This window comes from Apteryx mantelli, chromosome 4 (genome assembly GCF_036417845.1).
Source record: "Apteryx mantelli isolate bAptMan1 chromosome 4, bAptMan1.hap1, whole genome shotgun sequence".
Classification (NCBI taxonomy): Eukaryota; Metazoa; Chordata; class Aves; order Apterygiformes; family Apterygidae; genus Apteryx; species Apteryx mantelli.
Window position 1 is genome coordinate 88,166,985 of NC_089981.1, and position 72,089 is coordinate 88,239,073.

Here is a 72,089-nt window from a genome sequence, read left to right on the forward strand (position 1 = left end):
TTCAGTGAGACAAAAAGGCAGCACCTTTGTGATGTAAATCAGCAGTGGATAATTTAAATGATCTCTTTTCATAAGTGAAAAATGGAATTGCTACAGGGTATTCCCTAGAAGCAAACACTCCTTCCAAGTTGATAAGATGTCCCAAAAATATGTTTAATATACTTCCATAAAGCCATATTTGGTGCTCTTTGTGGTTAATGAAAAGGCTTGTACTGGTGCTGCGGCCACTGCATTAAGTTTCTGGGGCTAACCTGTGTCATATGGCACCTGTACTGGCTGTAACGCTTCGCTGAAAGGATGAGGACCTTTTTAATGGAAGGACTTTTAAGGACTTGAACTAACTGAAGTCAAGAACGCCTATCACTGACTTGGCCTAACTTTGTTTTATTAAGTGTGCTGAATTGCTCATGAAAGAAGGCCATGGGATGCAGAAAACTGCTTTTTGAAAAAAAAAAGATCAGGCCAGCACATAGTAACCGTTGCCTATTACTGCTGTATGTCTTACATTCAGGAAATAAGATTGAATCATGTCAGCAAACTTGCAGGGTAGCTGTGCTTACAGGCCTTAGCGTTCCTCAGTGAATTTATTCACAGTTTCCCAGTAACACTTCAGAGTAAGTTGTTCTCAGTCATCTTTTTTGGCTTCAGTCAGCAATGCTGCAGAGAAATAGTCAGTGATGGAATGACGTCAAGTCCACAAAATACAATGAGAAAAAGTAGGGCTTTTACAAGGAAGAGTTGACTGGTTATGCGAATACTGAATACTTGTCTATGTTTTCACTTGCATTTCCAGAGGTATCTATTCAAGTAAATGTCTCAGAGCAATCACAAGCAGTCCAGATTTTTGGGGTGTATGTAACTCATTGGTACCTTCCAGAAACATTTTCCAAAAATTCAGAATGGGAGAAAAAAAAAGTAATAATGCATCATTTTTCCATGTCAATTTGGGAAATGCTCTTGACATTAAGAAACACCCAACGAATTTCAGCTTCAACTATTGCAGGAATAACTTGAGCATAGTAGCTGGATTATATATGTTTTAAAATGCAAGCCTCTGAGAGCAACTTGGAAATATCCACCACTAGCATGAGTTGGCATCAGTTCATCATGGCCGTGGGAAGAGCTGATCCCAAGTTTATAAGGCCACAGAATCATACCGTCTTTCCACAAGTTAGCAGTTTACAGCTTCATTTATATTACCTGTAACATGCCCATCCATGAAGTGAATGGCATATCGTACATCTGACTCATGGCTGTGAACGCATCTAGCTGTTTTCTGTAGCTGGACTAAGCTGTACCATAACAAACACAGCAAGCAAGCCTCATCCTTTCCACTTTATACGTGTCTGTATGAGCTGCTGTGCCTCTAGAATCCAGTATTCACTGTCCTTGGGCTCATCATGGACCTGCTTAAGCTAAATATTCACAGTTGGAGATATGTGAACTTTAGCTTGTATGCAAACAAGAGGAAGAAGAGCAATCCCCTGTGGAAAAACTATTTCAGATTACTGATGCTGCAGAGACAAAGCAAACATGCTGCAGACCTGCACCAAACAAGTGAGAAATGGCTGTGGCAGTTCTCCCACCTGCCTTGGCAGCGGCTGGCTGAGGAGGCAGAAGGTCACTTCTTTTATTCACAGCCACTGCTGTTCCAGAGACTTAAAACTTGCTGCCACTTGTACATGATGCCAGATTCCTGTGGACTCCCCATTCAAATCATGTAGCTGAATTCCTGTTCTTTATCTGTTTCTTCCTCCACTTCTGGCATTAGCAATCCATTATGTTCTGGAAAGTCTTACCATTAGTGCTCTGGTCTGCCTCCAGGTAATGAGAGCATCAAACTCCAGAGGTTGAAGACGACCGGTAGAAAATAGCCTATCACCTTTAAAGAAAGGTGCATATGACATACATACACTAAAAATAACATAAATTTAGAAGGATGATATCTTTATCTCTTGACTCAGGCCAGCTGTGACTGAGATACTGTGGAACAGATGTCCACGATATCCCAGAACTCGCATAAATCACAGTAAGATCCAGTTCTAGGTTTAAGTGGAAAACCGAGAATGGTGTGGCAGAAAAGATGATGTGTGGACATAGCTAAAGCAAGTTTCATAAAATGGGGGAAATTAGTACCTTCCTGGGAAATCACAGCTCCAGCAGTAGAGTTAGCAGGTGTACATTCACAAACATGGGCCAGGAGACATAAATTTCAGAATCAAATTTAGAGTGATGGGCCACATATTGCCTAGGTGACAGGCAAAATCCTTCATGTTCCTGAGTGAATTCTCTGTAGGATTTTCTCTTCTCCACATGCTAGACCAAGTTAGGTTTTTGGATTAACTGCCTAGAGGTAAAGTCCAGGCAGATAAAGAGCAGATTGCAGATTTCACATGAATGGCCCAGTTGAGCTTTTCATAGCATTGGTAATTCATATGAAAGGATTATGCTGCAGTATTCCGACTAAAATAATCCCTCAAGTTAGTGAATTTTTTTTGTTTGCCTGTTGACTTCTGTAGTGAAGGCAAAGCTTGTGAAGGATATATTGGGTTGGGAAGAGCCAAGTTTTGGAACAATTTTTTTGGCAGCCCTTCAAACCAAAACCAGCTGCCCATATCTGTAAGCTTTTCTGAACGTTATTTCATGACTTCAAAATCCAATCTCCAAAGTTGTATTATTGTTTACTAAAGAAGGATACATGAGAACAGTGATGTTAGTTTTATTGCCATCTTCCAGAATCAGGAAACAATAGGTTGAAATAAGATATATTGGATAATAAATAATAAGTGTGAAGGAGTGAAGTTATGTATGATATAGTAATATATGTGTAATATATAGTAATTATATATATAATGTATAATGTAGTAATATAGTAGTGCATGGCTTTCTGGACAAGGTCCACTACACTCGTTTCCTCTCTAGTAACTAGTTCTTCCTTTTATACCTTTGTATGGGCACTCTATGATATAAACAGGTTCTCCTTGTACAACTTAAGGAAAAAGATACTGTGGGTCAGAGCATCAAGTCAAACACCATCACTTTGGCTCTATATTTTCATATTTAGACCAAAATGTTCACACTAGAAATAGGAATAGAGGAAACTTCAGCTTGTTTTTGTATTCACAGAATCTTAGGAGACAGAGTCCAAGCACATGAAGGGCAAGAAGGTGATCAGGAGTAGTCAGCATGGATTCACAAGGGGAAATCCTGCTTAATCAACCCAATAGCCTTCTGTGATGGAATGACTGGCTGGGTAGATGAGGGGAAAGCAGTGGATGTTGTCTACCTTGACTTTAGTAAGGCTTTTGACACTGTCTCCCATAACATCCTCATAGGCAAGCTGATGAAGTACGGGCTAGATGAGTGGACAGTGAGGTGGATTGAGAACTGGCTGAATGGCAGAGCTCAGAGGGTTGTGATCAGTGGTGCAAAGTCTATTTGGAGGCCTGTAGCTAGTGGTGTCCCCCAGTGGTCCATATTGGGTGCAATCCTGTTTTACTTCTTCATCAGTGACCTGGATGAAGGGACAGAGTGCACCCGCAGCATGTTTGCTGATGATACCAAACTGGGAGGAGTGGCTGATTCACCAGAGGGCTGTGCTGTTTTCAGAGGGACCTCAACAGGCTAGAGACATGGGCAGAGAGGAACCTCCTGAAGTTCAACAAAGGCAAGTGCAGAGTCCTGCACCTAGGGAGGAATAACCCCATGCACCAGTACAGGCTGGTGGCTGATCTGCTGGAATGCAGCTCTGTGGAGAAGGATCTGGGTGTCCTGGTGGACAACAAGTTGATCAAGAGCCAGCAATGTGCCCTTTCAGCAGAGAAAGTCAGTGGTATCCTGGGGTGCATTAAAAAGAGTGTTGTCAGCAGGTTGAGGAAGGTGATCCTGCCCCTCTGGTGAGGCCACATCTGGAGTACTGTGTCCAATTCTGCGCTCCCCAGTACAAGAGAGACATGGAGCTACTGGAGAGAGTCCAGCGAAGGGCTGCAAAGATGATTAAGAGACTTGAGCATTCTCATATGAGAAAAGGCTGAGAGAGCTGGGACTGTTTAACCTGAATAGAAGGCTGTGGGGGGATCATACCAAAGCGTTTAAATATCTGAAGGGAGGGTGTCAAGAGGATGGGGCCAGACTCTTTTCAGCAGTGCCCAGCAATAGGAAGAGAGGCAATGGGCAGAAATTGAAACACAGGAAGTTCCATCTGAACATGAGGAAAAACTTCTGTACTGTGAGGGTGACACTGGACCAGGTTGCCCAGAGAGATTGTGGAGTCTCCATCCTTGGCGATACTCAAAAGCTGTCTGTACATGGTTGTAGGCAACCTGTTCTAGGTGACCCTGCTTGAGCAGAGGGGGTTGGACTAGATGGTCTCCAGAGGTCCTTTCCAACCTCAACTGTTGTGTGAGAAGGGACTTGAACAGATCATTCAGTCTACCCTCCTGCCCTAAGACAGGATCAGGGATTCCTAAAGTGAGCGTTACTGCACTGTAAGATATTTCCAGTCATCCCTTAATTACATATATTTGGTATCTTCTCCCAACACAAACCTTGCTTCCAACTGTACATTACTTCCATCTTAATTTATTATCTTTTTAAACCCCTTTCCTAATTTCATTTCCAGGTTCCATCCATCATTAATTCCTCAGTCTTTCTCTGAGCTAGCTGACCATCATTACAACACACCTGCCTGCAGTGTCTCTGCTGCTTGTATTTAGTAGCTAAAGCCGAGTGCAAATATCAAAGCATTTGCAAATATTTTCTGGGTTTGAATCCATAAACACTCAGACCAACACCTTTTGTGGTTCTGGGAAGTTCAGAACATTGTGGATATTGACAGAAATGAAAAATGTGTCCATTCAGTGAAGATGAAAGATCCCTGTGACAATCACAGGCAGATCACAAAAACTTTATTGTACAGCCTTGGTGACCTATATTCATACATCAGATATGTCCACACAAGTGATTGTAAAAGCAGTTTCTGAATTAAGGAGTCATTTAATCAAACATAGAAATGTTATCAAGCAATCTAGGTGGCCAACTGCATGGCACTTACATTGATATATAGAGTATGAATACAGCAAATAACTGCATCTGGGAATAGTCTGCAGCAGGCAAATTGGCAGAATTTTGCTTTCACATATGAATCTGGTAATTCTGGATGATGGAAAATAATTTGTGAAACACAAATAAATTGCGGAAAGAAATATAGCCTTAATTCAGTGAAAAAAATGTTGATTGTAAAAAATTCTCCAGTTGAGATCAGAGAACATAGCTCAGTCCTCAACATCAGTGTAAACTGGCGTTCTGAAGGAATGAGTGTGCATGGAAGCTGACCTAGCTTCTTAGGCCCAAGGGGAATTTGAATCAGAGCTGTAGGTCAACATCCTTTCTCTAAAGGGAGTCAGCCCCAGTTGTGGAAGAGGAAGATAGAAAAAAAGCTAAAATTAGCGGTGCGAAGTCAAAAGTCCATGGAGACAAGTTGGCTGCTGTGAAAGCGTGAAGCTGACATGCATGGCAAAGCATGTGTACCCTTTCCAAATGCAATAGCTTTAATGGCCTTGTGGGACAGGCGGAGCTGAGAGACATCTGTGCTAGGGAGCTTGTGTTTCTAGGTCTGGTGGTCTAGCAAGCCATAAGAATTAATTTCATTTTAGGAAAGATGAACTATGCCTCAGTAAAATGGAGTTTCATTATAACTCCAATTATTTTTCATTCCTGCTGTTTACTCAGCCCCCCCCCCCCAAAATTGTATTGCAGCAATTGCTCAGGACTGTGGTGATTAAGGCCTGGGTCCTTCCATGTTGTTGGTTATATTATCTTGGAAAGTCATTCATTTGCCCATCTCTGATAGGGACAGTGGCACTTCTCTCAGGTATAGTTTGTGAAGATGATTACAATCAAGTGCACTGGAGATGGTAAGTGGGGAGGAAAGAGAGATCTTTTAGTAAAGCCTCCCTCTCTCTTCCAGACACAGAATGGAGGGGTTTGCAAACAAACCAGGGCAGTTTAGCCCTGCTGACTAGAATAGCTAGAGCACACAAGCTCTAGGTGTAAAGTTTTGAGATCTTTTACACATCATTCCTGTAGTCTACAGTGATAAGTGCCACCAACAGCACTTGCATCTATTCTGGGCAATGAATTCTTGTGCGAGAGGTATCATATATCACATCTAGTTATTTTTTCAGCATTTTTAGATGGTTCAGCAGATTTCCAGATTTATCATCTTCATAACACTCTTATATTACTTTCCAAAGCTACAGAAACCAATAGCAACATTTGATGGCTGTGAAATCATATTTATGGGATCCATTAAAAACACTGTATTGGTAGTTAAATCTGAAACCTGGCATAAGTGATGAAAGTATATTGGAGAAGTCCCTGTGGAGCAACATATGTGAGCTCATGTTCGTAGCATCAGGGAGCATCTTTTGTCCTCAGCTGTCACACATTTCAGCCCTCCCAAGCAGATCTAATCTGGCATTCTTGTTCAGGATCCTAGGCGCATTCAAGAAAATGTATGCAAAGATGAGCTTTTAAATGAGTGATCATTTTCCCACTCTATCAGGAGGCTTTGACTTATGTGTTATGTGGAAAATGTACTGCAAGAGAGAAGTCTCTCCAAGGTAGAAAGAAATAGCTAGACTGACTGATAACCAGACAAGAGAGGGTATTACACAGCACCTAGCAAAGCAGAGGCTCTCAGACAGGGTCTGAGGATGATGTGCTTTGTGAACCCTGCCCTGTGCACCTTCATTGCCATGGGCAGTTTGCTTGCATCTAATGCGAGACTCCCCAGGGCTGTAAAAGGCTGCCTACTGTGGCAAGCCAGATTGCCTCCCATCATCAGTCTGAAAAGTGGCTCTCAGGGCAGAGGCGAAACAAGGCAGCAGACTGGCTGTGCAGCATGCCTGGGGCGTCCTCATGGCGGGGAAGTGGCTTTTTTGGTGCCCTGGGTAAAAGGGTAGTGTAGGCTGATGTGCGGTGCACGCTGACGTTCTCGCGGGTGTGTTTGTGTCCAAGCAACGTGGGCACGGGCACACGTGAGGTCTGAGCACAGGCTGAGGGCTGTGCTCACAAGGCAGTGTGGACACAGCTGAAGAGTGCCTTGTTCAAGGCAAAGAAGAATCACAGAAAGCAAAAGTGTCATGAATATGCTGCTACATGGCCTTTTGCAGCGGGTCCCTGGGTGAAAGGCACTGGTATACCACTGCAGCTTTTACTTGCTACATGAATAACAACATCTTGTCATTTATATAATCACAGAGAACTTTCCCTAGAAGACGGCATTTGCCAGGAAGAAAGTATTTAAAGTATTGATGTGTCTGTGATAAGTTGCATTGTGAATACTTTGGGATCTTTGCAGTGGGATGCTGCAGTCATTTTATAAAATGACAGAAGCACATTTGTCCCTTCTAGAGCTTCTGTTTCAGTGACTCTTTAGCTAATTGGAGTACTGCTAGCCCTAAGAAAATGCTTTACTGCCTTATTTTATTTGCCACTTCCTGCGAGTCAGTGGTCTCCATAAAAAGAATTTAAGCTTACTGATTACAGATATGCCTTCAATAATGACCTTTCATTGCCTCTTAGAGGTGGACCACTGCATTTAGAAAATCTTGGAAAGCTGAAGAATGATCCAGTGTTACAAAATCTTTTGGCTAGAGCTCTGAACTGGGAACAATTCAGGGAAACCATTTCATCAAATAACTCCTTGCTGTAATGAAAGTGCAAAGTAAGAAGATCTACTGAAGCTTTCTGCAAAGGCTCACAGCATGTCCTCTTATGATGGCGTCCTGTTCTCCTTGACGGCACACAGCAAATGACTCTATGACCTGATTCCTTTCTGCACTTTGCCAAGGAGTCCCAGCAGGGAGACGCTTCTGTTTTATTTTAATCACTGCTCTTAGTGTTCTGTCATCCCCTCTCTCCATAGCTGGGGTGTTGCAGGCTTTCTAAACCATCCCAGCCTAGGCAGCAGTTTACTGAGCTATTAGCTTTGGTAGCAAACATCTTACTTGCTTTCCTGGGGTCAAGTCAGAATAGGCTTTAAAAGCACATGCCTAGCATTTTTAGTGGTACCGGATACAGTATCGTTCCCCAGTCTACAGATACCAGGCAAAGGCTACTTGTGACTAGTATGTGTCCTTGCCTTTGGCCAAGCCAACACTGTTACTGTGTAGGTTGCCTGGGGCTTCCTGGACCTAACTGGCACCATGTTGACCTTGAGTTTTGGGGGGGAATCAGCTACATAAAGGCAAAAAGTATTTTGTCTTGGCATGGAGCACTCTGAAACTCTCACTTTCCAAACTGTGCATTTTTACACGCATTGACCCCTGGTTAAAGCAGCCCCTTACAGCAGGACCAGGGGTGGATTTATGCAGAATTTTGTCCGTACAAGGCACATGTGAAATGCTGAAAATCAGTTAATAGGATCAATCAGTCCTATTGAGTGGATTCTCTACTCATCCATGACTGGGTACTTCATTAATTAGACAGAAGTGAATTAATGGCACTTGGCTCCTCTTTTTTCTGAAGGCGTTTCTTACCAAAGTTCTGTTTGAAGTGGATATTTTCTTTATATATTCATATAAACCTTCAGGACAAATCCTTCTAGAGTATATTCAAAGGTATTAGCAAGAGACTTAACACCAATATGTTTGCTTTCCCCTTATCTGTGTGTTTCTGATTCCTTTACACCGCTAATATGCTTTTAATTTATTTTGCTTGCTTTGTTTGGCTGCGTCTCATCCTTTTGTTCTCTAACAATAATACTAGTTCAAAATTCAGATGCCTGCCTTGGCGTCAGCAAGGTATTGACATTTGCCTTACCTCTTCAATTATCGACTACGTTACTGTTGCGTAGAATCAGGGTCTCAGACCTTTCCTACAATGCCTCGACAAGAAGCATCTGTCTAATTCTAGCTTAAAAAGCAGCTCAAGCTTAGATTGGCAGTACCACCCATCCATGCATTAAAGCTGAAGAGTCTGCAGCCTGGAGAAAGCTTTATTACTGTATATCAGCCTCCAAGCTCAATTTAAGCACCAAAGCTCACACATTTTATGATACTGCATATTGTCTCTACTAAAATCTCATTATATCTTTGTAGTTACCTCATCCCGCTGCGGAATAATGTGTGGTGTTAATGACACAGCAACGGTAATAAAATGTCTCTATGATGATTTAAAGCGAAAACAATTCCCCCCCCCAAAAAGCCTTATAACTAGCACTTACTTTTATGATGGACTGCTCATTCACTTATTAAACATTTATTGTTTCCTCAATAAAAGTAATCTTAGATGTATTCAATTATTAATATAAATAAGGCACAAAATGGGAAACAGCAGCAATCTCATTTTCTTTTTTGCATTAATCTTCTTTCTTATTCAACCATCACAAGAGAGGACGAAAAAAAACATTCAGACTGACTGAAAAACAAATAGAGTCTGCATAAGAAGAGCAAAATTCTTATCTATATCGCTGTCAGGGAGAAAAAAAAAATTCCTTGGACACCCATGATGGTTCAGAATGTGTGATGGCGAATTGTTGGCTTGGGGTGGCTAGCCTGAAAACAGCTCATGAAAACTGAGACTGCCACAACTGTTCAGCAAGGACCACACTGGAGGAATGCAGAACAGGTCTGAGGTGGCTCTGTGTGTCTATATACGTACGCCGCTACACACACATATATATATGTGTATATACACATGCTCATACGCACGAACACATGCACAGAAATTGTAAAGTGTCTGGATGTTAACACAGCATGTGATGTGGCTTTAGGTTATTATCTCTTGCGCAGGGCTTGGATAGTTGCTAAATCTTGTGTAAATCCCTTTGGATTTACCCCATCTGGGTTCGTAGCAAGAATTTTGGGGTTCGTACCTGTCGTCAAGTTGCCACAGATTAACACATTTCCAGACATCAGCTGAATGCTGGTTTTGTGTTCACTCAGCCTGTGGTAAATATGGGGTGTTTCAGGTTAGTTTAGCCAGTGTTGAGCGGGAGGGATTTAAGCTCCCGTTGTTTTGCCTTGCAATGGGCTAAGGCTGCACATTGGGGCAGCAAGCTGGTGGATTTGAAATAAGATTTCAGAGTTGTCCCTGTGAATGTCTTTTTTTTTTGTCATAAGTATTTTTACTCCATTTTACTGGTGACATCCTCCAGAGCTGTAGCTAAGTGTTCCCGGTGCAGGGTCAATGTAATGTAAGTCACAAGTTCTGAGTCGAGCACTAGGCAAATTTGCAGGTTTTACTGGAGTTTTTTGGGGCTCTTTGTTGCCCAGGCTGAACTATGATGTGGTAGTTTGGAGTGATCTTTTACTTTAAAAATGGCTAGGATAAAGTTATTTTACATTCAAGTGGAAAATGTTATTTATTTATGATTCTCCCCATTCTCCCTCCCATTTTGCAAATGTCTCTTAGAGAGGAAGATACTTGCAGGTTAGGAAGAGAAGAATGTCTTCCAACTCTAATATTTCTGAAGTACTGAAACTGAGAAGAAGCAGTACAATATGAGAAGTGAAGAAGAACAAGAGGTCACGGACTGTTTATTCTAGTAACCTCAATGACAGAGCATATTGTCATCGCATGAAAACCTCCAAATTAAATGAAAAACTGTCTTTTAGTTGGCATCTGGAGCAAGCAAACAGACAAACCCAGTTACTTGCACTGCCTTATAAATCTTGTAAACCTATGTTGATTTGCTTATGAGGTACGAAAAATCTTATGAAGCAAGTATTCAGTTGATTAAACTTGTACGAGATGGCAGAAAGGAGAACAGATCTGTTCAAAGCTGTGAGCCATGAAAATCTGAAGAAAAATTTATAAGATGATTTTAGATTTTACTGATATTCTGAAATTTGAAGCTACAACCGTATTTCTGAAGTTTTTACTTGTTTGATTATACCCACAGCAATTAGAAAGTAGTTCTAAAAGATAGGTAATTGGTGAAAACTGACACTTTTTTTCCTGCTTATTTTAACTGCTAACCATCAAAGTCCTTCTCGAATTCTGATGTTGAAACAATGTTCTTGGCCATACATATTTAGCACCTGCATAAAGAGCCAGAGCTAACAACTTATTCCACTAGCATTATATTAATTGTTGAGTAAAGACTTCTATCTTACTTCCAAATTAGACAACAGTCTTTCAAGACTTAACCATGTATTTAGTCAATGATGTTGATTGAATTACTTGACAGCCATGAAGCATCCACATACAGTTCTGGCGAACCTGGGCCTCATTTACTGTTGTAAACCAAAATGCAAATATAATGAACTCTTCAAAAAAAACCCTCAACATTATTCTGAGATAAAACCTGAAAATATTACTTATTACAAGTTAAAAAATTGGCAGATATTTGTGTAGCACTCTGGTAAAAATGAAAGGGACCAAAGTTTGGGTTCAGTTTAGCAGCCAACAGATAGTCTCCTAAAATATATATATTTACCTAGGAGAAGTCATGACATTGTCAAAGCAGTGATGATCCTGAAGACTTGCATTATTTTTCCATATATTTCTTGCTGGTTTACAAACACATGGGAGGTCTGTGAGATAGCATGACTTTTTTTTTTTTCTTTGAAAGTAGCAGAGCTCAGTGATACAAGTCAGAAAAGCAGTGTTGTGTGGCAAACAGAGGGTTGCATCTCCCCTCTTGGTCGTGGGCCAAAACCTTTGGGAAATGCACGTTCCCAGCCTGTGAGCTCGTGCACCTCCAGACAGGTCCAAGAGGTGTCAACAAACAAGCTGCTTCCCAGGTGCATTTTGCTCTGCTCTCTGGCCGCTCTCTGGCCGGTCCACTGCACACCGCGACACCCGCTGCCTTTTTGTCTGTCACCACAAATCCCAGAGCGATGCAGCACCCCGGCGTGTTTCCGGCCCTCTCAGAATCGCTCTTTTTGATACGAAATTGGTTCACTTTATGCCTGTTGCAGTTTCTGCCTCCCCAATAACCAGATGTCCGTACAGCACGTATTCAGTGTTCCGGTGTGTAAACAGATTCCTAATGTTGCAGAAAGCAAAGTACTTGAATGCACTGGGAAAAATGATCATTTATGTAAATCAGAGTGCTACCTGTGCAATTTTTGTTTCCTTACTTCTCTAGCAAGGGCAGAGAATTGCTTTTAAAATACAGAAGCCATGATGTATGCTTGTTTTTCCTGAACCACATTTTCACGTCTTGGAAGCTTCCAAAATACTTCTCACAACCAGACCTGATGAGCTGTCTCAATGTTTAGCCATATTATTTCAGTGCAGATGCAAGAAACTTTGATTTTTGGTTCTGGCCAGCCTGTGCTCACAACTAGATTTCAACTAAAATCATGGCATATATTTTTCCTTACCTTCCTGAGGTAGAGAGTCCAGACTAATGTGAACAAAACAGCAGATCCCAGGTTTCTCCTTCAGCTGTAATGCAGAGAGTGCAAGAGAGAAGATACTTCTGGAAAGGTATTTCCAGCTGTATGAAACTGGAAACCTTGTTCTTGAAAGTGACTCTCAGGAGTTGCCGCCTCGCTCGCAGGTGCTGACTTTGATAAATAAAACAACAAAAATGATAACAAGCACTGTTATCAGCACAGACTCAAATGGGAATGGGGGGAGAGAGGTCACATTTTCCATTGGTAAAGTTGTAGCAGACCTCTTCTATGGATGGGATTCAATTAAAAATAGGTATCAGCTAGAAGAGAGATGGTTTGTAAATGCCTAGCGCATAGCTCCATCATGTCACTTGGGCGGAGGAAGGTCGGAGAAGGAGTCCAGGACTCAGAGCAGTGCTGCGCTGAGCTTGGCCGTGCTGCTAGTCCCCAGGGAGGAGGAAGGCAGTGTCTGTCCTTCCAAAGAAACAGGCCAGTCGCCACAGACTGGTCACTTAGTTTGAGGAATTTCACTTTTGTTTCCCGGTGGTAAACAACCTCCAGCCCCACGAGACCTCTCTCTGGAGCACTTGCTCTTTGGAAGGTCTCCACCAGCCACTGCCGTTGGACGATTCCAGCCCTCAGCTGTTGCTCAGGCGGCTCCTTGCCCGACGCAGGGCTCCTCTCCTACGGACGCTCGCGCAGCCCTGCTCAGCCCAACGCTCAGGGAGCCGCCAGGCAAGGGGCAAACAAAGCCGAAGTTACTGCTCGACAGACAAAAACAGGTCAAGGGATAAAACTCTTCTTATTCTCAGCTACAGGATTAATTTCACCTCACTTTCTTGCTCTACAACGTCTGGTCCAAACTAGTTGCCTGGACTTCCTCTGCAGTGAATGAAGGGAGTTGGTTACCTGCAAAGGGCTGAGCCATCCCATCCTAAGGAAAATTTCTGAGAGTCGCATTTCTGGTGAAGATCTGAAAGCTCAGAAAAAGCTAACAGAAAGTTTTCTAACAGCTACACTGGAGTTTCTGTCTGTTTTCATGGGCTTTCTTTCCAGTGAGCTCACTTGATAAAATATTCATGAAATGTGCATGCACCAAACATATGAGCAGAGCTGAGGTTAGTGTGCATTTAAGAATTTACACAGAGAGTTTGAGTTTCTTTCTGTATTCACCTAGCTTTATGTTCAAGCTCCTGAACTCCACGCAAGAACTCTTTTAATGGAAAGGAATAGCAAAATACTGGAGGGTGAAATAACTATCATGCTTGTCTTCTCCTTAGGGACAAACTTCAGCAGAAAAAAGAAAGCTCTTACAGTTAATTGATTGATTGTGCATTTTTCTGTTGCAGTGTTTTATAGACTGGCAATAAATAGTTTAAATGAGCATAAAAATAATAAATGCCATCTTATTTTATATAAGCATTTTTTACAGCTATATACAGTAGAAATAACTTTCGACTCCATGTAAGCCTTTTCCATGCAAATACAGCCGACTGCACACAGAAAAATCCCATGGTACGCATGTGACCCAGCAATAAGTTCAGAGTGGAAGCAATGATTTTAAAACTGTTTTGTCTTTAAAATAGCCAGGAAGATGCTTGGTCCACATGCCCCTGTTGTGCAGCTTGACGAGCCAGCAGCTTCGTTGGGATTCCCAGGCAACCGTGGTGTCCAGGGTTCTGGAATCAGTGGGGGAATACGGTGTCCTCAGCTCTGAGGGCATGGGCAGCTCCACGGATCAGCAGTGGCGGAGGTTGCTGTCCCGGGGCCTGGCTATCTCGCGCCCTCCCTGCTCTGCTGGAGATGCCTGTCTCTTCCAGTTTGCCACGTCTCTTGCTTGTGTCTTGCTGCTCAGGGGGAAAATAGAGGTTGGTGTCCTTCAGTGCTAGCTTTTGGGTAGGTTTGCTCCATTCGTTTCAAGCCAGCATCTCTCCAGCAGGAGCAGGCAGGGAGAGGAGACACTCCACGGCTGGGGGCAGATATTGCAGCAGCCCTATCTCCTCCCAGCACAAACAGAAACACTGATTTTTTCTCTGTGCCCTCCCATACTGCGGTGGGGTGCTGAGGGCAAAGACACCAGCGCTCCCAGTTGGAAGGACTGCCGGGAGCCTAGGGCAGCATGGCTGTGTTCAAGACGTGATCCTGCACAGAGCACAGCGTTCAGGGACAGAGCCCAAAGACCGACTCCTGGACGCAGGAATGCATTCAAAAAGGGCAATTACAGAATTACCCAAACCACTAAAAACACTCCGTGTGTGCTCATGCTTGTTTGCTCTTTTAATGATCATGTGATGAAATGCAACCAGTATGTGCTAAGTGGTGGTAGTCACACTACTGGTTTGTCACGCCTGAGAATCCCCTTTTAGCCTGCAGTCATTTATTCTTTGCCAGTAACGCATACGATATATATGGCTGACTATTCTAATTCTTATTTTGCTGCTATTTTATCAGCGTTTGTGTATCATGGTATCACCTTTGTTGACAAGTGCATATGCAAGTGGAGACGCAAAAGGGAAAAAGAAAACAGCTAAAGAAATGGAAAAGATAAAAATCTGTTGAAGTCAAATTGAGTTTTCATATTAGAATCGGCCTGATCAGGTGCATCATCTATGAGTACTAGAGCAGGAAAAAAAATCTGGTGGAATAAAGAGTGCAACTTTAGCTCTCTATGCCCACTTTTTTTCAGAAGTTAAAAAAAGAAAATCAGATATTAATGAAAGCTATTTTGAAAGGGGAAAAAGTAGTGCATACCACAACTGTGAACTGTGAATCCTGAATGCATTTGCTATTGCATTATGTGCCCAAAGCTTCCTAGTTCTCTATGAATGGTTTTAGTGTCATGAGGAATACATTTAATTGTGCTTGTAAGCTAAAGAATATCCTAAATTTCAAATTAATGCGTTCAGATACAGAGATAGGCAAAAAGAAGCAGCTCATTTAAAAAGGGAAGTAAGCGATTCAGTTATGAACAGCTATATTTGTAACAGTTTAAAATGATTTTCAATGGAGTGATTTTTTTTGGCTTTAGTGATATTGGACTCAGAGGAGGCAATCAGATCAGGGGATCTGCAATGCAATACGAATTGCCTATGAAATTTGGAGTCACTTCCCAGATAAACCATTCCTTGAAACAATGGAAGAATATGTCTAGAAAGGCTGGCAAAGGGCCTTATTTAGGCTTGTCTCAACAGAATTTAATATCTATACAGGTGATAACATTTTGTATTATCTAAGAAAGCAGAGTATTATTCATTTTGTACAAGCTGCATACAGCATACACACCATCACCATTCATCACCTGAATTTCAGTTTGCAGAAGATAATTTATTAAATATCAGTGGAAGGTTTTCTGTTGATTTTTTTTAATCATCAGTCATATCCTTGGAGTTGAGCATGTTTTGAAGTGCTGGTGAGATTCTTGTAAGAGCAATGCATCTCTTTATCAGGTTGCCAGGATCAGTTGGATGACCCTTTCATCAAACATGTCAGGACACTTGACGAGTTTGAAGACACAGCACATACCGAATGGCTTTGAATGATATATTCTCTGGAGTGTGGATGCTCCACAGGGTGCAATGTTTTGACTGAGCAAAAATTGCATAAAGCTTTTCTGTTGTTTTCTTATGTTAGTATTTGCTGGTTTCCTTTCTTTGCAGGAATCACATATTTCTGAAGCTGTTATCTAACAGCTGATGGTTGGCTCACGCTGAGCTATGAAAAGATTAAAGCAGCCTTGATTCTCTGGACAATGAGCAACTTCGGCAAAAAACATGCAAGTCATGAAGCTTACATAAAATTAGAGCCAAAAAAAAAAAAAAGATTTTGGAATCAATGTTTTAAGCATTCTTTGGAACAAGATGCTAACCTATTTCAATGAAATAGTAAGACTGAAGACATTTGATGATGCGAACCTGCATGTTCTTGTTAACACCATCATCAAGTCTTTCAAGGCATATGTACAAGATTTGAGAGACCAGTTTGGTGTAACTGAATTCAAGGCAAAGCCTACAAACTGAAGACGCACAGGAATAAAAGTGTGAAACTATGGAGCGTTTGTCTAATGAGTTTTCAAGGAATTACAAGTGAAGCTGTTCTTTAAGGATGCTGGAGACCAAACATACGTGCCCGTTATTGACTGTCTGGTAGCTTAACAAGGCGAAGCTGAAACATCTAAAACATTAAAACTGCTGCAAAACTGAGGAATACATTTGTCAGGGAAATAACAGAAGAGTGTGAAAAGTTGCTTTATCATAGCTGAGAGAAAGTGTATCTTGCTTCTGAATGCAATTAGTTCAACACATTCCATCTTAGTAACGAAAGAATCAATGCCCAGGTCTGGCTTTCATTTAGAGAGAAAAACAGACAAGATGGATTCCACTTTCCTGAATATCAATGTGATTTTACAGATTTTATTGTCTATGACAGTCTGCAGCAGCACAGTCTTTTTTGAAATAAGAACTGATTCGAAATGAGCAATGCAGTCTTATACTACCAAATGATGCTAAATTGCCACTGGCTGGTATTGAATTCAATTTTCAAAGAAAACTCTATTTTTCAGAGCTCATTCATGATATTCTTGACCAAAAAGTTAGGAAACAATTTTCTTAATTTTTCTCTATACATTTTTCTCTATAAATAGATATAAATATTTTCTAATCTGTCAAATAGAGAGGTATGTTGCTATGATATGTTAAAACACATGTAAGGCACTAATATTTTACTTGCAAATATGTTCTTGACACAAAAATGATATTAAAAACACCTCTAGCCTCACATAAATGTTACCAAACAGAATTGTGCCCATGATGTCCAAACTCAATAAGTCAGACCTGTTCAGCTTTCTTCCTCCCTGGTGCCAGGGCTGTAATGAAAATAGTGTCTCACTTGCAATGCTTGGTATGATGTTTCCTGCAGATTATTTATGTCTGCTAGATAATGTGGAGAAGAACAGCTTTACAGACCACACTTGGAATAGTTGTGCTGAGGAGAGGGGGGTGGCTGTAAAACTTTTTGGTCTGAGCAGTAAGAACAGGGGCGCAGAGTCAGGGCCTAGGAAACCTTCTTTGTCCTATTGCCAGATTCAGGGAATGCCAGAGAAATGGAAAACCACTTTATAGGCTTTGAATACAAGAATGGAATACAGCTGCACCATGAAGAAACTGATTTATTTGTATTTAAGTTTCATTCTAAGAAACAATAAAAATATTTTTAAAAGCTTAATGCTGTTGCTGGTATAAATTCTGATGCAGAACTGCACCATAGTTATTTTAATTTGTGCAAGGCAATCTGTTATTTTTGGTAATTTCAGTGGAAAGACTCTGGAAGATGGCAGACTGGACATCCATCCAGACTCCTGTTAATATAAAATGATATGTCTCAGCTGATTTATTGATAATAAGAGTATGAGCACTGCAAAGAGAGATGTTCTGCTTTCTCATTATATAAAATATCAACTTTTTATTATACATAAAACAGCTTCTAAAGGTATCAACTGGAAAGGTCTAAGCTTGCACACAGAACAGTTAATGCCGTTTTGTTCTTCATTATTGATATTGCTGTTGTGGCTAGGCATCCCAATACAGAACATCAGAACACGCATGTGGAAGGTGCTTCAGAACGTTATCCATCTCTAGATCCGCTGGGAACCCTCACCAGGTACTTCACAGACGTCTTGATTTCAAATGTATCAGGCATCCTTGTTGCCAGGGCTGTTAATGAAGTTTTGCTAATCTAATCAGCTGAGCATCTGGCACAAAACCTGTTAGATTTGGAACCAAGTCACATTTCTTAACCTTCCTTTGGATTTATGAGCGCCTTGGTGGCTCTTTTTGTAACTGCCCTGTATTGTGCGCAGCCCAATACAACATGACTGAATGCGATCAGATTGAATGATTTCAGCCATATAATGCGACTTACTGAAGGTTTTGTGTTCTCTTTGGAAAAAGAAGAATCACATTTTTTCCAATGAGAAAGCACAATTGAAGCACCGTAATTCTAGGTTAAAACCTGTAAAAAGTACCAGCATGAGCTTGCCTTGTTCAAAATGAACACAAGACGTGTTCAGGCAAATTTGGAACCACAAAGGCTTGATATTTTCCTATTGTAAAGCATACTGTGAGAGATACTTTCTAGCTGACCCATCCCTGGGAATCAGACTGGGTAATCATGGTCACACATGAGATGCCTTCCCTGTGGCTCCTGATGTTTGTGACTGCTCACACAAACCGGCATCCACAGCTTTACTTGTTGTAATGAACATAAGTGGAGCTGGAGGGTTTCCATTAGAGGGAATACAGAAGAAGGTGAGGTGAGGTACCGGGACTGCAAAACACGCTAGGAATCCCAGAGTAAGCAGCGCTTTAGAAATGGCACAAGCAGAATAGGCTCCGTGTGCTTGCAATTGCTGCTTAAAGCCTTCGTTTCCTTATGTGAGAGAAGAAGGGGGAAAAACTGAAAGGGACAAACTTTGATTCTCTGGAGATGGGATCTATTTTACCTCCTTCTGGGCATTTTTGTTAAATTAAACGTCTGGTACCTGTTCGTCTGGAGTCCACCTAGAGGTGCTGGAGAGAAATGGACACGTCCAGAAGTGGTTCACTGCCCAGTTTGAGACACATGAATTAGGATGCAATGACTCCCCCTGAAAATGGCCTTCTCCCCCTGTTTCCTACAGGAAAAACCTGCTGAGCTTACGTTGGGTGTAATATTAATTCCTTAATTATTTTCTTTTTCATCAGCCCCACGCCATGTAACTAGGAGAACGCTTCCCAGGGTGTGTTGGTTCGCTGTGCACGGCTTTGGTTTAGCCGTTTCCCCATGTGCGCGGGGTTTGCTGACACAAGAGGCAGCTGATGCACAGAGCAACCCCGGCACCGTTGCCCAGAGAGCAGCCCACGTCCCAGGCGAGGGCTGAGCCCTGCCTGGTGCCTCCAGGAACCTGGTGCCCGTGGGAGCTGCTCTGGTTTGGGTGATCGGTCCCAGGCACGTTCATGGCATGTGGCTACTCTCTAGGGTGCAATTAAGCTTTTCAATGTGGCTTTTTCTTTAGGACCCATTTATGACAAAAAAAATCTTTTCCTTTGTGTTATAGTGAGTAGGTAACATGGAAGAAGCATCCAGCACACACGGAGACACTCCTGGTTGGTAGTATTTCCTTGGTAAACAACAGTATCAAACTTCCCAAGAAGTTTTCCAGTTGATTATCTGATCTCTTACTGTAATGATTCTAACAGCTGTCAAAATCAGATATAAAGGGGCTTTAAACCACCTTTTTAAAGACTGAAAAGCATTTTCATAGATTTAAGAGTCCTTCAAACCCAATTATCGAATCAAAATGCAGTTGCAGCCACTCTAACATCTCTTCGGAAGTATAAAAACATCCATGTATAACTAATCACTCATCAAGTTGCATAGTAAACTGTTGCCAGTGTGTGCTTTATGACAGCAAGTACAAATTAAAAGTGAAATGTGATTCTTAACATTCACCTGTAGCCACAAAGAAGGCTATAATGTTCTCCCAGCTGCAAAAAGCCTGGGCCCAGATGCCGCAGGTCACGTGGGAAGCTTTCAGCAGATGAAGCTGTGACATGTTTTCGGCACGGCTCTGTGCGCTGCCCAGGCTCTGACACAAGCACGAAGGTTGCACCTTCACATCTGCGTATCGCCCACTGGCTTAGACCCCCTATCAGCAGATGTAGGAACCTATCATTGCTGCCAAAGCAGAGCACTGATTTTAAAACACTGTCTTTAAAGCATGCGTGCAGAAGTCCTTTGGACATGTGTTATTACCTTGTTTGGAATTTTGGTTTCATTTGATTCATTTTTTTTAATATATCTGTACATATGTACATGCATATGTGTGTCACTTTGTGTATGTATATAAATTTAGGTAATAGAATGATGTTATGATTATCAGCCTTGCCAGTACATATTAGGAAAGCTCACACTCGTTTGAAGCACGAGTCTCAGCTTGGGAGGCGCAGACAAGTCCCACTTCGCAGACGGGGAAGCCTGATATAAAACTAGAATAAGTTGCAACTAATGCCCGTTTTCAACAGCCCGGCTTCACTGCTGTCAGTGGAGCTCCGTGGATTTACACCATCTGACGCTGCTGTCCCCGCTGTCGCCTAAATGCTTACTCTAGGGAAAAGCCTTAGCATATTTCACATGTTTATTACTGTCATATATTACTACTAAAAGATCCACGGCCGGTATGGATTATCATACCTCTGTGAAGTCAACATCCAAGTCTTTTCAGAAATGCATATACATGGCATTATATATCACTTCTGTCCTCGTCTATACATATTTTTATGTATCACATAGGAAAAAAGATTAAAGGACCAGATCCTCAGCTGATATAACCTGGTATAATTCCATATTATCAAACATGTTAATAAAATATCTCATCCTATTGGTGTTTGCCTTTTGTATCTATCTTAACATAGATGGAAGTAAAAAATAGTGCAGTATATAAAGGATTAGATGCCTGAAATACAAATTATTAGCAGTCCTAAAATTATACCACGAGACCATCTGCTAAATTGTAAGATAATTTGATTAATTGCTCAACATGCTGATTTTTGTTTTATTTGTTTAGTTTTATTATTACATTTTGATCTGTCCTTATGCTTTAGCCTAACTTATATTAAGTTGAACAATAAAGCAATGTCTTATCTTATTGCTGCTTTTAATTGCTTGTGCCTGCAATGAATAATTTAGGCTCCCACATACCTTTTCAGGCAGCATCCTTTATTTAATTTCCTTTCCTTCATTTTGTCCCTCTCTTACGTTTATTATTGTTTGCCTTTTTCATACCGCTTTCTTTGTTTCCTAAAAGTGAGTCAAAAACTTCGTGTAGAATCTTTTTATTTTCCTTGACCACCATCACTACAAGAAAACAAATTTCTTATTAAAAACCATGCAATTTACTTTTGCTTACTGACATAAACTATTTGAAAATCAATAAGAATTAAACTCTGCACATAAAAAATATCATTAAAATTTTATAGGGGTTCTTTAAGGCCACTTTTAATTTTAATGCCAGGCTACTTTTTTTTTTTTTTTGGCCATCCCATAAAATGGAAAAAATGTGTAATAATTATTAGAAGAGCAGACAGTATCAGAAGGGGCATTTGTTTTGCAGTATAAGGTATTTTTGCGCATGGGAAGAAATAACATAAGGTTAATTGAGGAGGGAAAAAGAGCTGCTGGGCAACACACAGGCCTGGAAAGGTGAGGAAGGGAGAAACCAGAGAAACGCAGAGTGAGAAGTGATTTAATTCAGTGCAAAGAACTGCATGCAAAATAGACATAATCAGCTGGGTAACAAACATGATCCATGTGTTCAGAAATTATGCTGATAGGGGCTACAGTAAGGACAAGGTCAGAGCAACTGAACAAGAGACTTCTTTGGAAATAAGTATTTTTTATTTGGGAACTCACACTTCCCCTAAGTGTTTTGCTGTTTTGGCATTTGTTTTCACCCAAACCTGGAATCAGATCCCCAAATTTTTAAACTGTCTGTAAAACAACAGGTCCTTGCGCTTAGGCCCAGGTGGGGACTGCAGTCATGACGGAGTCAAGGAGAGAGGCTCTGCAGGTGCAATTCCAGCTTCGTGGACATCCAGAACTGTGGACCAGGAGAGGACCTGGTGATGAAGAGAGCATTGGGGAGGGAGGGACTGGCAGGGCACAGGCCGGAGGAGGAGATGAGAGAGTGAGAGATTGGAGAGCAAGGAGGGAAGGTAGGTGAGATGGGAGAGGGTGGCAGTCAGTGCTCAAGCGGATGAGATGAGATGGGTGACAGCACCAGGAGTGTGTGGAAGAGTGAGAGTGCTACACAGGGAACTACAGGTGAAGAAAGATGACAGATGGACCTACGGACAAAAGGAAGAACAAAAAGAGAAAGGATTGCAACCTTCTCCATACAGCATTGCTTTTTAAGATCTCTGAATCAATTAATATCCTTGCAAAAGATAAAGTTTTTGGACCACTTCCTTAGGCTTTGCTGGGTTTTCCTTTCATTAACACCAATTTTGCACGGGTTTAACTCCAGTGACTTTTGCAGAAGTACTGTTGATCTTCATAAAAGTCATGGCCTGTAAATACACTCATAGGTTTCCTACTAGAAAGAGTTCTTTAGTCAACCTGCCAGAAAGGCCAGAAATTGAAAATCAAATTGCTTTCTGCTCCAGGTAGCACAGGAGCTGATACTAGATTTACAGTTTCGAAATGTCTGAAAGATTAAAACCATTACTCTGTGTACTTCCTCTAAATGATAATGGTCGAACCGAGATCAGATCTCCTCCCAGGTTGTTACTGAGGTTGTGTGGATAGCTCCTTGTCTAAGGGACAGCAACAGAGAAAGTTGGCCTTGGGGTTTTTGGGGGATTTTTTCATGAAATAAAGGTTGGCATAGAAATGATGGAGGGAAATTGCATCTGATTTCCCAACCTCCATCCTGTTTTTGGCTAGGTAATAAAAAGTAGTACCTTTGATCAATGACACCAGCAGTAACCACCCTTTAGGACAGCCTCTTACTCTCTGGTCCCTTCATCCAGATGCGTGGTGTGCGTGGACATGCCTGGATGTGAAGGCCTCAGGTGTCTGGTAAATAACTTGCTGACCTGGTAGGTTGTTTGAATATATGTTTACCCATCACATACTGATAGAAACAGTGTGATGGACAGGCTCTCGACATTTCTTCAAGCCATACCAAGCCTAATATAATAGAATTTACTAATTTACGTTTCTCAGATAGTTTAAATTAGAGCACAACAAGCATGATTGCGACACATCAGATGCAACCTCATCCCATAGGATACCAGGCCCATAAGGTACAATCTGAGAAGGATGAGGCAAGGTATATGGACCTTGGCAGGGTCTTACTTTAATGTGGAACATCTCCAGGAACAGAGCAAGCTCACGGAGAGCTGACACTATTGTAGCATACATTGCACTGTATATCTTCATGTGTGCCAGGCAGGGAGTGGACTTCTGTTTTCCACCTGTATGTGAGATTTCTGTAAATATAAGTCCATTAGAATTTGACAACTTAATGAATGGAAAAGCCATTTTTCATTACAAATCTCTGAATGAAAAATACCTACTCATTATCTTTGTAATGAAGCTAAATCAATGAGCGACTTTTCAATCCTAATGTTAATGGGAATCCCAATACCTTGCCTGAGCATTACGTAAGTACTTTGCTACAGCAACACTAATATTTAGCTGAAAGCTGACACAAAGGTGAGGTGAGAATGGGTAGATGGGCAGAAAGAGGGTATTTTCAGTAGCCTTAGGTGAATTTAAAAATGTTTTGTCATACAGGATTTTAAAATATTTTTGCACGTGTAGGCCAAACTTAAATGGCACAGCAGTTATTCGTGTTCTCAAATAATGTAATTACTGTATTAGACCAATATTTTCTTCTTCTAGATCTTTTTTAAAACCTCTCATGATTAAATGAAGGAGTTGAAGTCAATGAAAAACTGACAAAGACAGAAGTTAATCAGTCACAACTTGGAGGTATCCCAGATTATTAGTGTTATACCTACTTGCCTCAGGAAAGCTATGAACTCCATTACACTTGGATCTATACAAAAACCAATTAGAGTCAGTATCTGTCCTGAAGAAATTACAGTCTAAGCAGACAAAGGACTGAAGAAGCAAGCAAGCTGTGGAGAAGCTGGGAGACAGAGTGGTGGATGCAAAAACGAGCGGAGACAGCACTGAGGTTTTGTGTTGTTTTTTCTTAAGACAGGAGAAAGGAAATCTTGTTTGTATTGCCAGAAGGAAGAGCCAAAGACAAGTGAAAGGTTGAGGAGACCTTGGAGTAGTATGAGAGGGGACGTGAGGGCAATGCGGAAATGGGGAGGCTGACTGGAAGAAGTGAATAGGAAAAACAGATGAAAGAGGGTGAAGCGTTTGGAAAACAGTGAGTGAAGAAAAGAAAACGAAAGCTGAATGTTAATCTTCCTTTTATCATTTTTCTCTTAGAAGAAACCAGGATTGAGAAAGAAGCAGAGACAGGAGGGTCAAAGGAGAAAGCATGGCAAAAAGGTGGCAAGGACGACAGGCGCCACGTTAAACGGAGGCAGGGTGGCGTTAGTCTAGCTCACAAGAAGCTGGAACTACAGGACATAGTAAGGAATAAATGCACTGTGGAAGAAATGAGCCGGGCCACCACCAGTGGCTGCCGCCAGAGATCAAGAGCAAATGGAAGGAAACCATTATGGATATGATGTCTACCCAGTTTAGCTTTTTTCCTAGGGCAAACACTCCCTGAAGCTGCCTGTTTTTAAATCTGCACTGGAAAATTCTTTTCTAAAAAGTCCTTTTGCCAGTTCTGCTGCTTGTACAAGCTGAAGGGAAGTCACCCTCATGGGTCTTTTATAACAGGAGAGTGCTATCTCTTATGCTTTGGGAGCCTAGTTCCCCTGGGTTTCAATCAATACTTTTGAAGATTTTGGCTTAGTCATCTGTAGACTTCATTCACTATCTTCATACATACTCCGTGGCTGATCAACCCGTAGAGGTAAATGAGAACTGAATGCCTACATCTCTCCCATCCTGAGCAGATGAGCAGTGAGAGCAACAGGCCAGAAAAGGAAAATATGACTGTCCCCCTATTAGGGAGCTCAGGTGAAAAACATTGGCAAAAGTCCCTTTTCTTCCTAGACTACCACAGCTGAGCGAGCTGTGATTATGGCAAGCATAAATGCAAAGTAGCCCACAGGGTTTGCTCACCTCTACATCAGGGTTCACTGGCTTGTGTGCTACAGGGAAGAAATCTTTTTGGCACATTGCTACAAAGCGTGTCTTTTATAGAACTATGTTTTTATAGCGCTGTGAAGCTATCAGATGACTCAGCTTCCATTCGGCTGTAATTGATCGTGGGATACATGAATGCTATGCGTGTTATCAGCTGTAAGTGCCTGTGTGTTCTCCATTCATGGGGAAAACAGCATGGCCTTCTCTTCTTTGCACTAAGGGAATGTTTTAAATGCTCTGATATCCATGGGTATAAACTTGGCATCATTCAGCTTTTAAAACCTGCTATTTAAGATGGGTATTTATATTTAAAAATAAGTTCTTCATGGGTTTTCAGTTGCCCGCCTCCTATAAAGCCAGTTGTAAAGAAAAGGGAGGGAGTGCTTAGTACTTTTTGAAAAAATCCATAGTCCTTTTAATCATGATGATTGTCACTACTTACATCAAAGTGACATCAAAAGGTTGTAGCCCTGTTGGATAGCTGCTGTGCATAAGAACAATGGTTCTTGGTGTAAAGATCTTATATTCCAGCTGCAGCGTTGCATGGCAGTGTAATTACACAGCGGTGTCTTATGATTGAAGACTCCCTCTTAAGATCTGCTGAGAAATCCAGACAAAGATACGCTGTCTGCAGGGGTGGAAGCGAAAGATGCAGGCATCAAGGAGGGATTTTTGACTAAGTGTCCTTGTGTTGATGCAAAGAGCAAAAGAGATCTGTGCAAAGCTGGGAAGATTCTCAAATAATTCATTGTTCAGGTGAGCTTTAATGGAAATCTTGCAATCTCTGGAGAAGGAGGATGAAGGGCTGATAGGAAAAGTAATGTAATCACGTGGTTAAACCACATGGAAATTGTGAGATGTTCAAACAGCAAGTGACATTCACAGAAGAAGGACCCGTGGGCTAAGATGTGGACTCTGAGTAGCTGAGCAGTAGCCTTCTGGCTTCTACTCAGAAAAGAAATGCTTTAATGAAGGCAAGAGATATCTGAGAGGACAATATATTCTCTAGGCTTAGTGTTACTTACCCAGGTGGTGCAAATGCAAGACACGGTAGTAGCTAAAGACATGGCACTAAGAGATTGGAGAATGAGTCTGTTATTTACAGGAGCAGTAGTTGGGCAGGAAATGCTGAGGCAGGTCTGGCCATAATCTCACTCATGGACCAGATGTGATGGCTACAGAGGTCAGAAGTGCTTGCATGTACTGCCGGTGCCTAATGGCAAAAAAACCAGGGATTCATGCAGCTCATCTAAATGTAGCTCAATGCAGCTCATGTAAAGCCGGGTTTTATATGCACGCTGAAGTGACTGAAAATCTGGTACAGACAAGCATGAGCTGTTCAGACAAAAACACCACCAAATACAGTTGAATGGCCATGATATGTCTGTCACAGCGATAGCGTGGTAAGATAGGATGGAATTTTACCTTAGCCTCCATTAAATGGAGATCTGAGCAAGGAGAACTGTGCATGCACTGAGAAGTAGGAACTATCCTCTTTGCTCTTGGAAAGCCTTAATTTATTGCTGGTGAGTCCTGCCAGTAAAAGGCAATCCTTTCCGTACTATTTGTTGTAGGAAGTGAGCCAAAACAGCACCTATCCAGCTACACATTTAACTCTCCAACCTGCACATTTACTGAGAAGAAGGAAAAAGAAAGTTATCTAGTCCTGCCCTCTCACCCCAAGAATTAGCAGCCCACGTGGAGGTTCTTTTTTTTTTTATCCTTTCGGTTTGTGATTCATAGCTAGCCTATAACTATGGACAAGGGGAGAGGATGTTGCAATACGGACAGTCTCTCTGAAAAGACAGTTGTTTAATAAGTTATCACAACAGGTTGTCTTAGAGATCTCGCCTGTGGAGTATGACCTTGAGGATCAGCAAGAAAAGCCTTAGCACACTCTGGAAGTCCATTTGGTGAAGGCTGAAGTTGAGAGCGACATTCAGTGATCAGCTGTGAATGTTACAGCTATGCGCTGCACTTCATTTCTTCTTACCTAAAAGCACAATAACTTTCTGTATGGTTTCTTGAGGCATTCCTCCTTGCTATCCCCAACTCTCAAGTACACGCAAAGTGTGTCTGAAGTTAGTCCTTGAGCCCGCTGAGCGATTATCCCAATGACTCCTTGGCTAACTAAGGACATCCAAGCTGCCCGTTCGCTACACGGGTCTCTTCTGCACGGCAGACTTCTCATTGCTGGTGTTGCAATCAGCAATTACCGAACCAGTTTTTGCAAAGGCACCAGGGAGGTTGTTCATCTGCATGTATTAACTGAAGGGCAATCCAGAATACGGGGGAGTCAGATTTTCCCCAGCAAAACTGTGTAAATATAACTCCAAAGGATTCACAGACATGCTGGGAAGTTTCCTCTGGGCCAAGCAATATTTTTAATTCGTTGATAGCATTTTAATTTTCTCATGATGAAGAACCTCTAAAGGCAGCCACATTGGAGAGTAAGAAAGGGTCAAGAGGCAATTAAGAAGGGAAGATCTTGGTTTTCACTGCTAGGAAAAACAGTTAATTAGATGAAACGAGTGAAAAAGAGAGAGAAGCGCTGAACTGTAATTTGTAAAATGTAAAAAGCTTTCTATCAAATAAATTGATTAGCGGACTAATCATAATCAGGACTCTTGGATTAGCAGTTAATTTGTGGAATCAATTAATAGTGGTATTTTTCAAATCACAGTTGCTTCTAGAGCACAGGGAATTCATTGCAGTGTGTTTTTAGAGATAACATGACGGATTAGGGCCGTGGAATGATTCTCTGTCAATGTAACAGCTCTGTTGTGCCATGCATTGGGGATTTTTATTTTGAGATTTTTTGTGTGAATGGGTGTTGGCTAAGTTGCTTTAATACTTTCTTTGTTGTCTGTGTACTTTCAGAATTTATTTACGTTAGAGAACCAATTATTCTTACAGTAGCTCTTTAGTGCTTTCTGCCCAGCTGCTGGGGTTTGAGGGTTCATGCAATAATCTCCTCTCTCTAGGGCTAGCAGCAATTTTCTGCACTACGAAACAATAACTGAAAACTTAAACAAAGCTCGGTGAGACTTTGCTGTCCTTGTGCTTTAAGAGGTCTCTCGTGCTTTAAGCCAGCTGGGGCTGGGAGTGCTACACTGGGAATCTGTGACTTTGCCCTGACTTCAGCTATCAGTGGGTCTGTCCCTCCATCCGGAGATGCATCATGTGCTGTTCACATCCCAGTGACCTCTCTGTGCCAGAAATGTTGGAGGACTCATATCCATCAACACCAGGCACACACAGGCACCTGTCAGAATGACTGTTCTTGTAGGGGCCTGAAGAAAAGAGAGGAGAAGAGGCGTGGGAACCCTTTATATTCTGTTCACACGCCGCTTTGGATTGGATCCCCTCCTCCTCACCTCTAGTCCTGCCGCCAACCGCTCTCACCCGGAGCACAAATGGATGTTAAGAGATGCTGGTTGAGAGGGGAAAGCAAAAGAAAAAAAGGAGTTCTGAAACTAGAGTCAGTTCGGCCTGATTTACGGCCATTACACATTTGCACTGGGCTGAGTTTTTCCTGAGTAGTTTTACCGGGTTTCACTCAAAATTTGGACAAGTCACTGTGCGGCATTTAAATACTGAAGACAGGTATTTTGGTCCATTGCTAACAACATCTCTGACCTTTAATTGATTAGTGGGGACTTAAAGAGAAGAAAAAATCTGTGGTGAGATCCTTACCTAGTATGAGAAGTAAGAGCAAGCTACCCTGAGTAGGAAAGCCACCTCAGTTCTACGTTTGTCACATATCCGGACCTGTGGGTATAACAAAGCCACAGTGGTGATTTTTTTGTGTGTGTTTATCCTGCTGCATCTCACAAAGATGGTACTAACAGATTGTCCCTTTCACATTCCCAGAAAGCACCTGAGATGGTCTAGCTTCCTCCTAGTATCAAGTCGGCTGGGGAACTAAGCCTTTCCAAATGGATGTTTAATGCAGGAAAGAGATGCAACGCCCTGCCAGAAAACATAATTTACTTTTGAACTTCAGTTTGTAACCTTTTTGTGTTTTTAGGGGATAATTCACTTCAATGGCAATTTAAGGACATTAGAAGGAGATGGCATGAATTGAGACTTAGGGGATCTTTCTCTCTTTAAGCTTGCTCTTCTGAAGAAGACAACCACTCAGTCCACACTGGAAAACTGTTCGAACAGATGCATAAATATAAATGTTACTCTCAAAATCCTTTTATCGGCAAAAAGGAACGTATCTTTCATGTATGGTGAAGACTTTATTGTTAGCCTAATTAAAGTCTTAATGGTCTAGGCAAAATACAACAAAACTCCTATTATTAGTACAATGCAATAAAGTTATTACAGAAAAGCCTCCTTAATAATACAGTTAAAATTATTACTTGTAAACTCCCCCATAGCTATCCTTTTCCTCTGGGGCTTTCCTCACCTTGCAGTGTCCGTCTGGGCCATAAGGCCAAGGGTGCCCGTCCTTCCTCAATGTCATCAGTGTCCTGAATTCTTCATCAGGGAGCGTAGGATGTTCATGGTGGGGGTTCTTCCTCCTCGGTGTTGGGGATGCTTGGGTTAATTTTATACTTTTTCTAACACAGTCTGCCTATATGCTCTTTCTTTGCTGGTTCCCACTTCCACACTGTACTTGTTTTTGTGTTCTTCTTTTTATCTCTAATACGAGGCTTATCTGACTTACAAGTCTGCAGTCTTTTAGTGACCAGTAGTTGACTTTTGTGATCTGTATTTGTAGCCTGGAGCCTCAGGCGCATCCTGTGCCTGGACTCTCTACATGACTTCCTAACCCTGGGGGTTAGCTCTGTGCAAAATAGCTACTTGCTACTATTTATTAATTAACAACAAGTGCTGCAACATATAATAACACAAAGTTAATACAAAACTTGTGGCCCATTACTAGCAATATCAGCACCCTATATTTTGGGCTACAAGCACATGGGAAGGTTCATAAATTTCATGCTCACCACTTACCTGAGGGCTGCGCCGGAGTCCTGGACCCTATCTAGCCTTGTATTTACTGTGTCTTGAGACTTCCTTTGTTGAAAACACTGATTTAGCAGAAAACTTTACAGAAAAATGACAGGAAGATGGATTGGTCTGCTAGTCCTCACGTACCCTGCAGTGCCTTGGCTGCAGGAGCAAAGTGAGATCTGTTTCTGGAGCTGCAATAGTAAGCGACATCCTTAGTGGGAATACCAGCCAACTTCCCAGCTCCTCAGGTGGTTGCTTTGTAGTTGGATTACCTAGTGCCTGGGCTTAGTTCCTAGAAAAACAGTCCCATCCCAGTAGCAGGTAAGCTCTTGGGTTTCCACCTCTTTTCCTGAACAACCCGGGAGTTAGGAGCTGATGAGCAGCCAGATGCAGGGGCGGTGGGCTCCTTTAGCAAATAAATGTTACGGTTCTGTTGATATTAATGCAAAAATCACAAACTGTTGAGTTATTGCTAACTTCAGTCACAAGGAAGGTGTCCTTCCTGGCTGTGCTGGGCTCAGCCCCCGCAGGAATGTTATCCCCCCCGCAGCCCCGGCTCTGTTCCTCCTGCCCGAGGCGCTGCACGCGGGCTAATGCGCTTGATTCAGCTCGCCCCGACGTTGGCATCGGTCACTTTATTGACTTCAGTGGGAAGTCGATTAGGACATAAACTTGTGCTTTCAGAAGCGCTTGAGAGAACCAAACACTTAGACCCAAATCCACAAAGTATTCAGCCAGACAAGTCCATTAATGTCAACACTAGGCACCCAACAAGATGAAAGGATTTGGAAGGCAATGAAGGCTTCAGTAACTATAATTTTCATCATAAAAAACAACCATTTTGCCATAATTTCAACAGGGTGGAGTGCCTAACTCTGTGAGTGTCTGACCCTCAGTTCCTAAGAAGAATTAAGGTTTTAGCTGTCAGTGGCTCTTTGGAAAGTCCCAGCATATGAGTTTTTCTGAGCAGGGTGATGAGAAGCTCTTTGCTCTGTTACTGTTATTTCCCTCTTATTAGGGGATCCAATTCTCCAAGACTGCTGATGTTCATTGCTATAAATCCAACATTTCCCCCCAAAGTAATCTAATAAAATGAAAAAACCTCGAAGGATTTGGAGATGAATGTAAAACTAAAAAATGCATCATTTTGTCATTTAATAGAAAGGCGATAGACAGATGGATCCAAGTTAAACTCCGCTTTGAAACTATTCTTTTGTGAATTTCTCAGCATGGCAGTTCTTGCAATACTTCAATCTTGACAAAGAAAAAAAGCATATGGAAGGCACCAACAAGACATTTTAAGAAGTTCCGGACTAAAACAGATCTAAAGAAAGCTATGTTTCTCAAAATACTGTCTCGCAGTTCTCTTATTTTACTATTGTCTAGTTTAAATTGCTTTTTCCATCCATGGTACATAAGGAATTTTACTGTGCAAGCTGTTCAAACTCATATGCCATTTTTTTTCTAACTATAAACTACCCCTACTGGAGTATCTCTTCTACACATAGGATAGAAACTAATGTAGAAACCCATTGCAAAGTATTTGTTAAAATAAAGATGATGGCTTATATAGCATCTGTATAATTATTTAGAGAAAATGTGTCTCTCTGTCATTTCACATCTGCCATCGTGTTACTAACTCTTTCCTACCTCATGAGTGCACTAGAAATGCTTTGAAAATGTTCATTAAAATTGATTTTTCTGTCCAATTTTATAAACAATGAAAATATATGAGATATATTTCCTTTGTGTAGCCTTTTTGTTTCCCCCATAATTGAATGCCCATACTAATATCATCTGTAATAAAAGCTACGCACCAAAATAAGAAAAGATAACAAACTGCTGTTTACTAGACTGAAAATAAGGGAATGGTAGACAACATACGTAGGATATTCAGGAGAGTTAAGACATTTGTATAGTTGCTTTGAAAATAATGGTTTATGATTTTAGATGGTAAAATTATAGATGATATTACAGATGTGATACAAGCAGTGATACATTTTGGGTCTATAATTTCACTATGTGAGAAGAAGGGTATGTGCTAAGGAAGAGGCAGCATCATTTATAATTAAGACTGCATACACGTTTCTGCTTGAATACCCCTTTTTGGGGTGACTCCTACCCCTTGAAATTCCAACTTCCTGAACAAGCTTCCTAAACTTGGCTTTCTATACATTTTTATTCCTTCTGTCAAAGCCATTGTCACATGTCTCAAACACAGACCAGCACCATACTGTAGAAAGGTGAAATTTGGCATGGAAAAGTCTTTCAAGGGAAAGTTCTTCTAGTGTCCACACAAAAAAGGCCTGACCAGGGCAACGTGTAGGATGACTTGAAGACGACAGCCCGTACCTTGGCCCCTGTGGCTGCCCCGCTCGCGGCTGTGAAGATGGGCTCCAGCTGTGGGCCAGCAGGCAACGAGGCCGACCCAGCTCTCCACCAAGCCCGAGGCACGAGGATGTTCACGGATCAGCCGCTCAACCGCTGATGTCAACCACGTGGCGTTTTAAGGCAAATCGCAACCAGCAATATTTAAAGTGCTTTTCTGAAGAGGTGACCCCTTCCTTGCCCAACTTTGTGAGCAGCTCAGCTGTGCCGGGGGGAGGAGACGTCACGTGGAGCGCTGACTTCTTTGTCCTTCCCAAACTAGGCTGTGCCCACCTTGCCCAGGAAATAAGTACTGTAGGTTTTGAGAGCATCTGAGAAAAGACTCCTGTTGACATCAAGTGATTTGGGATCAGTCCTTAACCCAGTTTAATAGTTTAATCGACACAAACTCATGCATTATCACTGACTTCAACCCAGATTATGAATACATCAGGAATTAATTATGCCAACATACTCTGCGAATCATTTAAACTGTTCTTAAATTAATGATGCATTCGAGTAGAAGACTTTGCAAATCAGGATTGCAGAGGGATTACGAGTCCCATTTCACTGTGAGAGAAGGCTGCTGCCTGAGTCATGGGGAACAGCACTCGATTGCTAATTGCCCGTGCCAACATGCCAGTCTGTTTACTTAAACTGTGTGCAATGCTAGACTCGCGTCCTAATTAAGTAGCCACTGTTTCTCTTTAGCTTTATCATAATGGCTTGTTTAAACCAAAGACAAACAACATGCCTTTACACTGTAATGTATCTTTCTCGATAAACAACGTCATATTATTAATCAGAACATGAATGCTAACTTTTGGCATGGGTTTTTCTGATTTCGTAGCTGTTAAGGTCAGAGGAGTCTTTGTGGTTACCCAGCCTGATTTCCTGCGTGAGAGGTGATTGGCATCCTCCTAGCATCTCTCCATGAACCCTAATAACTTCCAGATGAACTGAGAATATTTTTATATCAGGGATTCTGTCTTGATTTAGAGCTGCTGACCACCATATCCCATTATCTGTTCTAGCAGATAATTATCCTCACAGTCAAATATATGTCCCTTATGTTGCGTTTGAATATGTCTAGTGCCAGCTTCCAAAGAAAAAAAATCTTGTATTTTTCTCTAGTTTAATGAGACCACTACAATATTAGATATCTGCTCTTAAAGCATTGTAAATGAGATAAAACTCTGACACTTCCAGTGATAATCGAGATGAAATTATATTGCCCCTTTCAGTCCTACTCCTACATTTTGGGGTAAAACAAGGGCATAAAGTGATAGATATTTGGAAGTAGGATCACCTGGGAGGAGAAAGCCACCATGCAGAATAGACACGAAATCTCCTCCTTGTGAAAACCTGCCTGTGTTTCCAAGGACCTGCATGCCCAGGGCTGCGGGAAACGACTGCTACTCGCTCCCGTCATCCCGCTCGCTGCAGCCTCTGCGGCCAAAACCAACCCCAGCGAGCGTCGGCTGGGGAAAAGCAGCACCGCCAGTATAAACTTGCTTCATGACGGGAAAAAAAAAGGGGGAATGGGACCTCCTTGCACCTTCCGTTTGGGAAAGAGGCACCCAGACTGGTCGGGCTTGCTCTCTAGGCCTATTTAGTAAGCGTTTTGGGGAGCAATGTGCATTGGGCAATGCTCCGGCGAGGCTATTCTGGTTGCAAGCGTGGAGGCCTATGCCATCCTATAGCCAGCAGCAGTGAGGCCCCAGGGATGGTTTCATGGCAAAGACCTTTTGGTTTCGGAGCTATATTCTGATTAAGTATGCTGGACTCTTAAGAAAACTTCTCCTGAGGACACTTGGCAGGTCTGGAATCCACCTAATTCTCCTAATTCTCCAAAGAACCAATTTTAGATATTGAGAAGACCTTTTTTCAGACTCTCCTGTTCACAGAAGCATGTTCAAACCAGCATTAAAAGTTGTCCTGCTACTAGTGTATTAAATGGGGCCACACAGTGCTAAGATAATAATAATGATAATTAATAATAATAATAATAATAATAAATCTTCAAAAAACCATTGAAGTGTGACAGATTTACACCTTTAGACTGAATGACTGCTTTTGCCTTGCTGGCTGATTCCTAAACACTATATTTTTCCTGGTAGTAAATTATATGGTGACTTCCTCACTGCTTCTCCCAAGGGGCTTTTTATGTGTGATAAAAATTCCCTAACAATTAATGTTTATATTAAACATTTATCCTCAATTATATTGTCTGGGCCTGGTCTTTCCTTTTAAATTTCACTTTAGTGTTGATGCAGTAAGGTACTTAGGAGAGTTTCCTAACAATACAAATGTGAATTGACTTCATGGAAATATACTCTTACATTTAAGACACGTGGCAGTACAAACCGGGGCTTTTGTTTCAGACCTGTGCAGGAATGTGTCATGTATTCAACTCCCCCCGCTTAAACGTTATTTCTGAATTTCGCCCCAAGCTGAATTAATTCCCAAATAGAATATTCTTCAAAGTTTCCCATGTCATGTCAGCAGCTCTTTAAATGCACATATTTTAGATATATGCATTGGTTTCTTGATTATGAAAAAGCGTTATTAAATATGTAATAAAATATTTATGCAGTATGACTTTAAAGTTAAGAATATTAGATCACAAGAGATTTCTCTAATTGAAATAGCCTTTGTGTGTAGCTGGAATCTAATTTAAACTCTGCCTAGCCTACTTAAAACTTAAAGCAGTGACATATGGAAAGTTAATGGTATCTGATCTGCATTACTTTTTAAATACAAACAATCATAATATTATTAATTCTTTATTACACAAAAAATCAAATAAGCCATTTCAATTCAAGGAATATTGCTATCTGTGTGATTTGATTATTTGTAGATTTTCTATAATGTGATTAGTTATTTAGATAAACATGTATGCAAGTGTGTATGTACACGCACATACATTCATATACCACATATGTGTATCACTCCCAAGGCCAAAATTTAGTAAGATACTTGAGCACATGCTTAGAATTAAGTTTGTGCCTGTTTTTAAGTGTATTCATCATCCTGCTATTGTCTATTTGACTTTTTTTGGAGTCAGTTTGATAATACACTCACTTATTTATGTATGTTAACCTCAGCTTGTGTATACCATATAACGGTTACAGGTGAGCCACCAGCGAACACATTAAATGGAGCAAAACAAAACAAAATTAAAAAAAGCCCGTCCACCTGGGAAGCTCCACTGAATCCTAATGGGAAAAACTGTCACACTAGAGGTGTCCTCCAGGACTCACAAAATTTTGCCCATCCTCCTAATAGGATTCAAGGACCAGAATTGCTCAGGCGTCAGACACCGTTGAAAAACCTTCCCCCAAACCTGCCGAGAGCCTGAGCAGCCTCTGCGCAGAGCTGCGGCCGAACAGCGCCGGTCAGCAGCGGCGACGGCTGGCAACGTGGGTCTGGTGGGAGGACAACTGCCTACACCTCTTCCAGATGATGTGGTGGAATAAGCTTCCTGTCCTGCTTCTTTTCGCATGTAGAACCAGTTCTTCCCCTGGCATCAGTCAGGGTATTTCGTTGTCTCCAAAGCAGCGACGCTGATTTACGCTGAGAGAAAAGCTGACCAAAATGCCTTGGACGCATAAATCAAAGAAAACTCGTCGTTAGGATTAAAAGCAAGCCCCTGCCTCCCTGTCACCAACTACTTTGCATCTCTGCACGCACCACCATGGTGCCGCTTGGTATCGTTTGACAAACAGGCATTCGCATTAATAAGGTAGATATTTAGGGTGAGATTCACTTGTAAAGATGCGGACGCGGATGCTGGCGTCGGAGGCAATTCTCATGGCTCCCTTCACAATCCGTGGAGAAAAACGCGCATTTTTTGTGGAGTCATCTCATGCAGCAGCATGATGGCTTGCACCCCAGAAGCACTTGTTTCACTCCTCCGAGTAAGAGGAGAACTGAGTGCGATGACCGTCACGGACACACGTAACGGTGGGTGAATAGTCCTGCCTTAGCTGTCTGGGATCCCTCTGCTTTAATCCGTGCTGTAACAGGCCTATTTCTACTCAAGAGTAATATATTCTGACAGTAGAGAGCAGTTGTCAGATGTTTGGGAATGAATACCTGCTCCAGCTGGCATCAGAAGCTGTAAAGCAATGTAGCCTTTGAGCCGAAAAAAGGGCAGTGTTTTCAGGGAAAAAACATACAAGGATGAACATTCCATAAAGATGAGTTACAGTCTCCGGTGACACGAGAAGGGGATGAGCAGAATGATAGCATTGTTAAAACGCTAGCGCGCAACACACAAAATCGTTTGGATCTGAAATATAGTTCTATATTTCCACTGCTGAGCACAATGAATGGAGCCTGGTGACAATGCTGCTATTAATAGGAGAGGACTTGTAAGCAACAATCAGGGAGTTTTATCAGCTCATTGTCAAAGCAGAAAGCAATTGGAAATTGCACCCCAAGGACTCCAGCTACACGGTCTGTATTAGTGCATGCAACCGCTTTGATGGAATGGAGTTATACACGTTTAGGGGCATTTTGAAAATGTGTCTTTTAAATTCTCCAGGTTTTTTGGTTCATTCTGGAAAGAATACACAGCGACAGCTCTGGTGTAAGAAATAAGAATAATGAAATCATTCTGTTTTGATCAGAGGGGGACTTTTTCTTTTTCAGCTCAGAAAGACACTGGCTGTGCTTCCAAAAGTCTTAGTGATCCCAAATCATGCTTAAAGGCTTGAGATATAAGGAAAATCTCCAAATGAATGAATAAAGGGGAACCAAGAGTCCCATGATCCTATGATTTTATTCTGTATCACAAAACTGAATGGAAGTCATGTAATCTGTCCCTTCGGTTCAAGAAAGGATCAACTATAAGCCGTTTCTGACAGAAGTGCATCTAAACTATGCTTAAAGCTCTTCAGAGTAGAGATGTGACACCTCCTTCTCCAGTCTATTCCACCGCTCCTTTACCCTTAACACTAGAAAGTTTTTCCCAATGTCTAGCCCAAATCCTCCTTGCAGCAACTGAAAACTACTTTTTCTTGGTAGAGCCTTCTTAGTAATAGAGAAATCATTATTTTTTCACTTGTTTTTTTAAAACTATTTGAAAATGTCCTCTGAACTCAACAGCCCGTAGCTGCCGTCCATCCACTTTTGCAACCTACTAGAGATGAATTTCTTAATGATTTTTTTAAGAGTTCATTGTCATGCGTCTATGTGATGAGTCATCACTTCTTACTTTGAGTAATTGTAGTGAAGAGCTGAAACCTCCACTGGCGCCAGAACAGACTGCTGGAAAAAGGTTTGCTACTCCCAACTTGATTGCTTCTTCCTAAATATTTCCAAGATATATAAGCTGCTGGAGCATAACCAGATCACCTATGAACTAAAAATAGCAACAATAAAAAGACTGGAGCATTTCACAGCTCTCTTTAACAGAACCAAGCCATATTTAATGGCTCCGTATTTAAACCCTTTTAGGAGGTGATCTCGTGGGTGTTGATATGTTGCTGATCATCCCTTAACAAAACTATGTCTGATGGTAACTGAACCAGCACAGAGTTCAGCATTTCTGATGTGGGTGAAGCATCAGTGAACCACATCTCCAGCTCTCAAACCAATTACAGTATCATGAAAACACAGGCACAGACCATTTAACCAGGGGACAGAGAAGCTCCAGTTCTTCATGAGCTTGAGGCCCGGCCCGGGGAGCTTTTGTAACTCTATGTGTCAGAGGAGAGGGTTATTTTATGTGCGCACTTCATACATGTGCGCAAGTGGTCATTGCTGTGTCCTCCCCGATGCTGCCCTGGAACATCAGTTGATCGACTTTCATCTGCACAGCAAGCAATGATGCAGCTACTCACAGGGAGGAGAATTTGGCTGTTAGAAGCTCTGCCTGCTCCCCAGCAAGTCCCTCGCAACTTCTGATGGCATCCCACTTATCAGAACACAACTTTGCACTCAATTTTGCAATTCAGGAAGTGAAAGACAGCGATATGTAAATTATTTTGGACTAAACAGGGACACTGGCCGGAAGAAGCTAATCCAACATCAAAAGGAAGCGAAAAAAAAGGAAAAAAAATCCCATCACATTAAAAAAACCATCAAAAGCAGGTAGATTTGCAATGTTTCTTTTCTTTTGATCTTCATTTTTTCAGATAGCTCATATTAGAAGCAGCAGTATTTTCCTATAAATGACCCCTATCTTTATCCCTTCATACTTAAGAGAATTTCTGAGATGAAATGTATCACATCCAGTATATGGTTTAGTTTCCAGACCTGGTGATCAACCTATGGGCTCAGAAAGGTGGCGCTTAAAATTGCTTACATGCATCTGTTTTTTAAGCAAGTGATTTGGGCCAATTTACCAAAGTGGCACTTGCTGTCACTCAGAGATTCAAGCAAATGGTGACTTAGGTGGGAACTGTAAGCATTCAGGAGAAGTTTCGGCAGCGAATTTCCAGATTTGGTCCTTAATTCCAATGCAATTGAGGTGACTAGATTCTGAGTCTTCTCTGTGCACAAAATAGTGGTTCTGCTAATGTTTGCTGTTTTCAGCAGTTTTCTTCCTCCTGCTAAAGCATGCCAGCCTTCTGAAAGTGCCCTCCAGGGCTTCTTGCACAGCTAGGAGCGGGCACAGCATCTTCTCGGGGTTGAGTGACATCAAGCCCAGTAACAGCACCATTGTAACGACTAGTAAAAAAATCCAGCTTCAAAAGTTGGCAGAACTTGGTCTCCCACGTCGTGTTTTAGGTACATTTATCTTATTTATGCAACGACCCTGCCATATGGGCCAGGCAAGCAGGTAGAGGGTTAAACGCAGAGCCATTCCCAATAGTGCTGCGGGCTGGATGAATAACCTGGCAGTGCAGCGTTCATAGACAAACCAAACACACAGAAGAGAAATAAGAGTTAATGTCACCTCCGTTTGCTGCTGGGTAATGAAGGCACAGAGAAACTACGTGACTTGCTAGAGGTCACGCCGGTGGCAAGCCATTTGCGCTTGCTTGGATTTTTGAGTCTCAGTTCAAAGCCTTAACGCAAGCTTGTTCTTCAAGTAAAAAGTTTGTTTTCCCCTTACTCTGTGTAAGGGTAGGATCGATGCAGCATCAGAAATCTCTCCTTTGCTCGTGCTCCATCTGACCATGGTGATAAATTAGAGGGCTTGGAAGATACTGAGAAATTGGGTAATGACAAGGATACCAGATGTACAAAATTGCTCTAGTGCAACAGTGGGAAGCCAGAGGCCCTGAGGGAAAGATCCTGTATCAGTTAGCTGCAATTACTCGCCATGAAAATGTAGAGCACAAATTCCTTTCTTGTAAATCTTTTGGAGATCATAGAGAAGAGAAATTTTGGTCTTTGCTTGAATATAAATATGAGTTACTAAATATAACCCCAATAAGGATTTTCATTTAGCATTTAGCTCTTAAACCAGGTTTTATGAAGCCCTCTCTTAAACTGATAAATAAAAGAATTCATAACTATTTTTACAGGCTTAAAGATCAGAGATGTGGGATATATGCATACCATATTAGTGTGCTGCGGTATTCTTATCTTCCTGCTGTTTAAATATTTAGGCATTGTTTGCTCCTACACTGGCTTTAGGATATTGAATCATCTATTCCACATTAACTTTTATGCAGCAATATTCCTGAAGCACAGAAGGCTTTCATCGACAAAGAAATTATATCGATAACTAAGCTTCTTTTCATAAGTTATATTAAATCAAAGCATATGGTGATAGCAGTAATGATTGTGCATAGCCCAGATTAGGTGAGAATTATAGCAAATCCCACTATTCATACTGTCAAATATGAAAACTTACTCCCTCCCCCCCCCCCCCTTTACAGGCTTCTTCTTAAAAAAAAAGCAAAGACAATAATGATTCCCAAGTCTACAAACTCCAGCTGTATGAGCAGGTTAAAAACTACTTCTCAGTAGGTTTAACCTGGACTGATGGGTCACCCAAAGAGAACTGCCGGGGAAGTCCGACACTGCTCCCGAGTCACACAGGTGGGATACACGTGGGATGGACTGTAATCATCCAATATCCAAATCCCAGGGCTTCGTGGGACAGTAGCAAGGAAGGCTGTGTTACGCAGCTCTGTAATCATCAGCTCTTGGGAAAAATGCCCTCAAAGCTTCCAGAAGTGATACATTGATTTAAGACTGGTAAAGAGGATGGTTTATAGCCTTCCTGTCAACTTTGGTCATTTTTAAACTAGAATATCTTTACTGTCCATATGTATGCTGATTGCTATACTGCCAGATTTGGCCAGATTTCACATATTTTATTCAAACACCCTAACATCATTTTCTGTTTTCCATGGGATTGGTTATGAAGCAACATATTTCCAGTGCAACAAAAAACATGGGAAAATTATTTTCTTGATTAAAAAAAAGAGTATCTAGCTTGGCATTTTGGGTTTGGTTTCCTTAATGCTTTTTTTGGTGGGCGAAAAAAGAATAAAAGATTTTCAGTAAAAAAGTGTGGGTTTTCATATTGTCTCCTGGGAGCTATGACTGCATTAATGCACAGTCCTGTTGTCCCCAAAGGGAGCTTTTCACGGTGCACAGCAGCTCGTCTCAGAGAAGAAAGAAAAGGATGTACCATGTTTTGCACTTAAATGTAGGATATGAACCACACATGCCCTGACGCATTCATGTCTGAATCAAATTATTTTTGGCATTCCGATTAATTAATTCTAGTTTTGCTTTAATTTTTTTTTTTCAAGGATGTAAATCTGGCAGCCTAACGGAGACAAGGCTGCGGCAGATCCATGCCCTTGGATCCAGCCAGGAGTGAGATTGAGCGTGTGCTCCCGGTAGCCAAACACACACACACACACACACACACACACAACACGCACACACACAGGGCTGGCCACAGCAATGCCTTGTTAGCCTTGCATGCGACGTTTCCATCCAGCAAAGGAGATCCCTCCATAGCCGTGCCCATCTCCAAAGCCATTGCTCTTCCACCTGAGAGCTCACCGGAGGCGTCCTCCAGGGGCTGCATTCGCAGCGGGTGAGTCACTGAAAGCCTTTCGGATGCTGGTCCTACTCTCCAGGAGCCAGCGGGGACCTGGACTTGGACCCCGTGAGTTACGTGGATGTGCCAGTCCAGACCCCCCATGCAGCAGGCGTTTTGGAGACTTCACGCGTGTTGTGAAAAAGCCCCAACGTCAGAGGCTCTGGCTAATCCTGGCTTCAAAGTGAGAGAGGGTCAATTTAGAGATGGAGGCAGCAGCCCCTGAGATCGTCATACAGAATCACAAAACACTGATAATATAGCACAGTCTTTGCCTGGGCCACCTAATTTCATATGTACCATTAATTAACCATTAACCCCTACAGCAGCGCTTTTGGGTCCCTGTCCTGATGGCACTTCTGCACGTGCTGTGCCCTGCAGCGTGTTCAGGTACTCGAGCTTTTGCAAAGTCCCAAGCTCATGCCCTGATACCATATCGCTCTTTCTCTATTACTATCACTCATTTCTCAGTGCAGCTGACACTTCTCATGCTTGGCAATGACAACGAGGAGCCGACTAAGACTCCTGCAGCGTGTTTCAGTCTCGGTGGTGCAGAGCTTCATCCTCGGAAAGGGAATGAGATAGGCATCCCCTGCTAATGACCTTCATTATGTATTAATTCTCTCTATATTTGAAACAGATACAGCATTTAAACCTGTCACTCACTTTCTACTTATTCACCCTTTGCAACTCTTCCAATTCTTTTGCAGCGTGAAGGTGCTTTCTGTGACAGTCACAACTGCTTTTCCTTCCTATTCGCTGCCCCCCACCCACACAAACTGTTTTGAAATGTGGCTTTACGATTTTCAACCTCCTGTCCTGTATATATGATCACACTTATTTCAGAAAGTTAATCTAAGCAAAGAGACCGTTTCCCCATTGTGGAAAGTTTCCTGCTCAGAAATCCAAATGAACATGTATTTATTCATTCAGATACTCAGGCATGGAAATCTCTGCACTTTAAGTACAAACACAAAGATGTTTTTATTTTAATCCCACTTCTGCAAATTAACATAGTGATGTAGCTTTCAAAATTAAAAACTCAAAGGATTAAACCCAACTGGCAAACATGGCTTGGAAATCATTTTGTGTCCCAAATATTAAGATTACTAAATGCAGATGAAAGAGGCAATTCCAGAAGAAATTTCTGTTCCTTTACGACTAAAGAAGATAAGCCTTAACTATATGTGCATGCAAAAATGTAATATGATTTATTTTTCAACAGGCAAAACTACTGTATATTGCTCTAGGTAACAGAGCAATGTGACGGGAGTATAAATAAAACTCCAGGAGCTCACATGCTGATGATGGCTTTAATTATTGATTAATTCTACTTTCGAAAGCTTGAAAACAAGTCCATCTTGAAATGGACAACAACATAATGCTTTTCTCCTTGCATGAAACTCAAACGTATCCCTCATTAGAAGTGCCTGAGGTTTTTAGACTTGCCAAGGGATAAATGTCATATCTGGCAGGGAGAAATGAAATTAATACCTTCAACTTTTTGGAGAGAATTTTAATAAAGATTAAACGAGGCTGTTAAAAAAAAGGATCATAAGCAGGTTTTCTAACCCGAACGCAGATAGGAGATGCTTGTAGTTTTCAGAGGAAAACAGCCCCCTTTTCTGTGCTGTCTTGTTAAAGTGATTACTATTTTATCTTTGCATGTTAATAGCATCTGGAGGCAAGTACCCAGCTGCGCGGAGCACGAAGCAGAAATCCAGCCAAAGCCGGACCCTGCCCCACAGAGCCTGCAGTCCGCAATTAGCATGAGAGACGCCTGACTTCTTTATGCCCTTTTCACTCCAATTCTAACCATTTCACTGTGGCGAAAACTCGGCCTTATGGCACGTCATACCACCTCCTTCCACTCAACAGATTTGTTTCAATGGGGAATCTTGTCGGTTTGCTTTTAGAGGGAATTAGTCAATGTGACCATGCTGAGAATATTGCATACCCATGTGAACTATGCTACAAGGACTGGCAAAGGACGAAAAAGACTCCCTTTCATCTGTTATTACAGGCAGAAGATACCGCCTACTAAGAAAACACCACCGGGTGCATGTGTTACTAAGAACAGAGTCTTTATGTTGGTCAGTTTGAGAACACGATAGGGGGAGAAGCAAAGAAGAAAACCCGACAGGTCAGGTGGTGGGATATTCACAGCGTCTAACTTTACCTAGCAAAGGGCTAGACGATTCCTGCGGGCCGCTCAAAGCGACTAAATTAGATGTCTGAATTATACAGTGCAACTTTCCTCTTTGAAGGACGCAATGAAATGCTTATAATTTCACACTCCGATATGGTGCAAATAGAAATTGCTTGATGTCACGTCGGGGCACTTGGCCTCTCAGCAGAACACCTCCGGAGCACGTGGGCATCTCGCACTGCCTTCATTTAAGCGCAGAGACCACAATAAAGTTGCCAAGCCATCTCCTGAGGAAAAGCTGCACCACGAGTGGCTAAAATCTGCCAAATGATCGGTATTACCCGAGAATCAACCGTGGGCTCATTGCGGTTAGGGGCTTTTGGGCCAGCACTGCTTCGGCTCTGATTTCGATAAACTCTGAAATCTCTCTTCTCCTCTCATGAAGTTTGAAAAGGTTTACAGGGGTAACCTTCAAATCTTGGATCCGAGGTGGCGCAGGCCTGAAGACACTGAGTTCTGCACCTAGAGACGTTTCTGTGCACAACGAGTACTTGTTTGCATCCAGAATCACCTAAATTACCTGACCAGATGGGAGTTGGGTATGTAGTAAATATCCAAATTTCCTTTGCTTTGAGAACTATAAATGTTTTGAAAAGTCAAGTTATTCTTCTCTTTCCAGGTGTTAGTGAGCTGCCTTGAACTTTAAATTCTCTGCATGTGCATGGTCTGCCTGTGCGACCTTGCAGACGTTGCTCACCCACCATGACCTCCAGTCCTCTCCTCTCCCCATCCCCAGGCAGCAGCAGTCATGGATGAATATTCACTAGCGGGAAAAAACTCAGTGACCAGCTCATGTTATACCTGTGTCAGGTAATGATTAAATATTTTCTCTCCAAGCTGTAATTTAGGAGGAGGATGAGCAGTAGCTAGACTTTTAAAAATTGACAGGATAGCCACCTGAATGTGGACCCAGCCTCTCTGATAAGTTTTGATGAGCTACTCTACCAGAAATGTCTGAGCTAGCTAGGTCCATACAACCGGTTATATTGATGTACCACTAGATTTCCGTAAAGCATTTGGTCCCACCTGACCTTCAGATCAATCACTGGAATGATAGATAATCAGCGTGGCAGTTATGTGAATTAAAGCCTTTCTAGCTGACAGGAAATTATTATCTAGCTGGTAACCCTAATATTGCATCTTGACCGTGATAGTATTTGAAACAATAACCTAAAATCCTCACTAATTAAAACTGCGGATGACATTAATTAGGAGAGTAGTAGCTTACAAAGAGAACAGGGCACTAATGAGTAGCTATTGGAATGGTTGTAAAGAAAGGTATAAACAAACATTAAGTGACTTAATACAGCCAAATGAATAGCCAGACGTCGAGGAACAAAGAATGTAGAACATCCTTTCAGGGTGGACATCTGTTGAATATGTGTGGAGCAGTTATTCTGTTTGTTCCAATGGCTAGAAAATGAGCTAGTTTAATTTAAAAATATGGGTCAACTTTTAAGTACTGAGGTAATTAATCCTAGAACAATTTCACAAAGCTTTGCTGCAAATTCCTAAATTCTTGTAAATCTTACTGGACAATACACTGTAGTTCAAATAGAAATTAAAGCAGGGAAGACCGAATAGCTATGTTATCCACAAATTCAGACAATTACAACAATTCCTTCTAGTCTTTTAGTTGTAGACAGGTTTTAATGACACAGGGACCGATGTCAGAGAAGTGCTGTGAGATAAGAATCCATCAGTGATGGTGAGGTCCTCATGCAGAGAAAGTCATTTAAGTGCCCAGATAGGGTCAGTGATAGCGCTATAACTGTGATGTGATTTTTCTTCCTTGAACCTCCTGATGAATGCCAGAACAGAATTAGATATAAACTCTCCTGTGGATATACACTTCCCCTTTGGACCGTGTTCAAAATATGGTAAGCCTTGGAAAAGAGGCTTGTTAAAGCCAGAAAATCAACAAATATGTTCTCCTCCTTGAATACTAGCAGCAAGAAATAAGAACCTGGATGGGATGCAAGGTAAACTAGAAAATGCTGATCATCATCTTGACATTGTTTGTTCCTTTCTCTGTATACAAGAATATATGGAAAGCAAAGAAAAACTCTGTAGAGTTCTCTGTAGAGAAAAACTCCAGAGAAAAACTCTTGGCTTTCAGCATTATGAATGTAGACAGAGCTTTCGATTTCTGTCATTTATGTAATCATCGCGCTTTTCCATCACCACACAGACTTTTCACATTGGTCCCTTCTTGAGTATGAGTCCTTCTGAGTTCTTATTTTTTCCATGTTAGAATTAGTTCTCTGAGGGGACGTTTCTTCTTAAACTTTATGTTCTCGCCATCTCAGTTATTGACTGCCCCACAGTTGCTGCCTTGATGAACTGTTTTAGGTGTTAGGTATGAGCTGTTTGCATAGGCAGTTTGATCGCTGCTAGGCCAGACTTGAAGAAGAGCGGACTTTGACATAAGTGCAGAAGAAAACATGGATAAATATTTTCAAATATTTACAACATGCTTGTTTGTGTAAAGGAGAGGCCCTGCAACTGGGAAGGATCCAGACGCAGAAAGTGTGAAATGAACTTGGAAAGACAGTGGGGAGTGGAAAGCAAGATTCAGAGGAAGAGAGTGATCTTAGTCTATCACTTTTCCCACGGAAGATAGCAAAAAAAAAATCATTTTCCCCTGGAATGTGTTTTACAGGAGAAAGCTGCTACAACCAACTGTGCCATCTCTACCTTGTACATGATTGATAAAACATGACCTTCAATGTGCCAGTCAAGAAAACGTTTTCCTGTAAGCTAAACAAAGCTGCAGCACACGTTTATGCTTAGCCTTAGAGCATGAACGCTAAATAACTGCCCTTTTCTGCCAGCGACAGCAGCGCTACGTTTCTAGTACCGACTTGCTTCATTCCTTAGCTTCCCATAAAATGCACGCTCTGCGCTTCAGTGTGATTGGCAAGGCTCTGCACGAGGAGTGGACGGAGCGCCCCATCCAGCCATCTGCCAGGGCTCGTTTCTGCCTCGCCTCGTCTTTCCAAGCAGACGCCTGGGCCCTTCTGGTTCCCGTGCGGTGGCATTGCCTGCACGCAGAAGAGCCTGCATATGCCATTGGCTGACATTTCCTCTCCAGCTCTCTTCACAGGACAACCGTATCGTTATTTCTGTCCTTCTCCAAAGACATCCAATGCAACAGATTGGCTCGCCAGCATGTGTTAAGCTACACCCCACCGTTCCTGGAAGCACGGCTATCTGGAGGGTGACTTCCCGCGATCTGTACAAAATCACGGGGTCTGAGGAAATGTCCAGTCTTTTGTCCGTGTTTTAGAATGAGATGGGAGCACTAATAGGCAGTAAACCCCTGCGTTGTACGGTCCTGGTTGTTAGTCTCATGGAAGGCGAAATAACCATCTACTTCTTGAGACTATGATGTCCGATGGTTGCCTGCTTGCCACTGCAGCATGGCCACCGCTGAGGATGGCCAGGTGACCTCGGAGCATCCCGGCCAGCCGCCTCCTCCCCTTCTGCTGAGTGAACGTCAGCACAGTTACAGCCACATGAAACACTTCTTGCAGGAGATGCCTGGTTAAGCCTCCAGAAGTGCCTATTTCTAAGTTCTGAGTCCTGCCACCGTTATTATTTCCCTTCACCAACTGGGAAAGCAAATGCTAATGGAGGTCTTAGCAAGGCCAAGGCAGGAGGGAGTCGAGGCACCTCCTTCGGTGTCAGAGGTGGCATCGCTGCTTTCTGTAGTCTTACAGAAAGCTGCATTTCAGAGCCGGTTTCCAGGTGTTACTGTGGTGTGTGGTACAATGATCCGACACACCGTAAGCGTTTGGTATTATGCTTATCCTTTTCACATCCAGAGCTTTTTCATTTCTGGTATAGCTGAAACTCTTTTCTTGCATTATCAATGGAATATTCGAATAATACCTGATGAGCGCATACAATGAAGTGCTTGGCCCCTTTTTCATAGCTTTTCTGTCTGGCTATTATTAGCTGTTATTATTCAGAGTACTCAGAAGTGTGCCTGGATCCACCCAGGGATACAGACTCTGAAAAAAATACCACCAAAGTCAATAGGAAGCACTGCAGTATATCAGCACAAGCTTTGGAGGATACTTATGCCTATTCCCAACCTATTAATACTGTTAATGACTTGCCTTTCACTTTTCCTACCATTTATTAGAATCCCCTTGCTTTCTTGTGTTGTGCATTAAGCAACATAGGACAAAAGCTGTCTTTTTGTTGACTATTCTTACAGGAATAATAGCAAAATGGGACCACAATCACTAATAACAATAACAGTAATTATTGTCATCAGCAGCAGCTGTGAGCAGGAGGATTCATAAAGGCTGATCTCCTATGAGATTATCCCAATAAAATAAACCCGTGTCCATCCAAGATCTTATGTGCCCTGTGATAACCCCAGTGGCAAGAAGAAACATCTTCATGTCTAATGTTGATACTGATGAGACAGTTCAGATGTCCCCTTGGCCAGCTGCTTGTTGCCGGATAAAACACGTAACAGCTAAATTCTTCCTCCTTTCTCCCAATGCAGTTGCCAACACGGGTCTTCCCCCTCCACCCGGTCTCTAAATTCCACACGAATACACAGAAATGCGTCATCCTTGAGACATCGACTTCTTTTAAAAAGCATCTGAAATTGGCCCGTGGACCGAGCAGGTGGCAAGGCAGCGAGGCAGCCTGTGGCGGTGCCGCATGCCGCACGGCAGAGCCGGGTGGTCCCCGGAGCGTGCCGGAGCCGCGGCGCCGGTTCCTGCGAGAATCATGGCGTGGGCGGTGTGAGACGGCGCTTTTCCATCAAGCCTGACAGGGTTAGGTGAAATTCAGCGGGATTTGCATACCCAGCTGCAAATGTCTCTGGAAATCTCAGCCTCAGGGACGTATTTTTCATCGCAAACGGAGCTAGGAGAAGAAAACAAGCGCTCGGTTGAAAGGGAATCGGGCTGACAATGGTGCAGACTGGCATGGTTACTTCCCGATGGGCATGAAAAAACCAGGAATTTCAGCACAAATGCCAAAACCCCTCTCTCGTCCGGTCCTATGCGCAGTACTCGGAGTTTGCTGGATGTGTCTTCCAAGAAGGGCTGTTAAATCAAAGGCAACGGGGACATGGAAGAAAATTTCCATATTAGGTAGGAGCAACAGAATCCCCAAATCTGAAGCCCTGTTTCCAGTATTGTGCTTCAGAGCTTACCGTTATCTTTGCTCCATGGAAAGTTCAGGACATGGCTTTTGCTTGGTGTTAGGTTAGTGGAGGCTGAGGCTAAGGTCCCCCTTTGGGGGCCGAAGGGCACAGGCTGCGCAGTTTCCTCTGTGCGGCGGTTTGGTAATCTTTTTTAAAACAGCACCGAAAAACGCAGTGGGATCTAACCATAGTTTGATATTATTTAAGGCATTTTTTTCCATGATTCAAGCAAAAGGCTTCGGAAAGCTGGTGCTATTAACAATCTGTCCATTCGTTGCTCCCTGGAACTAACAAAAATTATGCTAGATGAAAAACCATGGAAAGAAAAATAGAGGCTGAACTTTAGAGTTTTTATACCCATAAGCCACCAGACCCTGCCTGCAAGCAGTGGTTTGCAAACAAATGCTCGTCGAGGTGAGGCTGATGCCACCCAGGAGTGACGGAGCAGCTCTGTGCTCAGGTCTGGAACATCTCCTAGCTGCAGCTGGACACTTTTTCTTCCACATTTATCATTTAATCTCTTGAAAACAACACAGTCATGGAGTGGCCAAAGCTCTTTGCCAATTCAGGCTGAATTGAGCAAAGAGCTTCAGCCATACAAAACTTGAAAATGGATCCTGGATGTGAGACTGCAGCTCAGTTTGTCATTTCTAGGAGTAACTATTTTGATTATCTGTATGATTTTCTGCGCAATCATTTTACCTCTTCATACCCAAATGGCTAGTGATTAGAAAAACTCCATCCCTGCCAGATCTGAATTTCGCTGTTCAAATTGTTCCTGTTTATCTGGTGAGCACGCGTTCGAAGGGCTCTATGGCCAGAACCGGTGGGGTGTCTGCTGACGCCCGCCGGCGCGGCTGGAAGGGGCCCACCTGGGTGCAGGTGTGCAGTGATTACTCTGCTTTTCCTGGGGGTGTGTGCAAAATTTTGGCCTTGCAGCACAGCCTGCCTCCGACAGCTCCTTACGGCACTGCTTTCTTCATCCTCTGGACTTCCCGGAGCCTTGTGCTTCAGCCACTTAACCTGTCCTTCGTGGGCTTGATGGGTAAAATGTCTTTACGCCAGCCACTTGTTTTGCAGAGCGAGACCCTGGAGTCCCCCAGCGTGCACCCAGGCTGCTAGTTTAATTTTCACCTGCCAGGTAGAAGAACAGACAAGTAAATATTTGCACAGAGCAAAATTCTCCTGCACTGAAATAGTCCAGGAATGCAAAGCCTGGGAGGGTACCGCTGCATGCGGAGGCAACGCTCTTCACCTCCTGGCCAGGGCATTAAGCGGTCGTTAGAGACTCTCAGCGACCAGCGAAAGAGAAAGCTGGAGAGGCAGCAAAGCCGAATCTGCCAGTAGGCTCCGGGCATGCCTTCTGCTCAAGCACGTTAATCCCCCTTTATGGCCCTCTGCATATCTGTGTGCCATCAGGGCAGAAGGAAACCTCCTGCAGAACCTGGATAGCGAACGTCTCTTTCCCTTTGAACCAGAGCGCCTGAAGACATTAATATTCCTCAGATTTGTAGTCAGCTGAAACTTAACTTCCGAGGCTTTTGGCTTTGGAATTGAAATTCATCCCCGTACGAAGGGCCCAGACCATGATCATTCATCAGCTCTGTCTGGTATAAGCCCTTAAATCCTATTTGAATTTGTGCCAGGTGAATCTCGCGGCTCTCGGCTGCCTCGCTGCTACATCCCCAAATTCTATTAACCTTCCCGCGGATGCTGCGTCGGAACTAAGCCCTGCCGCGCCGCTGCGGCTCGCGAGCTGCGGGGAGTCTCCCGAAAAGCGGAGGGTTGTTTTTCCTCTCGGAGTCACCTTATTGCTTGAGCATCCACTTTCAGGCAGAGGAAAGTCTGCAGATGGAGACCCAGTTTCATGCGTTCAGGATGAGGAGACAGAAAAAAAGCAACACGTACTTATATTTTGTTAAATCTCATCAGCTTTATATCAATCTTGTCAGGTTTTTTTTGGTGGGGGGGGAGGTACATGATGCGTGAGCACCTGCTATTTTCGGTAAGAATTAAGAAGTTTTCCCTGATTTTTTGACTGTTCAAAACAAGACACTTGACTGCAGATAGGAAAGCACTGACCATCGCAAGCTCTCAGGCTATGGGTATAATGCAGGTCCTCATCCAGAGGAAAGCAGGCGGTGGTGAAATGGGGACACGGGCGTATTGGGGCACGAGGTGCACGCATGGACCTAACACAAGGGCATGGATGCACTTTTCCAGTCTCCTCCACAAAGCTGAAGTAACGAGAGCCGCAACCTGCACCTCTTGCAGATCAGCAATTTTCTCCAGTTCAGTGGAAAAATTTAAGTAAAACAAGAGACTTCTGCATCAAATAGCTTAAGAGAGCCGTTCCCTCTGACAAAGGGCTGAATGTATTCCATCCGTGCTTTATATTTCCAGTAAATACACATGTGAGATTAAGGAAATGTGCTCTTCGGTAAGGAGAAGCCCAGCAGGTACACACTTAATTTGCTGCAGCGCATGGAAGTGCTGTCCCAAGCCATGGCCACTTTATCTCCATGCGCACGTTGGGGTTTTATACATACAGATAAAAGTGAAATAAAGTTTGGGAGATCTACTCGCATAACGGGTAGAAGACTTTCAGGTGGAAAAGCTGTGCACAGCGAGCCCTTTGGACCCTGCCCCTCGCCGCGAGCAGCAGCCGCGGCCACGGCCGGCAGTGCTGCGTGCCCAGAGCTCACGAGCCTGCTCGTTTGTCACGAACTGCCTCACTTGAGCAGGTATTCGAGCTCAGAAGGAGCCTACGTGGCACTGATGAGGAAAAAATTAAAACACTTGAAAAATGCTATTTTGAGGCTTAAGGAACTTGAATAAATGAGCATATTAACTATTCAATTATCTCTGGCATTTTGAATATTTTATCATGCAACCCACTCCTTCCTCTTTCCTATGACAGATTCCCTTTTCAGGGCCTGAGTGATCTTTCGAACAGATCCTGGAAGTCCTCCTCTCTCCCTAGGCTGCATTTCCCAGATGCAGTGCCCAGGCAGCAGCTAAATGAAGGTCGGTCCTTCCTTTGGATTGCCTTCACAACTGAATATCCTAGGGCTGCTTTAATGTCTGCTTTACTAATTTCCAGAATCTGTTGCCTTTTCTTTGTAGTGATCTATAAGCTGGAAAGAAATTAGTTCTTAGTTTACTTGAATGTTGTACACAGCTAGGTGAGTTTTACCAAAAAGTTATGGGTTATGGCTAGTTACAAGCTAGTTTCTTCATGTTGGCTTTTCAGAGAGGTCTGTGCCTCTAAAGTTATCCTGATATTTTATTAAAGTATATTCATATCAAGGACAATTTTCAAAGCAATTATGTTGCTGAAGTACCACTATCAGCCCCAAGATGTGGGATTCATTTGATCAGTTGTAGATGCCTAAAAATATGCATGTATGACTTCAAATATCTATCACATCCTGCCACCTAGGTTTGCCTTATAATTAATGGCAAGAAATGAGGAATCCCATCAAAATGCTTCTCACCCCAGTGTAGACACTGAAAATAGAAGAGCACCTTAAATGCGTTTTCTCTCCACTGACTAAAGAGAGTATTGAGACGGACAAGCTCGGATGGAAGTGTCTACACCATAGATATCTAAAATGAGGTGAAATGAATCCTACCCAAGCAAGCAGAAGGATCTGGCCTGTTGCCATTTCTATTTCACCAGTGCAAAAGTGGGCAAAAGACAGAGCTGTTGCCTGGGCAGTGGACACCTCTGGCATGCTATCGTGTTGTGGCAGACCTGCAGCACCACGACGCTGCATGTATGGGCAAAACACCATGGAAACGGGATCCATCGGCCATCCCTCCTCCTCTCTGGGTGGAAATCTAGATTCCCAATCTCACTTTTCTTAGGACCCAGCTGTAGGCAACCCAGGGCGAAGCAACTGCCACCCCATCCTCGCTGCTGAGCTGTTTTGGGTCTCCAAGCACGACTGCAAAATAGGCGGAAAAAACAGCGACATGAGGACTCCCTGTAGTGACAATTCCAGCAGGAGAAAACTGGACCACAGCCGCAAGTACATCGCAATGGCTGGACCTGAATCAGGCATGTAAAGGCTTTTTGAGCCCAAAGTGCCAAGCACCTCCATGGTGATGGAAATGGCATCTCACCACAATGACACAGGATGAGGCAGAAGTGTCTCCAGAAGGGAGGTGTGGAGCAGGACCTCCTAGAAGAGGCTGACATTACAAAAATTATAACGAAAGCATTCAGATTTCCTGAGAACTGTTATCCAGTCATGTTCCCACTTACTGCCTGTGGAGTTCAAACAAACCACAACTGAGACCATAAAATTGTTAATCGAATAAAACTTGGTTCTTGAATACTGATATTGCTCAAAAAATGAGTTGAATATTACTGTGAAATTTCTGTGCCTAGCTATTAGTAACATTTTGTCCTTATAGAAGACTTTTCACCCATAAATTCTTTCACCAAGACAAGTCTGTGCTACTGTCTCTATTTAATATATGGGCAAATAAGGCTCAGGGAGGAACAGTGTTTCCTAAGCAGATCCTGGGAGAAGAACCAGGTTCCACTCAAACTCATGTCCGCCACATCATGGAGCTTCACTCGAGGCTCAGCAGCAGCAGGAGCTGTTTGCAGAGCATATAACGTTTGGTTGGTCCTCCTCCACCCAGGCACAGTGTAGCTAAGATTTTGAGAGTTGCTTCTTGATTTTACTGGAAAATTTCTATGCTTTAAACCTAAGTTTTAAATTTTTGCTTGTCCTAGTTATGGGCTGCTTGCACTATTTCTTAAATTGTTCTCCAAGGGTTTTATTCTGGGTTTTAAACATTCATTTGCTGTATCATTAGTCACAAGCAGAAGCCAAGAAGCTGGTTTCACAAGGGGGTAATTAGTAATTTGTGTTGAAACCATCCTCTCATCAGCTATTGGTCAAAACCCACAAAAGGCGGGGCTCAGACGGCTAAAAAGCCCGTTATGTGGATCAGGGACTTCATTTTGCAGGCTTGTAGAGGTGGCTGCTGCTCCTTCTCAAGGAGGGTAGCTCCTGTTGGTAGGCAATTTAGCTAAACCCCCGGGAAATGTTGCAGTCAGTCTGAAAGTTTAATGTAGTTCTCTCTAAACTTGGTATGAAGAGGTGGGGGCTGCTAGTGAGGTGTTATCTATAGGGATTTCTGGATGCAGAGACCAGCTGATCTTCTGCTTCTCTCTGGGTCTTTCCCAGGAGTCCTCAGCTGGGGCTGATCTGAGCATAGCTAAGGGCTGCCATGCTTCTCCTCCCTCAAATCTGGCCACCTCCAGAAAATTACAGAGCAAACCTGGAGAGGCTGCTGCCATTAGATCTCCTTCCCTCTCTCATGGCTTGAGTTTTCCCAGTGCTGCAAGCGCTGTCTTTACTTTGGGCTGTGAGACCGGTTGCAAAACGGTCTGTTATCTTCTTTGGGCTCAGATCTCTTTTGCTTGAGACAGGCAGCCCCAGGGGCCCAGAGGATGCTTTGGGAGGCGCTCAGTGTTGTTCAGCAGAGGTTTTTAGCCATTCCAGGTGTAAATGATGTGCTCCTGATGGCCACGTTGTCTGTGTGCTGAAAATGCCTTCTGGATAGGTGCCAGGGATGCTCTAAGGGAGCAGGTAAGACCTCAACCATGATTTGAAACACATGGCTTTACTGAACTGCGTGAAACTTTCCCTCATTCAAAGTGAGCCTCGATGCCCTTATTCCATTATAGCCTGCTTTAATTACCTCATTTATTTCCCAGGCATTTGCATAGGGGATGAGTGAGGAATTAGGATAAGTAATTTTATGAATTTTGCAATGAATAGTAATGCTGTTTCTATTAGAATAGATAGTTAATAAAATATTTTTATTTCTTATTTTATGTTCATGTTCTATTTTCAAATAAATTAATGAAAAACAATCAGATAAACTAATACTTACTGTCAAAACAGGAAAATACTGTTCATTCCCTACTCAAAGAAGCTGTGATAAAAGTGGTTATTATATCAGTGAGTCAAACTATTTAAATAAAAGTAAAAAAAAGAAAATAAGATCAAAACTAGGAAATAAAATCCCAAATCACTTTTGATAGGGTGCCTTAATTACTGAAAGAAGGGGTTAGAGCTTTGTTGTATATCTAAATTAATTTGTTAATTAAATTATTACACACAGAATAAAATATGAAGACAAAAATGGAACAACTGGCAATTAAAAGTGCAACACTTCTGTTCCAAGCAAAAGCAACACTGAAGATGGCACGGAAGTTATGTGTTTGGGAGATAATCACAGGTCTCAAATATACTGGGGTAAATTAAATTCTCACTTATTGTTTGTTTGCAAGTAATTTTATCTCACAGATGTTGGATAGATGTTTTAAATTATCTCTACTTATAAGAAAGTTTGCATTTAAAAACAAGAGCTAGAGTTGTCATAAGCTCTTGGGCCAAAAGGTCCATAAGTTGATTCAAGGCAGGGGGTGAAAAGTCACTGAAACAGCAAAGAATCTTTTGTATCTGGAAGCTGTAGACAAAAAGAATATATTTAAATTGGTATTTTATCTCCCAAAAGCCTGTTCCAAAGATCATTAATGTGAAAATAAAAGAAAATCGAGGATATCACTAGGCTACAATAATGAACACTAAATATTAAACTTAGAGGAGATACCAAAGGTAGAGCAACATGAAGGAAAAGAAGGATGTTAGATCAGGGGAGCTGATAATGGGAGAGGCTTTTATTTTCTAACTTCTGGATCTCTAGCTGGAAGCCATGTGATCTGAGCAATAGACTGAAGTGTTCACTGGCTGCTGGATAACCTCTGAAACCTAGCTGCTGTCTGGTTTCTACCAAAAAGGTGTTGTCTTGACTATAACTGGAAAATCTTAATTAATAGGATTTTAATGCTTAAAGGCCTGCTGCCTTCTCTGTATGAGGCTGCCAGCACATGAGTGGACACAGACTGAACCCAGGCGAGACCCAAGCACCTGGGTAGTGAAGACCACTACCACAGTTAGTGTCTTGCTTGGAGAAGAGGTAGAACAAGCTTTCGCCTTTGTCATGGCATTGCTCTTTCATCCCCAGATCTGGGGATGCCAGACTCTCAAAGCTCATGTCCCTGGGAAGCAGCTCCCCAGAGTGCTCCACACCTAGGAAGTTTGTTTTGGGACAACCAGGAGAAAAGGTCTTAGGATTAATTTCTGTAGGATTTCTCCTTTACAAAGGATACTGGAAAAAAATGCAAATGGGTTCATGTAAAACACCTAGTGTAGTCACGCAAGCAGCTTCAACACGCAGCAAAGGTCCTGTCAACCCATCTGTATCTTGAAGCTGTTGCTTGACTTTGCAGGATCTGGGTTTGGATGGGTTGCAAAGCTGGGTCAGACAGCCATAGACATGCTCTGAAGGGGACTTGCGGATTTTAGCAGGATTTGGAAGTTCCTGAGCGCTTGCCAATGCCTCGCTCTGCTCGGATGGTATTGGCAAACAGCTGGTTTTTGAATGGAGGATCACGTGCCTTTTCTTTACCTTTTTTGCTGTCCTTTTTGGCCCTAACTCTGAAACTCTCTCGATTTGGACTTTGAAATCAAGGGTCACTTCAGCAGAGCTGACCCTGCAAATGGATTTCAAAGGCCTGTGGCCCAACCTGACCTTACTTGCCCATTGCTGTGGAAAGGTCCAGCCCAAGAAGAAGAGATGAGGCCAGCATTGCGTTCATCTGCCTTTTTGTCTGCCCCTTAAACCTTTGTAAACTGCTCTTCCTAAAGCTGACTTCTTTTTAATAGTGGCCCCGGTTCTCTTTTTTTCTTTCTTTTCTGGACTGTGGCAGCTGCTTTGATTAATGAGTTCCCCTTGGGTACAAAACTCCACCTTGGACATCACTTTGGTGCTTCAGACCGGAGCTCCAGGGCTTTGTCTCCACACCCTGAACACAGCTCAGCATGCGCAGAAGCGTTTGCAGGACTGGGTCTTCACCTGATAAATGCTTTAGAAGAAAGAACAACTGTTTGTACGTGTTCTGGCACAATCTCAGTGCAAGTTTCAAGGTATAAGCATAATATTAATTCTAAACTATATTCAGCGTGTAGTGGTTTTGGAGGCAAGTGGTGAACAAGAAAAAGCAACATAGTCCTCGTACTAATGGAGTAACAGGAGGAATACTAAAAATTTTCTCAAATGCTATTATCTCAGATAATATTAAAGACTGCGAGGCCCAAAGGAAATTACAATGAGCTGGAGATTAAGAAATCCGTCTCCCTGCTGACTGGGCTGTCTACTGTAGCATATTCAGCTATCATTCATTAAACTATGAAGTATGTATTTATTGCATAGCAGAGGCAGCAGTGTTTATAGACTCCCAGAGTGTGTGAACTGTCACTTTATACGTAACCTTGTTAGGAATAATGTCTATTTGGATTACCTGCTTGACTAAACTAGGCCAGACAGCAGGAGAAGGAGCTTAGGAACCCATCCAGAAATCTCAAGGCCCTACAAGCCCCACATGGAAACTGAGCAACAACCCGCCCAGAAGTAACATAAGGGCCTTATTACGACGCTGCTCTCAGAAGAGTCAAAACGGGTGCAACATAAAGCGTAAACTTGTTATTTGTGGTGTCATACCTTGTGAATACTGATGGACTAGTCCGCTGCAGCAGGAGCCTCAGTGTGTCTGCATTGGTAATGCCTTCTTTGAGGGCATCCAAAGCGATTGCAGCATAGGCTGGAGTCCAGGGAGCTTTCAGGCAAAATGTCATTTCTGTGCGATACGTTTTTTTTACTTCTAAAGTCTAAACCTTGTTAGGTTTAGGCCACATCCCATAGGTGACTGGCAGTGCAGAGGAGAGATGGCTCTTAGATTGCCTTTGCAAATTCACTGGATTAGACCTGGTTCTGCAGGGCATATTAGCCGAAAGTAAGGAATCAACGTGCACCATGGAGTGCTGCTCGGATGAAGTGAGCAACAGCCCCTGGAAGACCAAAGACTAACGTTACCAAAGGATTTGCTCCCCAGGCAATGAAGACACAGGGTTGGAAATGAGCAGTTATATCAAACTCCAGTAGGTTTATAATGGAAAAAATAGTCTTCTTGGCTGGGAAAGGGAAGATCAACTTGCACGAAAATGTGGAGGTCCTCATTTTAATTTCAAATTTTGTTTAACTACAGTGCTAATTACCGTTTAAAGCCAAAGGCTTCTATTCACATTCACGAATCCTGCAAACAGGATTTTTAAAGTCTTTATGATTCACCTTTAAGTAGCTGGCAGTCATCATCATCACATCAAAGTTTAATTTGCTCTGCTCCAGTACAAAGTCCTCACTATTTGGTTGGCAAGGCTGCTTGGGTTAATTACTATCTACTAGTAAAAGGACAAATTAAATGTAAACAGCCAACAGGTCCAACTAAATAATGAAAAATTTGCTTGTTGCATCACACACTGGGTTTTTAATCTATTGAGGCTTAGTTTATTAATATGTAATGGCATCATTTATAATTTTTCTTCTTTAAATGTGTTTACAAAGTCTGCAGAAGATGCAAGACAGGTTTTCCTAACTAAGCCTAAGTTTGCATTTGCCTCGGTGTAATCCAAGATAGAAATCATTTCAAGCGAGGCATCCCTGGTAGCTGTCAGGCAGGGAAATGAGCAGTAAGCTCTCCCTGGAGGGGTCACATCTGCCATACAACAGCTACTGCCACCTTGGGCAAAGGCTGCTTGCCTAAGGATGGGTGAATCTGTGCTTGCAGAGGAGCTGGGACAGGGGCCAGTGGGTCAAGAGTAAAATCAGGCCAGTTGGTAGGTTTTGATTCCTTGTATGTCTCCCCTATTTGATAAAAATGCCTCTGTTTCAGTTGCTGCAGCTGCCACCTTTTCTGGGTGCGTGGCTCATCTTTGGAGCCTGGTGGTGTTTTTACCATTTGGTGGCATCTCTTCTCCTGCTGGGGGCATGGACTTCCTTGGCTGTGCTCCCCTGGTCCTTATGAAAGCCATTTTCTCACTCGTTAGCAACGAGGGCTGGCGAGGGGTGGTTTTTGCTTTCCTGCTGTAGGCCTGCAAAGAGGGTGCGATCAAGGTCCCTTGGGCTGGTGGACTCTGCTGCTCCCCTGGTGGACCTGGGGCATCCGTAAGGAACAGCTCCCCTTAGCCAGTGTTTTACACCGCTCTCCAACCCGCAGAAAGATGCTTCCACACCGTCGTCCTGCACAGTTCCCGTGGGAGCAGCAAACGTTGCGATAACCCAGCAAATTCTTTCTTTGATCAGCATCTTCTGCAGCAGAGTCATGGTCCCAGAGAAGGGCAGCTGCTGGAGTTAAGCATGTAGATACATGAGTAGTGACAGGTTTTCAATGTTTATATCCCTGCAGGTAAAAAACACTCTCTTGTCTCCAAAATTCTGTGCTATTCTTGCCCTCCCCTTTTTCTTTAGAAATGGTCTTTCTGATTTCATTCTGTGCTTTCGCCTGTTTCGAGCTCCGAGTTTGCTCCCTCCTGCTCCCCGGGAGAAGCTTCAAGGGCATGCTAATAACTGCTGCAGCCCTAGAGACGTGCGTGCACTCTTTTATTTTTATTAAAAAAAAAAAAAAAAGGATCACTCTCCTTTCTTAATTTTAATTTCCAGTTTCATCATGGCCTGCTAAGGGGAATCTGGGCACTGGTGCAAAAGAGCAGCAGAGTTAAGCTCTGGCATCTCTGGAATGTTCTGAGACAAGACTTTTCATAGCGTTACTGATGCAAGCGATGGGCCTACAGAAAGCTGCTCCTCGCAGCATCTTGGTAAGATTTCAGAAGGTGACAACTAGGACTTTTCAAAGGCTTTGTAATGCGAAATGAGAAAAGGTATTGAGAATGTTTAACCTAGCTGTTATGTCTGAATGAGGTTCATTTATTTCCAAACATTAGTCCCCACTTTTCCAGAATCACTGTAACTTCTGTATGCTGAAAGAATACATTGAAGACCTATAAAATAAAAGTGTAAAAATATAGGTAATTCTTTTAGAAAATGACTCCAATTCCTTCATTCGACACAGATTATATAAGAATCAGGGAAATCATATTCCATTCATCTGGAAAGCACTTAAAAATTGTCATATATCTATATATTACTTGAAAAGTTAAAAAAAATAACATAAGCTCCACTGAGGTATAATAGGAAACTCTGCTCAATGCTTATCTGTGGTCCGTAGAGCAGATATGTTAAAATGTGTAATGGTCACATGGTGAGCAAGACAAAATATCTAAGACTTGAGCAGACTTGGTGAGACTTCACCAGGAATGTGCATGATGTGCTTCATCGCAAAGGAAAATGCAAGACCTGCAGGAATTAGAGGAAAGGAGATGAAAAAGATTCTGGCTTGAAAAGAACCGATTTGGTGAGCAGAGGCTGAAAAGGTGAGCATTGATTACCTAGAAAAGGAGACAAATGGAGTGGGAATATCAGCATTTAGTAGATAACAAATGGCCTGAAGAAGGTAGCTTGGGGAATGCTGCTTTCCCCATCTCAACAGTAGAGCATAAAGACATTCAAAAAATTGCAAAAGAAAAATGCTTTCATATGCAAAACAGTGATTTCCCCGTGGAACTCACGACCTCAGCAAATCAATGAAATTAAGAACATGGCAACACCTAGAATTAGTGGCTAGTATGAATATTAAGAATATCCAGAGTGGGTGCAATTAGTCATAACAAAAATGCTGTGGAAAGGATGAGGTTGCTGATGATTTTCTTCGCAACTCAAAGCAATCCCTAGCTATAAGGTAAAACCTCATTTGCAGAGCAGATTATCCCTCATCTGTTTATTTTAGGCTCCAACCCTCCTTTGAGGCATCTATTATAAATTCTTGTTGTCAGAAACAAAATAATGTGTTATGTGAACATTGGGTATAATTCTGTAAAGTCTAAAGTTTTTAAGTTTAGAAAATACATCACAATATGAGAAATATCTGAAAAAGTAATTTTGGCCTATGTAGCTAAGGTTACTCTCCACAATTCAAACCATACCTCTATTTTGAGCTTCATGGTCATGACAAAAATTTATTTTATTGTAATCTTTGCATTCATTATGTCTGCTTCCAGTTAGACAGAAAGGCTTCTTTCTGTGCCAAATGGAAACCACGGTAAGAGTGATTTCTCTGCCTGAAAAGTCTGATTTGACTTAGTTAATGCTTTGCATTTCTCATCAGCTGAGAATCAGAAGCTTCAGTTCAACTATGTCTTGATTTTTTCCACATTACATGAAAGGAGTTTTACGGAGGCTGGAAAATCATAATGATAATTTTTAGTATTTTGGTGGAAGATTTTGATTCACTGCCTTCAAAAAAGAATGTTTGTTTGGGTAGCTTTGAGGAAGGAGGTGACAGTGTTTCTTTTCAAATTTTCGCAAGAAAATGGATTCAAAACTTCAAATCTTCTGTTCCTTCCATCTGCCCCCTTCCTTCAGTCATCTATGTTTTAACAAAAGGGGAAAGGAAATACAGTAAGAAAAGACAAAGAATTTATACTAGCAAAAAACCTTCCCCAGCTTTTGTTCTCCAGTTTCATCAAAGAGAACAGTTCTAAAGAGTGGCATTTAAAAACAATTTGCTAGCGAATAAGGTCACAAATCTCAAGTGTATGTAGAATAGCTCCACGGTATTTCCCCAAGTTCGGTAAAGTGCAGCGAAATAAGAGCAGCTGCCTTTTTGACACTGGACACCTTGGCTGCTTCAAGCAATTCTTGTCTCTTCCCAAAGAGGAAAAGCTTGTCATGTTTGAGAGGCAAGAAGCAACGACGTCTTCCCTGCAATGAGCGTTTACTCATCGGCTCGGCACAGGATGCAGCCGGGCTCGTCTTCCCTCCTCTCCGGATTTTGGTGCTGTGACTCCTGCCCCTGCTGGGAGCGATGCGCCGGTGCCTCCTGTGCCCGCTGCCCTCCTTTTATTATACATAGATATATATATTTTTACTACAGAATATCTTTTTTGCTTAGTCTGTGAGGAGAGGGGCTATCTGTATGCAATTTCTTTATCGTTCCTAGGTGTGGAGTTCCCAGCTTTAGCATGTCATTTTCCCAGCGCTGTTTTGAACATTTCCAGATTCTTGCTAATAGTTTTCCTTCAGTTCTTGCTCCCAATTAACCTTTCATACTTCCTTTAATCCAGTAAGCTGCACTTTCCACCATTTACATTTTTTATCTTACTAATTGAGTTTTTTCATCTCCATCTTTTGATTTCAAATCTAATTATATTGTTATCGCTGGTGTAAAACCAGTAGGTTATTGATAACTTCTGTTCATTACTAAATTAAAATCTGCCTTGTCATTGTTCATTGCGTAGCATTCTGATGCGGAAATCAACCTTCACTCGTCTCTTCAATCCATTTCACTGCTTCCTAAGGCTTTATTTACTGAATATCTCATGTTAAATTGTTCTGCCCGGTCTTCTTCAATAATAAAATTCAGCTGTAGTTTTGTCCAGCATTTATTAAAAGTACACCACAAGCAGCAAGAGATTAGACTGTCGCTGTGTGCAAGGTTCAAGTGTTCCTAAACAAAATTGCATATATATTATGAGCGACTAGAAACATATCTTCAAGGGTCGTCAAAACCTTAGAGTAAATGCAAAAGCTCTTGAATGCTTGCGGTGCAAGCACCCCTCGTACATGCTCGCATATATGTTACCTTTCTATGTCATAGACTAAGAAACCTTTGGAATATTATATGTTATTGGGTCTCCAGAATCTGAGGGCTGTTACTTATTCTTCCCCCAGTCTGTGCCTTAGATGAACTCAATGAATGCTAACTTGAGTCCATGGTGACTCTGTAAAACCAAATGATTGGGTTTTTTTGCTATAAGCCAAAGTTGACCCCAAGTTTTTCAGATAATGGTAGAAAAAGTATTCTGACTAGCATGGACTGATAAATACTATAGGTAAGAAGGGGCTCTGTCCAAAGGAGAAAAGAGCAACCCACCCACCAGCAGAAGTGCGAGGCTGGACATGATTGACTTTAGGTACACATTGTTATTTGTGCTCCATTCGGAGGAATTAAGGCCTATGCACATAAGAAATCCCATCCGCATGTGCTGGCTGTCAGTGGATGTTCCCATTCAGCCATCTGAATTGATGTAAGGTGATTGCTATCTTCTTCTTTTCTCTTTCCATGCAGAATTCAATAAGGGCATTAGCAGGGTTCATTTCCTTCAAAGCATATAGGGCAGGTAATTATTTCACCACACTGTGGAGTAATGTTTTTTCTAAAGTACTGAAATGTCTCTTTTTCTGTGTTCCCGCTGGTAGTCTACCAAGTTTCCAAGCCAAGAAATCGCCATCATCTGATACCTGTAAATACCAGATTTTCGGACACCCTTAGACTCCAAGTAATAAATTGAATTCAGCTGAATTCAAAACTTTCTTGGAAATCCAACTCAGGCAAATTCTGAGCAGAGCAATGCTGCAAAGGCTCTACTAGCTGGTCTGACAAATCTTTCTTCCGTCATGATTAAACTCATCCAAGGCTGCATATATTTAGCTTTTGATGCAAGACACAAAGCACCTAGTTCAGAACAAGTGCAAATCATGTATGAAAAGCATTCAAGCTGAAAGTGAGCGTCACCTCACTTTTACAGTACAAAAGGGAAGAATTCTACAAAAATTAGAGATATTAAATTATCAATGAACATAAGGCCGCAGAAGTTCATCGAGAGCTCAGGAAGGCAATATGGTATGGAATAAGAAATGAAGTTAGGTATCAGCTGCATAAGAGTGGAATTGAACTGGACATTCACGTTACAGAAAAAGAAAATGACTAATGCAATGATCAGTCGAAGAGATCAAGAGCAAAGAGGGCAACTGTTAGAAAATTATTTTCAGCAATTACTGGACAAGACGGGGCAGGAGCATTCTCATGACAGGAGGATAAAACCGGGGTCTTCCTAACTCCCAAGGAAGAATATTTAGAAGACAAGATGGGGCAATGTCAAATTCAGTCTGATTTTGCTGAAATCACTTGAGAAACGCAGGAGATGGATGTAGTCCTATGAGTCCAAAGTTTTACAAGGACTGAAATCCTTTGCAAGCCAGTAGTGGTCTGAAAACACAATATGGAGCTTTATAAACTGCAATAGCCATTTCACCCTGATCAGTGATTAATTATCTTAAGATAATTTGTATAGTATCTTGGAATAAAGTTGTGACGCCAGGAAATGTCCTCCCTTCCATGAGATTACAGAATAAGCCTACAACACCTTCCCATGCATTGCATAGCCTCTTTGCCATTAACTCTGTTCAGGATTTAAGAATTATATGAAAACAATTTTTTTGAAAGAAAGAAGTGTGGATGTTAGGGAATAAAACATACAGCACAATAAAACATAATGAGTATTCTTCAGTCTTTCATAAATTTAGTCTAGATCCTCTGCTTGAATGAACTCAGGGACATCCCAGATTTCAGGGAAGCTTTACCTGTTTGCAGCTGCTCTAGCTTCTGTTGCTTAAAAATTGCTAAGTCCTTTGCCACCATGAGGCTTATTTTGGAAACAATCAAGGTGTGTTGCCATTTAAAGAATGCCATCATGTGTAATTTTCACCTTTTTTAAATTCCATAATGCTCTGGTTTAATATAAATAAATGCCTGCATACACTTGCGAAATATTCTGTTACCTTAAGATAATTCAGAAATCATGTACCTAAATGGAGTTCAGATGTTCACTGTTTGTTATTCAGTGGTATAAGATATGTAATGCAGGAGATGCAATGGTATGGTAAAATCTTTAAACCATATTCTTAGTTAATATAAATCAGAGCCATTCCCACTAATTTAATGGGAATTCTGATTTTTACTGCCTGACAGCTCAAGTCCTCCATTCGAGAACGCCCTGTCTGACAGCAAAAACCAAGGACCATTTCTTTGCCTCTGAAACCTAGGCAGAATCCTTTAACTTCCTCGATTAGAATATACAGTTTTCCTTGGCTGTCCTTTGCCTGTCCTGGGAGTCCTAAACTCTCCCAGAGCTAAAGGGTGTAGGTGGATGAAGCATGGTTCACGGAGCCCAAAATGAGTGCAGTAACTCAGGCCCTGGGAGCTTCAGTAACGCGCAGTTTCGCGTTGGGTTGGAAATGACTCCCTAACTCTTCTGAAGACGCTCCTGGGAACAACTCCTCCCCACTTGTCCAGGTCTGATCTTCAGCATCCCTCTCTGCTTTTCATCTGCTCTGATGAGAACAGACGGAGTTCAATGGCTGGGAATGAAGTGACAGACCCGGCTAGCAGATTGTGTTTAACACCTTGTCCTTTCATGCAGGTGCCTGAAACACGAGTTTTGTAGGCGGCACGCTGAGCTGCACACATGCCTTCCGTACCGCATCTTGATACATCCGTCCACTTGACGGGTGTTTCATCGCGTGTGTAGCTCCGTGCACTTCTGAACAGGGCTGCAATGAATGCGTGTGCGGAGGAAGCACTGTGCTGGACCTCTGCTACTATGATAATGCTCACTATGCAGTTTTAAGGGTCTGCTGTGAGGAGCACGTTAGTTTGAAACAATTGTCTTTCAGTCACTTTCCTTTGTGTGAGTAGGTCTGACCAAGGGAGCATTGCTAAAGGCAGAGTCTCCATCAATAGCACCTTTAACAGCCAGCTGGCAGTCTGCGCGCAGCAGAATATGAGCACCTATGAACTTGATCTGGATGTGGGATAGACATCTGGGAAGAGACAGGAAGACTCGTCCCTGCATGTCATTTTCTGATAATGTTTTCTCTTTTCTTCATGGGTGTCAGTGTATCTCGTTCAGTTCTTCATGATATGACTTATAGATCGCTCCTCTGAACTTTGGTGTGCATGCAAGTATGGAATTAATTATATCAGCGTACGGGTTTCATGAAACCTCCAGTGGCCAGATGGGCCACTGTCAGAAATCAACAGACACAAGCCAAATTGCACTTAATGGTCCCGCTCTGTGCATCACCCAGCATGGGGACCTGCTCAGAGAAGACCTGGCTGCCAGGTGGCCCGGTCACCCAGTTTTCCTTTGCATTTAAACTGGGGTGTTGAGGGACGGAGGATGCTGGGGCATGCTATTGCTCCCCTGTGGAGGCAGGACTCAGCAGGGCCTTGCACTTGAGCCTGAAAGTGCTCCTGGGTCCTCCCAGTGAGATGTAGCCCCAGCTGTGTTTTGCCCTTTCTATCTAGGGACTGGGCTGGTGAGAAGAAATGTGTCCTCCAGGACAGCGTCTTGAGACTTGCAGGCAGAGCGAGGTTCTCCTGTGACAAGTCCTGGAGGAGTAACAGGAGGTGATCTCTGCTTAGAGACCCATATGGGAAAAAGGAAATATTACGTGGTTTATTATGGGGTTGATCAAGCTCAGAGTGGTGAAGGCCATGAGTCAACAGTACACATACATAGGCCCCAGGGAACCTCAGGAGCAAGGTAAGGTGAAAAGGAGCAAAAGACTAGGATGAAAGCCCTGTTTTGGTACCTCAGCCTTCTGCTATTTCAAATTCCATAAATGGGCTCAAATCTGCATTTCCAGAAATTTCCAGATAGTTCCAGAAAAGGTTACTGGGCTTGTCCTGTGCTTCTTGCTTAGTCAATGGAAATTGCTTCTGCTCTGCTCCTGAGGTGGGTTTTTCAAAATCTTTTTTTGGACACCCACAGAAAAGGCTTACAAGATACAATGGATAAAAGAAGAGGGAAAAAAAAGCGTTCGCTTTTTAGGCATGCCGTATAGCACAGAAAATTTACGATGCTATTGCAAGTGAAAGTCAGCCTTAGTGACAAATGAGTCATTATTAGCCTGTGAAAACTATCACTCAGTTTAGTTAGCTAGGGCATTATTAAGCGGAGAAGGACGTGATGGGACATTTACAGGAACAGACAAATGGTTCTACATTGCACCCACCTGTATTGTTTATGACACACGCTTTGCTCGGTTTGGCAGGGTGCCATTCGGGCTGTGTTAATTTTAGCAGCAAGGACACTAAAGAATGCAGACTTTGTTAATAATGTATGCTGTTGGGGTCCTTTATTGTCTCTGCTTTTCTTGTCGCAGTCCTCTGTGTGTTCACTGTGAGACAAGGGAGCGATGAAGCCAGTCAAGGAAAGAAAAAAAAAAAAAAAAAAAGCCGAATACTTAGTAGTTGTCCTCCTAGAAAGACACAAGGCCAAATTCCCTGGTTGTGTAAGTGGGGAACAGCCTACGGAAATCAGTGCAGTTTATCACGATAGGCCTGTCGAGAGACTGGCCCCCGTTCTGAGTTTGGCCTTTGGCTGCAAGTGTCTGATCTTACTTTAGAGATGCTGAATAGCTGACGTTTCCATTAAGGTCACGGGGGTGACAGACTTTTCTGCCATATATAGCTGGAAACTGGAGCAGGACTGAGTTTCCAGTTGCAGTTATCTGCGGTACCTCTTAGTATCACGTATAGCACCATCTGTGCTGCTTCGCAAAGACTCTCTACCTTCCTACTTCAAATTTGCTGTTTTTGGTGAAAAGGACCTCCACTCTGCCACCGTTCTTGGTGCCACCTACCAGCCTCCAAAACAACCATGTCTGCAGCTTCCCCTTCATGCTCTTGTCTGCCTTGTCCGACAAGGCCCCCACGCTTCTATCTTCATCTCCATAAACTGCTTCCTTCCACGCTGTGTGGAAATGAGCACAGCATTTCCCAGTGTGTGTTAAGCATATCCCTTTTGTTGTTTCTTTTTTCCTTTCCCCAACTTTTGAGTGCTCTTGGCTATAAGCTTGGCTGGAGTGGGCTCATCCCTCTTCATGTATCTGAAAAGACAAACAAGCCATAATGAAGAAAGCACCAAGATGAACGTACATCTTAATAAGAGAGATTTAGTTTTTAACCTACTTATTATGACTGATTAATTGTCTCATAAATACATGGAAGACAGCTACAATTTCAGTTTCGGAGCAAAATAAGTCTACCTACTGCAATAAATCTGTTTTTAAAGCTTTATGGATCCTCTAACCTTTGAATTTGCATTGCCTTTTTTGTTACTGTCTATAGCAATGAATCGATTGTCATGCCATTTTCTGGCAAATGTTATAACCCAGTCATTCACAAACTCCTCTTGCAAATCTGCCTTCTTGCAAACTTCTATTTGTTAATGCAACAACCTTCAGAAACATCCATTTTAAGAATAGCAGAGTGGGATCAAATTTTTGAGCATAATGACAATGTCAGTGTAGTTTATGAAACCATAACAATGTAAGAAATGACATCTGGTAAGCCCATCATGCATGTAATGTATGGTTAGCTTCAATGATTCCTTGGAGTTTTGCTCTCTTTGTAATGTATGGGTGGCAGTGTGCCACTCAAAGTAAGTAGAATCACTCAGCTGCCTTGAATATAAAGTGGAGAATATACTATGCTTCACTGGGCAGGCTAGTGGCGTAGGAATGTTGATGCAGACGCCCTGTGGAAATGCTGCTGATAAACAATGTTAGATGAACAACCTTGCAGATCCATAAAGGAAGGACTATTCTGGGAGAATATTTTTGCATTTATACTGAAAAATCCTGGTGGTTACCCAGAGGCTGGGCAGTGGCGTCCGTTCATATTAAGCAAGACCTCTAGGGCTTTAAGTACAAATAAACCCTATGCGGTCTGTGCAACCACCTGTTTTGCTTTTATTTAAGGCTTCTTTTGCAGATTGCAATAAAGATCCAAATTAAGTTCTGAGGTGGATGAATCCACTAGATAACTTCCTCTTGTCTTACAAAAAAGCCACCTGAGATGGCATGAAAGGAGGAGCTGCACAGGGGGTAAACGAAGTCACTGACCCATCACTGGAACTGAGGTGTTCACAAGGATCGTTCCAAAAGAAGCAGCATTTCCTACAGCCTTTAAGACGGAATAAGAATGGGGAAAAGGTGTCTTTGGCATACGTGACTCTTTACAGCCCATCTGCCTGTCAGTAGTAGTTACCAGACATTAATTACTATAATTTGTGGACACCTTTCAGTCATCGATGGATTTATCATGGCACCTCTTCGAGATCGGGTGATGCTGCTGGCAGAAGGAGAGTGATCTTGCCTCACTTTAGCACCTCACGTTAGTACCTGCATCTCCCATTAATGCCCCAGCCAGCTCCTAGATGATTCATGCCAGGAGTGGTCACAGAGAAACTCTTCCCTAAGCCGGGCTATTCCATTTTCATACAGCAGCTCACAAAGTTGGTGCCTTTATCTGCATAACCTTTGGTTTGCTTGGAATTCCATCTCTGCTCCAACACCGAAATGACACCTAATGTATCAGCAGAAGATGAGAAAGAGCCGCAGTTATTCTGCAGTCTTGCAGACCTCTTGTCCTGGCACAGATGAAAATACAGTTCAGTGTGTAGTGGCTAAATGATGGTAATTTCCAGATACATTTTTGAGGGAATGGTGTAAACTGGGAGACAAATGTGATGGGAACTTTGCTGAGACATTTCTGGTATGAAGCTACAATGAATGTGTGTGTGACTTAGATCTTCAGGCAGTGAATTAATAATTTTTTAAAAGTACCAAATATGTCAAACTAAGCGTGCTCAAGTTTCTTCCTCCTTTGAATGTAGCTCCTTTTTGAAACTAGTCAGGCCTCATTGTTTGTGCCTTCCAGGATTACAGTATTATGTTCACCATGACTGTGGAGCACTTCCAACAGCAAAGTGGGGCCTGTTAGCAATTGTAACCTTCAAATATGTCAACAGAACTTCCAAATCTGCAGTATTTTAATAAAATTATTTTTGTTTTTGTTAATGGTGCCACAGGCTCTTAATTGAGGAATATAAATATATAACAAAAAAATTAAATCCTTTCAGGCATTCCCATGGCTCATTTTTATTTATTTATTTAATTTTAATATATGATGGTGGGAAACCATCTTATATTAAATTATGGGTAGCAAAACACAGCCTAGCTCTCTGAGCAAGGTCTCACCAGTAGAGAGAACTCATTAATGTCATTCAAATAAATTGGTGTGAAATATGATCATCCCAAGCAGTACATTTATTTACACTTGCAAATCAGAAATAATACAGTTAAGATATATGAGGCAACAATTAGGGAATATGTCTGCAGGTATTCAAGGAAATATCTTTCAGTTTCTGCTGCACAAAATGAATATTTTATTGCCAGTGTATGTGTCTAATTGAATAATGAGGATACTAACGCTCTTTTACAGGTACAGCAGCAATGGAAATTTCAGCTAAATATAGAACTAATTCCCCTGAAGGAGACCTGGTATAACAGGAGGTTTTGTGTCCGCTCTGCACAGGAGCTTTCTTCTGGTTTAATTGCAAAGCCCTGGCGAAACCCAATGGGTGGCTCCAATGGATGCCCCACATGTGGGGCGCAGCCCGCCACGACATTGCTGCCATGTCCCTGACTACATCTTAAAGCTTTGCCCTGGGTTTTAAATTATTTTTCAGCACGGACAAGGAGTTTGAAGAGAGCATTGCTGCCAAAACTCAGTGCTCGAAGTTGTCAGGTTAAAGAAGCTGGCAGTGGTCACCCTGAGCATGGGCAGGAGGGGACGCGACGGGTCCTTAAGTGAGTGGTACATGGCCCATTTTGCAGCCACAAGATTATTCCTCCCGATTAACGAAGGATATCTTTAATAAGAGGAAACAGGAAAGGAAGTTGCCTTAGTGAGGACTGATCTAACCTAAGTCTTTTCATGTATGCACCACCCTACCACTTCTCTTTTATTCCCTCTCCTCAAAGTGAAGAACGGGGCACAGTCCTGGGCACAGCAATGCGGTGCGGTGCTCCCAGGAAGCAGGACCTCCAAAGTCGTCACCCACCGACATCAAAAAGAGCATTTCCGCAGGGGCAGGAGCAGAGCACCGGGTCCTCGGGCAGCTCTTTGGGGTCTGAAGAGGCTGAGCGCAGCGCCCGCTCCTGCTGCGCTGGTGGCCTTCTCTCTCCTCCCTTCCAACGCCAGCTATTTTCGTGGTTCCTCCACTGCCCTGACCCAGGTCCTTCTGAGATCGAAACGGCCCTCCTCCCTGACTACACCTTAAAGCTTTGTTCTAGCTTTAAAACAGTTTTTCAGCATGGGCGAGGAGTTTGACCAGAGTAATTGGGATGTCTCAGCTTGCTGAGGCCTCCAGGGCATATTAGAATATACCAACACTATTTCATTTTAGTTTCCTCACCAGCCATGAATCCCTAACGTTGCTTTAGAACCGGTAAAACCTTTCCCTTTCATACTAAAATTTGCTATAATAAAAGGATGGGCGAAATTCTTTGTGTCCTTTACGAACAAAACACCCATCAAAAGCAGTTTGGTGCAGCTTAGGGGTGCTGAAGGTGGCCTACTGGGAAGAGGGTAGGAAATCCTACTTCAGCAGTGCTCTCTGCTTGCTTTAAAAGTACATGGCTTTGCTCTGCATTTGCCTACCAGTTGCATAGTCTGTTACTGGTGCAGACTCTTATTCTATTAATGCTATTGCTTAATTATACTAAAGCCCCATGGCAGTACTTTGAACATCAATACCCACTAGTGTAGTTTGCTGAAAGCTTTTTTCAAAGTACACTGTAGTGTGTCTATTGTGTTTAAAGCTAGCATTTAGCAAGTTTATAATCTGTATAATGCAGTAAAATTTCCTTACATTCCTGGAATCAGATGAAGTATTATGATCATGGCTACATCTGGGGGATAAAAAAGTACAACTATATTAGGAGGTTATGATTACTACACATGTAGTTGTCATATCAGTCATTTAACAGTCACATCCTAATAAACTGCTGTGAAATTTGTCATTTCAAAGTCAGATTAATTCAGATTCGTATAATAAAGTCATCACATCACACAGCTAAGTAATTATGCTCAAGCTTTGTCACTTCAATGAATGTGTGTGTGAGGGTGACTTTTTTTGGCTGCTGTTTTCTTATTGATGAGTTAGCCAAATAGGCTCTTTAATAACTTATCTCTGTAAAGGTATTTTAATAAGAATCCTCAAAGACAGAGAGAGGGGAAAAAAATCACCTTATCTGAATAATATAATAACTGCTGGATTCTCAGTGCTGCTGTTCTGGAACCTCTGGATTCATGGAACTCATTACAGATCAAAGGACTTAGTTCATCTGTATATACTTGTTTGAGCACAGAAATACAGAATAAGTTAGAAAGTCAGCATATGTTAGAGTGAACAGCAATCTGTTATGGTAGTAATTTCATTGCTTGCTGTACTACGGAGGGTTGTGCTATAACATGGCTCATTATAATGGATGTACTTTATTTTGTTCAACCAATCATTGTAAAAATATTTGGCTAATGTTTTCATTGCC